Raw genomic sequence first — 66,328 nt, forward strand, 5'->3', positions numbered from 1 at the left:
GCCGCGCGCCCCCCTCCCTCCCTCCTTTCCTTACCCCCCCCCCCCGCCGGCCGCCATCTTCCCGCGCCGAGCCGGGCCCCGGTCCCCAGCGGGGGCGCTCCCCGCGGCCGCGGCCTCCCCGCGCGGCCCCGCCCAGGCGGCGGGACGGCGGCTGGGAGCGGTGCGTGGGGGTGGGGGGGTGTGCGCGCGGGGCCGGCCGTGCGGCGCGGCGCGGCTCCGTGTATTACCCGCTCGCCGTAGTTCTGCTCGCCGCTGTCGCTCATGGTCCCGCCGCGCCGCTCCCCAACGCCGCCGCCGCGCCGACACCACCCGACCGTCCCCGGCGCCAGCGCTCTCCGCAGAGGAAGTGACGTGAGACGCGCGCGCGCCACGCCCCGCCCACCCCGGCGGCCGCCCGGAGGAGAAGCCACGCCCCCTAACCGCCCCCTGAGGAGAAGCCACGCCCCCTCGCCGCCCGCCCCGACGTTAAGCCACGCCCCTCACCGCCCCGCCCCGAGAAGCCCCGCCCCCTCAGTTCCCGCCCTGAAGAAAAGCCCCGCCCCCCTCCGCCAGCCCTGAGGCGAGGATTCTCCCCCCCGCCCCCTCCTGTGTGCCCCCCGGCCGTGCTGTTCATCCCCTCCTGCTCCTTCCCCAGCCCCCTCAGGCAGCCAAACGTGCAGCGGGCAGCCTCCAGAGACCGCCCTGTCCCGCAGCATGGCCCGGCTGGGGGCTCGCTGCTCCCGGGGGGGACGTGGCCGGCGGCTGAGAGCGGGGCCGCCCCCTGCCTTCTGCCCCCCCCGGGCTGCCCGCCTCCCGCTGCTCCCAGGCACGGCCAGGATGCCAAAACGTGACCAGGGAGCAGAGATGGCACACGCTCGGGGGTCCCCTGCTGCCTTTAAAATAAACCCGCCTTTCCAGGCTGGGTGTTTATTGCGGGAACGGTTAAAAAATCGCTGTGATTGCGGGGGGTTTCGTGGGGGAAGTGCTGAAAAGCACTTGTTTAGTGCCGGTTTGGGACGAGAATTGGGCTATTTCTAAAACACCCACGCGAGGGCAGCACAGGATTACCGCATCTTCGCTCAATCCTTGAGTCGTTTCTTCATAAAACGTGCAGGAGTGCGTCTGTGGGGAAACACAAACCTTGTCCTCCCTCAGAGGCACTGCCTGCCGCTGACTGCGGCCACACCAATTTCTTTTTATTCTGCCTTCACAAAACGAGCAAGACGCGGTGGCTGTAAAGCACCATCATCCATCCCTACGGGGGTGACGTGGCTCTGCCTGTGCATCTATCAAACAGGGAGACCAAAATCGGGTAATCGAGGGAACTGCCTCTACTTAAAATACTGCCCCCCGGTCATTGACTTGTCCAGTGCTCTTGGAAGCAGAGGGGCTGTGCGAGGGTGGAGGTGTTCAGAACAAAGTGGTCGGTCCCAGTTGTCACCTAGAGCGGCACCAGTATCTCTATACACCTCCCCTGAAGGCTGAGATCGCGCTCTGCTACTGCTTCCACCTGGCACCAAAACAACAATTTCTTTTTTCACTTAAAGGCGTTTTCTGTGTAGTGAGAGCAGGGATAATGCTGTGCACACAGCCTGCCATTAAACAGGCAGCAAGGCGGAAAGCTGGACAGCCTGGTGTCTTTCAAGGGTGGGTTTTTTGTTTCTCTGGTTATTCACCACACAGATTTAAAAGGTGGCAGCCGGGGGCTCCAGCAGTAAAATGTTAGGCAGCAAAGTGAAGACAGCGATTAGGCCAACGGCGAGCTCTGCTGGGTGCTGAGCAGCTCTGGCTCTGCAGATTTCCAGGTGATGGCTCCTGAAACGCCCAGGGGCCATTCAGCTCCGTTTTTCGATTCAGTTCCCTTTTTATTGCCTTTGACACTCATGAGAAGAGACAAGCTGGAGGCCGCTCAGCTGCCTTCCCTCTCCCTCCCAGCCCCAGAACATGAAGATGAATATATCAACCGAAGAGGAAGATGAGCAATATTTCCTCAGCTTTCACTGGTTTAAAGATACCACAGCTTTTTTTTTAATGCTGCTTCTTAATGGTTTTATCGCAATGTGTTGCAGTCGTCTGGCCTTGTGGCACAGTTAGTGATACGCTGTGCTGTACATGAGCAGGCCTGGAGGGCTGTGGTCACAGAAAGCACCTCTGAGTTTACTGAATCACTGAAAAGCTCACCAAAATCAGTTTTCTCTGTGCGCTGCTTGTAACAAAGGGAAAAAGGAACATCCTGTACTGAGCGGGCAGAGAGAGGCATCTGACATGAGCTGTCATAGCCGGTTAGCATTCAGGAGCATGACCTAGAAATTCTGGGCTGTGTTTAGAAACCGTAATACTCACCCAAAATGCGCAACAGAGGGTTTTGGCTGAAAGCATCTGAATTCGAGGGGGAATCTGCATGTCGTTGATGTGGGACTCGAATGTGTGCAGTCTCGGATGCGTGTTCACAGGGATGGTATCTGAGAAAAATCCAGCATATCGGGAATATTTCCACCTCACTTGGATTTCAAATATTTTGCTGCCTCAGTAAAAAGGAAAGAGACTGAGCAGGTAAAATTCATGGGGAAAAAAATCCATAAATCCTACTCCCTGTGTCAAATTTACCCCTCTAGGTGTATCTGTATATGTCAGATTTGTCTCCCCACATCAAATTTTGCTTTAAATAGTGCTAGGTTGGGAATATCAGCCACATTTCACTTAGTTATTACCACTTATTACTCACTTAGTTAGTGCCAAAGTTATTATCAACCCCCGAATGAGCATCACCACCTTGCCTTTTACATCATAAAGATCTACATGTCAAAGTAATTATTTTTTCTCATCTTGCATTACTCGAGGGAGTGGATTTTTCCTCTACTCCAGTTGCATATGATTATCTGTTAGCTATGCAAAGCTGATCAGCCACAGACAGGTCATCATTCTTGCTCAGAGGTCTGAAATGGCACATTTTGGACATGGCTGACAAGACCTACTGCTCTTGTGTTGTGCCAGCGCGTACAAATTTCATTAGCAAGTAATTCTCTGATTTGGTAATCAGAAATTGAAAAAAATACAGATAAAACACATGAGATACACCAAGTAGTTTTCATTCTATCATTCCTGAAAAGAAACTATGCTGGTGGATGTATTATTACTGTATAAGAAGCAGTGTGGCCAGCAGGGCTAGGGAAGTGATTGTGCCCCTGTACTCGGCTCTGGTGAGGCCGCACCTCGAGTACTGTGTTCAGTTTTGGGCCCCTCGCTACAAGAAGGACATGGAGGTGCTCGAGAGAGTCCAGAGAAGGGCGACCAAGCTGGTGAGGGGTCTGGAGAACAAGTCTTACGAGGAGCGGCTGAGGGAGCTGGGCTTGTTCAGCCTGGAGAAGAGGAGGCTCAGGGGCGACCTCATCGCTCTCTACAGTTACCTGAAAGGAGGCTGTAAAGAGGTGGGGGTTGGTCTGTTCTCCTACGTGCCTGGTGACAGGACGAGGGGGAATGGGCGTAAGTTGCGCCAGGGGAGTTTTAGGTTGGATGTTAGGAAGAACTTCTTTACCGAAAGGGTTATTAAGCATTGGAACGGGCTGCCCAGGGAGGTGGTGGAGTCACCATCCCTGGAGGTCTTTAAAAGACGTTTAGATGTAGAGCTTAGCGATATGGTTTAGTGGAGTACTTAGTGTTAGGTCGGAAGTTGTACTCGATGATCTTGAGGTCTCTTCCAACCTAGAAATCTGTGATACTGTGATACTGTGATTACATACTCAAAAACATCTGAAATCAGGAATTAAGGGAAATTCCACTTTCTCCCCTCCACTTTTTCCTTCCTCTATGACCTGTTGAAACAAGCCTTTCACCCGTTTTAAAATGTAACTTACAGAACTACCAGATTTGCCACTTGGTCCTTATTTCAAAATCCTTATGTGCGTCTGTAGCGCTGTCGGCAATGATCCTAACATCTTTCGGGGGATTTCTCTGCTTTTTCCCTCTCCTCTCGCCCCCAGGCCCTGCCGTTTCATTCACCTTGCGGCCGGCTGCCCGCAGCGGGCTCCCCACGGCTCCTGCTGCGTTCCGGCTCCCTTTCCTCTGCCTGACAAACGCCGCCTTCTTCGGAGAGGAGGAAGGTGAAAGGGCGCTCCCTGACCCACCTCGAGCCCCACATTCCCTTGTGCACGATTTTCCCCCCCCGGGACGGCGGGGACGTGTCATCCCAACGCTTTCCGGCTCCTTGCCGCGGCTGCCGGCGCCCCACGCTCTGCAGAGGGGAGCATCCCGCTGTGCTGTAACCACGCGCGAGGCAGCGGGGTCCCATTTCCCACGCAGGTGTACCCAGACGGCGCGTACAGGGCACTTCTTGACAGAAGGAACCGAAAATAACGGCCTATAGGGAGCAGCGGGAGCTGCAGGCTGCCCGTGTTTCGGAACGCCGGCGGGAACGGCCCCACAAATGACTCGCGAGTGGTTTTCACCGCAAAAAAACCCAGGGGGGGCAGCGCAGAAACACGCACAAACGGGGGCTTCACTGATCTATGCATCGACACGCTGCCCGTGCGTACCGCTGTGCGGGTTCTATACCGTTACAAACAATGTAATATTACAACAGGCAGCGCATACGGGCGCGGGGCCGGGCGGCGAGCACCCTCCTGTCAGGGCACAGCCGCGGGGCGCTCCCCGCCGCCGGCCCCGCCCCCGGGGGCGCACAAGCCCCGCCCCCTGGCGGCGTGGCCCCGCCCCCGTGACGCGGCGCGGCGCCGCCATGAGGCTGAGCCGCGGGGCCGTGCTGGCGCGCGCCAAGGCCGCCGCGCTCGACGGGGTCCGGCGGCTGAACTGCTGGTGGGGGCGGGGGGGGGACGGGGGGGGCAGGGATAGGGCTGGGGACAGGGCAGGGGACAGGGCAGGGGATGGGGACAGGCAGGGGATGGGGTAGGGATAGGGGTGGGGACAGGCAGGGGGTGGGGGCGGGCAGGGGGTGGGGACAGGGCTGGGGACAGGCAGGGGATGGGGACAGGGCTGGGGTGGGGACAGGCAGGGGATGGGGACGGGCAGGGGATGGGGACGGGCAGGGGATGGGGACAGGGATGGGGTGGGGACAGGCAGGGGATGGGGACAGGGCTGGGATGGGGACAGGCAGGGTTGGGGACAGGGCTGGGATGGGGACAGGGCTGGGATGGGGACAGGGATGGGGACAGGCAGGGTTGGGGACAGGGCTGGGATGGGGACAGGGATGGGGACAGGCAGGGGATGGGGACAGGCAGGGTTGGGGACAGGGCTGGGATGGGGACAGGCAGGGGATGGGGACAGGCAGGGTTGGGGACAGGCGGGGATGCGGCTGGGAACAGGCCTGGGTCTGGGGGCAGGCCGGGCTGGTGGGTGACACGCAGCCCTCAGGGTCCCGGGCAGGCCCTGGTGGGGGCACGGGGCAGGCTCGGGGCTGTCCCCCGGGTGTGGGGACAGCAGGGACGTGGTGGGGGCACACCATGGGCCCGGGGCCGTCACCCAGGCGAGGGGACGGCGGGTGCGGGGCTGAGGCCGGGGCAGTGCGGTGACACCCTCTCCTCCCGTGACACCCCTCTCCTCCCGCAGGGGCAGCCACCTCACCGATGTAAGTACCGCACTGCTGTCCTCCATGCTGCTGTCCTCCATCCTTCGGGGCTGGCACCCACCCGCCCCAGCGAGCCCCGGCCTGTGCCCGGAGGGAGCCGGCACCGGGAGGGGAAGGGGGAGCCAAGTCCTCACCTGGCCGCTCGGGATTTTGGCTCGTAGGCACGTACCCTCCGTAGGAAAGGGCTGCCCCGGTAAGAGGGACGGATCCCTCCTGGAGCCAGCGTGGAGGTGCCGGCGCAGGAGAGCAGCGGGATGCTGGCGGGGCAGAGAGGGTGGAGGAGCTGCTGGCTCTGCGCTGGCTCTGGCAGCAAATCCCTCTGGCGGTGCTGAGCCTGGGTTGGACTGAAGCAAACCTGAATTCCTACTCCTGCTTTTATCTGGCTTGTGTGCAATTAAAATTGCTGTGTCGTTTTGTTTACTTCTTCTCCCTGGGAGTGCAGCTTATTGTTTCTCTCTCTTCCTGCCTAGATATCGATATGCCGGGATTTGCCCAACGTCGAGGTGATCTCGTTCAGGTGAATGCCAAATTGCCGGCCTTGGAGAGGGCGGAGGAGCTCACGTGTCTCGTGGGGCCACGTCCTGGCCTTTGGTTCCTTACTGCCTCTGAGACTGTGTCCCCGAGCTGCTGGGCTCTCCTTGCCCGATTCCTCAAGTGGCAGAGACGTGGAAATGCTGATCTTTCAGCTTACTCCTCTGCACCTTTCCCCTTGCTACTTGAGAAAACAGTCCCTGTTTCAAGAACGGTTAAAATGTCTCAGGATTTTTGCTCCCTAAGTCATACTCCAGGGTTTAGATGGGATTTTCAGGGCTTCCGTGTGGGGCCAGTTTGCAGAAGGCTGGTTGAAATGCTTCTTGGATCTCACAAAGCTTCTCATTTCTCCCGTCCTTCATCTGTCCTGGGGATCACAGAGAACCTCTGCTGTCTTTGAATTTAAGTTTTTTGGCTTGGGAATCTTCAGCGGGTTCTCCTTGCCTGAGGAGCTGTTGGAGCAAAGGGTGTCGGTGAGACGGGTGGCTGGGGGAACCAAAAGCTGTTTGTCATCTCGAGCAGAGAGCAGTGCCCACTTTCTTAATTCTTTCCTCTGATTACCAAGATGAAACGCTGTCTTTCTGTTCCTTGTGAAGCCACAGGCTCCTTAACACCGCCCTTGCTGTGCCGGCGTGAGGCTTCTCGGAGAAGCTGGTGCAGGAAAAGGAGCTGAAAAGCTGCCGTGCTGCGGGGGCCCTGCTCCCCCCGAGGGATGTGGTGAGGGAGGGCTGGGCTCCCCGCTCGCTCATCCCCCGCTCTCTCTTCAGCGTGAACGGCATCTCGGACCTCGAGCCACTCAATCAGTGCCAGAACCTGAGCGAGCTCTACCTGAGGAAGAACAACATCGGAAGCCTGAACGAGCTCTTCTACCTCAAAAACCTGCCCCGGCTGAGGGTCCTGTGGCTGTCTGAAAATCCCTGCTGTGGGTCGGACCCCCACCGCTACAGGATGACGGTGCTGCGCAACCTCCCCAGCCTGCAGAAGCTCGATAATCAAGGTGGGTGTTGGCAGGTAAAAACGAACAGCCCCGAGCCCTGGGCCGGTGAGCTGGAAACCGGTGACATGCTGCTTCCTCGTGTGAGGTGTCCTTTGGCCCTTCCTTGGGGCGGCGTGCTGGCGATGCTCAGCCAGGCGGGATCTGTCGGAGGCTCTCTGAGAGCCATCGCTCCTGAGCTGTTTTCTCCCTCCTGTGCCCTGCAGTGCCAGAGTTAGCACTCGTGGGACTGAAAGAGGCTCATTACAGCTGAGACTGTACTACTAATTAGTGGTTTTCCAGAGCTCTCTCCTTTGCTCTGGCCAAACACGGATTCTGTAATTGGATCTGCGGTTACAGAAAAAGAGCTTTTCCACCTGCTAGCAGTAATTTGGTGGCTTTTGGAGCCTGCAAAGCATCTTTGCATCCCTCCCTGATACCTTTCTCCTTTTGAGAGGTTGCTGACAGCTGCCAGTGTTCTTCCGTGTGGGTTTTACTGCAGGAGGAGGATGAAAGCAAAAGGCTAGTACGAAGGAGAGCTGCTGGGTGAAGCCCCCGTCACGCAGCTCTGCAGCAGCAGCACATTCCTGGTCACGAATGCCGCCTTCCTGGGCTGCTGGAGCTCGTTGCAGCAGGCTCTAGGCTGCTGTTTTGGCTTTTGCAGCCGTGACAGAGGAAGAACTGTCCCAGGCCCTGGTTGATGGGGAGGAGATCACGGCCCCGCCGGTCAGGAGGAGCGTGGAGAACGGCTGCCCTGAGTCCACTGAGCCCAGTGCTGCTGAATCCGCAACGGAGACCGAGAGGGAGCTGCTGAGCTTCAGTCTGGAGGAGACAAAGTGAGCTGCTGGGCTTCCCGGGCTGACCTCGTGGGTGGGGTGTAAGGGCCCCGCCAGCCGAGCCCGATTCTCTGCGGCCAGACCCGCAGCTGGCGCAGGTTCCTGTTGTTCCAGTTAGCGTGGTGGAGCCGTGCTGGGGTAATGGCGCTTGTGGCTCTGGTTCTCCATCTGCAAAACAGGCTCTTCTGTAGCTGGCTACTTCCTATCGGCCGCATGGATCCTCACTGACGTGTGAGCTCCTGTCCGTTCCTGCTTAGCTCCTCTGCAGCGTGCTTTGGCGCACGTCCGCCTGTGGCACGTGTCGTTGAAGTGCGGCGCGACGCGGTCAGTCCCAGCCAGCCTCAGGCATGAGGAGGGAGCAGCTTTCTCGTGGCGGCACGCCTGTTAACATCTTCTGACTGTGAGGCTCTTACTCCAGGGGGGAGTTTTGCTCGGGGTGTCGCGTTCTCCAGGCAGTGGCGGTGCGTTAATAGACGTGCTTTGAATCCTTCGGCTGGATACTTCTTGCATGGCTGCCCGTGATTGTAGGGGACTGGCCTGGCAGAGTAAGGTTTTGCCGTCTGGTCCTGGTAACATTTGCTCTTCCTCCCTTTTTCTTCAGCAAAATTCGAGAGCAGCTTGGTATGAAGCCTGTTCCCAGGGATAAGTTTTCCTCCTTTTCACCTCGAGAGACGGACTGCAGCCGAAAGAAGAGAGTGAGTATCTTTAAAGACCCAAGTGCTTTTCATCTTGAAGACGCCATGCAGTGGTTTTGGTCTCCACCAGATGTGGAGAAAGCCTGGTGGAGTTAGTACTCTCCGTCTGTCTGCACATAAGCACACGTGTCCTTACGCTGGGGCTGTGCTAAAAGCACGTACAAGTTGGGCAGCAACCGAAATGCAGCTGGGGGACAGGAGGCTGCTGAATCCAGTGCTTAGGTGGTTCCTCAGCCCTCTCAGTGGCGTAGCCCCAGATGAACCTCGTGGATCTTGGCTGCCCAGCTGGGAATTGCTGCGTGCTGGGCTCGGTGCCATCGCTTCAATTGGCATGGGAAGGCCAGAGCCAGATCTGGACCATGTTCTGCCTCGTTCCGCTAGTTGTCACCCGCAGTCTCTCGCTCATTCATGCTTTAAGCTTCCTTTGCAGTACCATGAGTACTGCAGGCTTTGGCCTTTTTCCTCTTTTCTTCCTCTTTTTCTGGGAAAGAAAACATTAAACAAGGGGACTTGGCCACAGATTGCGGCTGGGGATGTTCAGGTTGGACGTTAGGAAAAATATTTTCCCTAAAAGGTATGTAGGGAGGCTGTGGAATCTCCCTCTGGAGGTTTTCAAGACGTGGGTTGACAGAGCTGCTGTGTGGCGCTGGCAGCGGTCCTGCTTTCATGGGAGGTTGGGCTGGGGACCTTCAAAGGTTCCCTCGAGCTGCTGCTGTCGGGACTCTCTGCCTCAGAGCAGAGGGGGCATGTCCTTTCCCACTCTACACACGTTCACACTGGAGAGGGAGGGCGACTGCTCAGCTGAACGCGCTTTTCCTTACAGGAGCCAGCTTGGAGGGTGCCCAGGAAGCAAAGGCATGTGGGCAGCTGGTGCAGGACTGGGCGGACAAGTCTGTCCTGCGTTCCTGTTAGCCTCCTCCCAGGCAGCCTCTGCCCCTCTCGGCCTCAGGGGGGGTTGGTTTGTCCCTGTAGGTGCAGGTGCCTGTTGCAAACTGCTGGCAGCAGTGGTGGTGGAGTTCCTAGAAGGAGCTGCTCTTGGGAAATCAAGTACCCCGTTCTCCGGGCTGGCGTTAACATGCTTGTATAAAGCAGTGTCTGTCTCGTCCCGACAGAACAACGTGCTGAATGCCATCCTGCTTCTCACGAAGGAACTGGACGCAGAGGGTCTGGAGATCGTCCAGCAGACCGTGGGGAGAAGGCTGCAGGCCTTTCGGAAGAAGGAGCTGCAGGAGGAGTGACGGTGCCTGTTGCAAAGCTCCCTGGAGCACTCTGAGCCGGGGAGCCTGCCCCAGCCCAGCAGCACCGCTCTGCCCACACATGCCTGGCTACAGCCAAAGCCTCAGCGCATCCCGCTGCGCTTCCCCTGCGGACGGGGTGACGCTGGCTGCAAGGAAACTGCCCCTTCAGCTCTCCTGACATTGCCCCTGGCTGTGCACGTTGCGCTGGCAGGATCCGGCTCTCGGGAGCTTTCCTCTTTGCATAGCAGGCACCATTAAATCACATCTCGTGTGGCTGGGGCCATTTTGTGGGAGCTGCAGGGGGATCAGCAAGCAAAAACCAGCAGGGCTGCAGACAGAGGTGCTGCTGTGCTCTGTGACTGAAGGCGTTGGCAAAGCCTGCCGGCAGCCAGGCAGATCGCTGCTTTTAGGTCGTTCCCTGTTGGACTAACACGCAGCCAGTCACGGCACCAGCTTTGTGTGTAGCAGGCTCTGAAGGCAGCTTCTGCCACAAAGATTTGAATCTGTTGGGAAGAAGCTGCCTAAAAGAATCATCAAGAACTGTCTGGTGCAGATGCTGAAGGTCAATGTCAAATTCTTAATTTATCTTAAACTCCTGACTTCTTCTGGCCCTTGTTAGCACATCCAGCATCTGACTCGGCAATGAGGTGGCCCAAAGAAAACCTTGGCGCAGCCTGGGTGAAACAGCAAATCCTGAATGCTCAGCTGTAGTTTCACCTCTGCATGCCCCTGCAGGCATTAGAGCAGCTTAAGGAAACTTAACCTCGGAGTAAGATGCCCCTGTGCATTTTGTGGTTTGGGAGAAAAGCCAGGTGTTATTATCTGATTGCACAGGTATCCAGGGCGGTGTTAAACTGAAAGATGAGTTTACTAAAATTTTACAGGGCTGTTAAATACTGACTGAAACGTTGTGACATACCAAATAAAAGCTATTTTCCCTCTAGGATGCGAGTTGTGGCTGGGGCTCAGCAGCCATCGTGAGAACAACTGACTCTGGGCATTGCTCTGTTACGTCTGGGTCACAGCTCGCATTGTTAGCCGCGGGGCGGCTGTTGGCCCCTGCTCCCTCCCGCTCCACTGGACATGAAATGCTTCATGCCACCGCAGCGCTGCTCGAGACCAGAATAACTGCTGCACCTCCCTGCTGCCGAGCTGCTTTCCGAGGGCGCTTTGCTCTTTCAGCAGCTGCTTGCAGCAGCAAGTGCACAGTGACTGCAGGAAGCAAAAGAGACCGAGCAATGCTCGGCGCGTTTCGTGCGGAGGTGCAAAGCCGGCCGGGTCAGGACCCGAGCGGTGGGGACGTGGCCCTTGGTGGCCTCTTGTGTCTCTATTCCTGGTGTCAGCACAGGCCTGCGAGCCCCCCACGCTGCGTCACGCTGGCGGGAGGGAGTGCTCCTCGGGGACGTCGACTGCCCCGTGCGCACAAGCACGGATACGTGGCCTTGGTGTGAGGGGGCACAGTTTGTCCTTCGGGTGAGGATTGCTGATGCTTTCAACTCCTCAGATGACCTAGTTCTTGCCTGCTGCGTTAAACCCGGCTGCGTTTAACCGGTCGGTGTGATTTATAATATACCAGACTTCCCTTGACAGCCAAGGCCCCAGAGACTTACCCGTCATCTCATGTGCATCTTGCCCTTGCGCCGAGGTTAAGTCTTCTCCCAGGCTGCCTTGACAGCCTGCTCGGCGGCAGAAATCACGCCTGTCTGCGCTGGGGACCACGGGGCGCACTGGTAGGCACCCCCTGGCCTGGTGCCCCCCGCTTTGCCAGGAGGAGAGTGGCCAGAGGGGGCATTGTGGTTTGCCAGGGGGGCTGGGTGGCTGATGGAGCTGATGGTTTGCCATGGCCTGGGGCTGCTCCAGCGCAGCTCCTCCTCTCCCAGCTCAGAGAAGCTGTGCTGCTAATCCCCGCCAGCGCCACTGTCCCCGTGCACAGCTCCCCGCCTACGTGCCGCGCTTGTCATACTTGGCTGGTGCCGCTGCTCCGGCCGCCAAGTGCCCCTGCTGCTCCCGAGCCCGCCGTCCTCCTGTCCCCCGGGGGACCTGGCCCCAGGAGGAGCGCTGCAGGCTCTGCCTGGGGTCCCCGGAGCAGGTGCCGCCCGGGAAAAGCCGCGCTGTTTCCTTCATCAGCAAGTTCTGCTGTTTCTCTGCACGCTCAGCTCTGGCAGGGACAATGTGCTAATTATCGTCTTTGTCCAGAGCTTAAAATAAGTACCGTGGCCAGCTAGGGGAAAACACTGTTGCCCTTAAAATCAAAGGGGGCTCGCCACTGGGGACAACTCCACGGGAAAGAAAACAACTCTGTGTCCAAACCCCAAGACCGTGACACATCCCCGTGCTGGTGATGTCCCATCGGCCCGGCCCCAGGACGGACAAGTCCTGGGAAATTTGATGTCTGGCATCAGCCAAGCCCCAGTGCTGCGAGCTGGGGCCGTGGCGCTTGGCAGCCACCCTGAGAAACTGCGTGAAAGCCACGCGTGTCGCCCCGAGAAGTCAGCTTTGAACTTCCCTTGAAGGTGGGAACCAAACCAAGGGAGAAGCGATTTTCCTCCAGGGTTGCGAGGTCGCCCCGCAGAGGGATGTTGACTTTGCACCCGCTGGAGGGACCCGTGCATGGGAGAGACCGCCCAGGGTCCCGCTCTCCCAGGACCCCTGCTTGGGATGCACACACCAGGGAAACCTCCCGTCCCGGCGTTAATCTGGCTCTGGCACGTCGTCTGCAGCTCAGCTTTCTCACGCCCGCTCCCCAGCAACCAGCCTCAGCGCGGGACTGTCTCCCCACCCCGATGCCCACCCCACGGGGACGATCGGCCCCGGTCCTCCCCGCGGGGACGCGGCGCCCAGTGACCACGCCGGCGACGCAGCTTTGGCTCCAGCGGGTTTTATCTCTAAGACGCGAGCGACGCCGTGATGGCACAAGACGCGGCGGGGTCACGGAGCGGCGGTGAGATGACGGGCAACAGCCCCAGGGCCACGCGGTGGTGGTGGTCACAGCCAAGCGTCATGCAAGGTGGCTGGGGACAGGGGCTTGCCGGGACCTCTGTGCCGAAACGACTTGGGGGGATGGAGCCGGGGGCCTCACCGGGCAGAGGAAGCCCCCAGGGCCATCCCCTGCCCGCTCCGGCACAGCGGCACCTGCTCCTCTGCTCCCCTCCTGCGCCGAGCGTGCTCAGCTAAAAGCAGCACTTGGTTGGGGCGGTCAAGCCACGGAAGAAGGAATCAGGATAACCCCATCATTAAATAACAGGAATAAACTAGAAGAGGATGATTACGGGGCTGGGCTGCGCGGCTGGGCTCAGGGAAGCCTCCTTGCCCACGTCTGCGCAGGGCCCAGCCCTTGGACCAGTGACTTCAGGCAGGGTTTGGGGAGGAAGCGCTCGGGGACAGCCCCTAGAAGCCCTTCTCGATGCTGAGCGTGCGCCGGGTGACGTGCTCCATCTTCCCCGAGATGTACTCGGTCAGGCTGATCTGGTAGTTGGCCAGCATCTTCAGCATCAGCCGCAGGTTCAGCCACCACTGCTCCTGGGGCAGCCGGTGCCTACGAGGGGGGACACGGCTCTCCAGTGGCCCCCGGGGATGGTGGCCCTCACCACCAGCATCGGGAAGGTCCCCACGGACAGGGGACGCGGACTTACTCGAAATCCGTCACTTTCTTGAGCTCCGTCACGGGGCTGAAGGCCACCACCTTCTTCCTCAGTCCAATCACGCAGGCGGAGTCGGCCGAGTTAGCAAACACACGCCCTGGGGGGAACGCGGCCGGCCGCGGTCACCTCGCAGTGGGGACAGCGGCCGAGCTGCCCAGTGCCACCGGTGTCCCCCCGACCCTTGGCTCACCCTTGCGGTAGACCTCCTGCAGCTTCTCCGACATCCACAGCACAGCCTTCACCCCCAGCTTGGTCCCATAGTTGCGGTCAAAGGGGGTCGGGGCCCCGCCCTGGGTGCAAAGAAACGCTGATGTCAAGCCCCCGTGGCACGTGGCACGGTGCTGGTGGCCCTCCTGTCCCTGTAGTACCTGCTGGAGGTGACCCAGGACGTTGATCCTGCAGTCGAAGATCCCTTTGCCCTCGGAGGAGTAGAGGTTGTAGAGGAACTCGGTGGTGTAGTGCTCGTGACACTTCTCGTTGCTGGGGGAGCAGCGGGAAGGGGTGGGGGGGGCCGCTCCTTCACTTGGCGTCCCCAGGGTGTCCCTGTGCCCCGGGGGACCCCCCGACCTACCGCAGCACCAGCCCTCTCTGGATGTCCGTCTTCATTTTGTCAGTCAAGTGCTCCACGTTGGCCTGCGAGACAAACCACCGGCACGTCCCGGGCCTCCTGCGTCCACCCCACGTCCCCCTGATCCCACCAGACCTCCTCCGGAGCCCGCCCCGTCCCCGTTTTCCTTCCTTTTTTTCACCCCAGCGATGCCATCAGGAGCCCGGGGGCTGCTCACCTTCAGGTCGTGGATGGTGAAGGGGTCTTCGTACACGTAGGCGGCGTCGGCGCCCACCGCGATGCCGGTGACGGTGGACAGGTACCCGCAGTAGCCTCCCATGGTCTCCACGATGAAGACGCGGCGCTTGGTGCCCGACGCCGACTGCTTGATGCGGTCACAGCTCTGCGCCGGGACAAAGTCGGGGACGGGGTCACACGGGCAAAGCCCGCTGGGGACGAGCGGGGGACCCCTCGCCGCTGCCCCTCACCTCCATGGCTGCGTTGACGGCCGTGTCCGAGCCCAGGCTGAAGTCGGTGCCGGGCACGTTGTTGCTGATGGTGGCGGGGATGACGCACATGATGATGCACAGCTCCTCGTACTGCCCGCGGGCTTCCACCAGCTGCAGCACCCCCTCGTACGCCTGCCACGGGTACGGCCGTCAGCAGGGTCCCAAACCGCCCCATTGCCCGGGGCCGGTCCCGTCCCTCCTCCGTGTCCCCACGCAGAGGCGCGGGAGATGCCACCTCCCTCCGGTGACACCGCGGGGCGCTTTCAAAGCCCTGCCCTCCCCAGCCCGTGGCAAAGGCTCTCCCCGCACCTCGAACCCCCCGATGACCAGCAGAGCCTGGATGTTGAATTTCCGCACGTTCTCCACGATCTTTTCCATGCAGGTCTTGGGCAGAGTGCTGCGGAGGGGAAGGATGGCGGGGTGAGGACCACGAGGTCCTCGAGAGGCCGGGTGACAGCAGTGTCCCCCCGCGCAGACCACTTACCGCTTGGTGCCCAGCATGGACCCGCCGCGTCCCAGCCAGCCCGCCACGTCGTGCCAGCCCACCTCGCGGATCTGCAAGAAGCAGCGCCCGTTGTTGGGGCTGGGGACAGCCCGGCCACCCCTCTCACAAGCCCTTTGGGGCTTTCGGAGCCAGCGCGCTGACCTGTCCCTTGGCCAAGCCCTCGAAGCCGTCATTCACCGCGTAGACGGTGTGGCCCTGGCAGATGCTGATGCGCACAGCCGACCGGACGGCCGCGTTCATGCCGGCGGCGGGGGCACCCACGTTCAGGATGGCCAAGCTGAAGGGGCTCTGTGGGGACGGCGGTGGCACAATGGGGACGGCGGCTTGGCCACCACACGTGCCTGTCCCCCTCGAAACCGGAGGTGACGATGGAGGGGACGTCCCGCCACTCTCCCTTACCTTCTCCTGCGCTGGCTTCTGGTGTGCCAACATCTTGTAGATGTTCCAGTTGTTTTCAAAGCTCCTGCAAGGACAACGGTGGCTCGTGTGGAGAACCCACATCCCAGCGGGACCCTCTGGGGACACCTCCCAGTCCCCTGTGGTGGCCACCACCCCGCTCCTCACCTCCCGCGGAGCTGGATCGCCTCCTCAAACCTCTTCTCATCCATGGCCTTCTGCACGTCCTTCGTCTTGGGGGAGAGATGAGCGCTGTGACGCCCGTGCCTGGGGTGATGGGAGCAGGACGACCCCAACGCCCACCCCAACCTTCCAGGGCTGGGAGCCAAAGCCGGTGCCACCACTGGCTCCACACCCCCGGGGACCCCCGGTGCCACCGTGTACTCACCACCTGGACGCACTCCATCAGGGGCAGCCGCACGGACTGGTTCCCCGACAGGCTCACCACGCAGGCGGGGGTGTCCGGGGTGGCCTCCAGCAGCGCCATCACCGCCTCCATCCCCATCTTGCTGCTCTGAAAAGGGTTTTGGGGCGGGGGGGGGGACACCCATCGGGGCGTCACTCCGGGGCCACCTTCGCCGATGCCTGCACCTCGCTATGGGTGCGTGTGCTTGGAAATCAAGCGGCGGGGCTTGCTTGATTGTTTCCGATTTATGGCCGGGAAGCCACTGAATTATTTAAAAGCGGTGATTTCGCAGCAAATTAAGGGAAATGGGGCGATCGCTCTGCCCGGCTGCGCCTGGGGGGACTGTGTCAGCTTGATCCAAGCTGGCACATCCTTATCATCAGGCAGCGTTCCCCTAGGTCCCCCTTCTGCCGTGCTCCCAGCCCTTTTCTGAGCTCCTGACCCCCACCCGCGGCAGCCCCCCCTGCCCAGGACCCACCAGCACGCGGTCGAAGGCTGAGGGCGTCCCGCCGCGCTGCACGTGGCCCAGGACGGTGACCCGCGTGTCGAAGCCCAGGCGTTGCACCACCAGCTGCGGAGCAGAGAGGCTGTCAGGCCGGGCAGGATCCGGCCACAGCCGGGGGAGCGGGTGCTGGTGGAGCGGGGCCTTACGTCCTTCACGTAGTTGGAGGAGATGGGTTTGCCGTTGCGGTCGATGGCGCCCTCCGCGATAATGATGATGTTGAGCCGTGACCCTCGGCTGCGCGTCTGGCATGGCATGGGGCGGGGGAAGGAAAACACACGTCGGCAACATTAGCGTTATCTGGGTCCGTCCCTGCCCCGAGCACCCTTCCTGTGGTCCCCAGTGGGGGTCGCAGGGGACGGGTCCCCTCTCACCTCCCCGAGCCTCTCGCACATCATGTCCTCCCAGCCGTCCTCCGGAGGGGATTCGGGGATGAAGAGCCAGTCGGCCCCCGAGGCCAGCCCGGACACCAGCGCAAGGTACCTGCAGGGAGCGGCGTTGGCACCCGCATGTCCCCAGGGTCCCAAAACGCAGCAGTGGCAGAGCTGCCCCCCGCGGTGGTCCTCACCCGCAGTGCCGGCCCATCACCTCCAGCACGAACGTCCGCTGGTGGCTGCAAGGAGAGCGAAGGGAGGAAGAGGAGGAGGAGGGAGGCTGGGCGTGCACCCACGGGTGCCGGCAGCCGGGGACGAGGGGCAGCCCGTCCCGCTCACCTCTGCGCCGTGGTGGTGATGGCGTCGATCACCTCCATGATGCGGTGCAGCGCCGAGTCGGTGCCGATGGTCATGTCGGTGCCGCAGAAGTCGTTGTCGATGGAGCCCACCAGCCCCACGATGTTCAGCCGCCCGTTCGCCTTCGCCACCTCCTCGCTGATCTGCCCTGCTCCCCGATCCCCACAGCGCCGGGCTTTGAGCTCCGCAGCCCTTCCGACCTCCCGTCCCCGCGGGACCCCCCCTCGCCCCCCGGCGCCACGCACCGTCCCGCAGCAGCTCGTCCAGCAGCCCGCCCCACTCGGCGCGGAAGATGTCGGCGCCCGTCAGGCTGCCATCGCCGCCGATGACGCACAGGTTGGTGATGCCGTGCTCCACCAGGTTGCGGGCGGCCCGCAGGCGGCCCTCCCGGGTGGTGAAGGCCTTGCAGCGGGCGCTGCCGATGACCGTGCCGCCCTGCCGGGGATGGGGAGGGGGGGACACACGGGACACGGGAGGGGGGACAGCGGGGCGGGGTGACGGCCCCCGGCTCCTCTCGCGGGTTAGGGTTAGGGTTAGGGGCGCCGGGCGAGGCTTACCAGCTGGATGATGTTGGAGACGCTGAGCCAGGTGGCTTGCTTGATGTTGTCACCTCCCTCCACCAGCCCCTCGTAGCCCTGCGGGGACGCGGAGGTGAGGTCCCCGAGCGCAGAACAAACAGGTAAATGAATGAAAACGGGGCCACGCGGCTTTTGGGGGAGCCGGGGGCACGCTCCGGGGGGTGGGCAAACCTCGTAGATGAGGAAGACCTTGGCTCCCACGTAGATGCCCATGCGGGTGACGGCGCGGACGGCGGCGTTCATGCCTGCCGAGCGGAGACGTGACAGCGAGCGGCACTGGGGGGGGCTCCACAAGGGGGACCCCCACCAGTGGTGCGTGGCAGGGGGGCTCCACAGGGGGCCCTCCTCCAGCCGGGAGAGGACCCCCGACAGTTCCATCCTGCTGGGGCATGGCTGTCCCCATGTGTCCCGTGTCCCTCATGTCCCCATATCCCATGTCCCCCATGTCCCGTATCCCACGTGTCCCGCGTGTCCCGTATCCCATGTGTCCCGTGTTCCATGTCCCCATATCCCTTGTCCCCTGTGTTCCATGTCCCCATATCTCGTGTCCCCCATGTCCCATGTCCCCATATCCCTTGTCCCATGTCCCCACATCCCGTGTCCCCCATGTCCCCACATCCCACGTCCCCTTGTCCCGTGTCCCCACATCCCGTGTCCCCACATCCCGTGTCCCCACATCCCGTGTCCCCGCGTCCCGTGTCCCCGTGGCGCGTCCCAGAGGCCCCCGCGGCACCGAGGACTCTGGACCCGCCGCATCCCCGCGGCCCACGGGGGGGCTCGGCCGCGGCCCCCCGGCCCCCCGCGGGCCCCACCTTGCGCGTCGCCGCCGCTGGTGAGCACGGCGATGGCCATGCCGGCCCCCGCCATCCGCAGCCGCTCCAGCTCCGCCGCCGCCATCGCTGCGCTCCCCGGCACCGGCGCCGCCGCCGCCCCGCCCCCGCGTGGCCCCGCCCCCGGCCCGGACACGCCCGCGGGTGGCCGCGCCCCCTCCTGGCGCCGTGCCGAGCCGGGCCGGGCCGGGCCGGGCCGAGCCGAGCCGGGTTAAGGCCATCGGGGGCCCGACGGGCCGGGCCGAGCCGGGTTGAGCCGTACCGAGCCATACTGAGCCGTACCGCGTCGTACCGAGCTGTGCCGAGCCGTGCCAAGCCGTGCCGAGCTGTACCGAGCCGTACCGAGCCGTGCTGAGCTGTACCGAGCCGTACCGAACCCTACTGAGCCTTACGGAGCCGTACCGAGCCGTACCGAGCCGTACCATGTCGTACCGAGCCATGCTGAGCCGTGCCGAGCCGTACCGAGCCGTGCCGTGCTGTACCGAGCCGTGCCGAGCCGCGCCGTGCTGTACCAAGCCGTACCGTGCCAGCACCGGCCCGCCGTGCAGTTCCCATGCCCGTACCGGGCTGCTCTGCAGCTGTTACAAGAAGCACCCGTGCCACCAGCCCGGTTCCCCCCAGTCCCTCCCAGTCCCTCCAACGCCCCCGACCCCCCCCGGGCCCCCCGTCGCGCCCGGCAGGGAAGGGGTGCGGCTGTCCCGGGCTAAGGAAATGGGAGCGCCTTGGCCAGACTCCCACCATCGTCCTCCTCCTCCAGCCACACCTCCCCGGCCCCGCTAAATTCCCCCGCCGCCGCCGTCCCCGCTCATCCCGTCCCGTCCAGTCCCGCCATGCTGCGGCTGCTGCTGCTGCTGCTGCTCTGCGGGGCCCTGGGCTGCGGGGCGCAGGGCGCGGGTAAGGCCGCACGGGGCCACGCGGGCCACCGCCGGGCTGGCGGGCGAGCGTCGGGCTTGGCGTCACCCAGCCACCGCTGGCCGCGGTGACACCGACGTCTCCCGGCAGCCCCGCTCGCCTTCACCATGCTGCAGTGGACGCGGGTGTCCAAGGGCATCTCCGTCTTCTGGGGCAACGCCACGCTGGGCGGGCGGCTCAGCCACCTCCTGGAGGGCCGCAACGTCACCCAGGTGCTGCCGCTGGAGCCCCCGGCCGCCTGGGAGCGGCGGCGGGACGTGGTGGGCAACTACCTGACCTCCTTCAGCGAGCTGGTGTGGTTCTTCAGCAAGGAGAGGCCCATCAACTGTGAGCGGCACGGCGGCGGGGCGAGGGGGTGCTGGGGGGCCGCAAACGGGGCTGTGCAAACTTGGTGCATGGAGGGCAGCTCGGTGCTGGGGGCGGCGAGGGCGGTTATGATCCCCTGCCCGTCCTCATGGCCTCCCTTCCCATCCTCACGGCCCCCCCTGCCTCCCGCAGACACGCAGAGCCTGTGCTGCCGCCTGGGCTGCTACCTCTTCCCCAACGGCACAGCCCGCAGCTTCTACGAGGTCTCCCTCAACGGGACGGCCTTCCTCACCTTCCACGTCCCCACCGCCACCTGGGAGCGCCGCTGGCCCGGCAGGGACGCGGTGGCCTCCTTTGCCCAGCAGGAGCTGACGAAGTACCCGCAGACCACCCACGACCTGCAGCATTTCCTCAACACCACCTGCGTGGACATCCTGCGGGCTCAGAGCACCGAGACAGGTCCGTGCCGGGGATGACAGGGGTGGCCGGGGATTGTCCCCCTGCTCCCAGTGCTTGTCCCTTGAGAGCAGGGGGTCGGGGTGGCCTGCCGTTGTCACCTCCTCTCACCTCTTGCAGGAAAGCAGAGCAGCCGGTCGCGCGCCCCGCTGGTGCTGGGTCTGACCCTGGGGGTCTTGGCGGTGGTGGGCATGGCCGGAGGCATCTTCTTGTGCACAGGTGGCAGCTGCTAGCAGAGGCAACGGCCGTCCCATGTCACACCACAGAGGCAGGGAACCGACCCAGCGTCACCCCACAGAGGCAGGGGACGGATCCTGTGCACTGCAAGCCCCTCGCTGGCGGGTCCCGCGGCTGGGATGTCCCTTCCCTGCCCCGCGGACAGTCCCCATGCTGTGTGCCGAGGCTTAATGCAACACCACGCTTGGCCGGGATGGAAAAAACAGGGAAGGGGAGTGGTGAAAAATCAGAGAAGAAAGCCAAGAAAGCGTTAAAAGGCTGGCACTCAAACCATCACTGTCCCCATTCTGGTGGGGGGGGGGAACGGGGGAGGAAAGGTGGCACACCTGGGCGAGGACCCGCCGGTGGCCATCCACCTCCACGCACGACAGCCCTGCTTCGGTTTTGGTGCAATAAAACCCCTCCTGCCCACCGCCTCGTGCTGCCTTCCCTTGCTTTGGGGCTGGACGGCGCGCCCCGAGCTTGCTCGGCCTCGGGGGAGGCTTGCGGGGCTCGCGCCACCTGAACTCGTCGTGACCCCCGCGCCGCTTTGTTTTCACTGCAGCAGGGATTTTTCCCCGGGGCCAGCAGGCTCAATTTGTTTTTATTTCCCTTATCTCCCTCTGGCACACCAAGGGGGACTGGAGGTGAGCAGGCAGTTTTCCTGGGCAGACTGAAGCGTTCACCGCTGTCACCTACAGACGCTGGCTGCCCAGCGGTCGAGGGAAGAAATGGGGAGCGGGGACAAAAGGGGCTTTGGGGGGGATAAAGAAAAGAAGGATTGCTGGTGAAGCACGTCCTCGCGTGAAAGCACAGCTGCAAACCCAAAACTCCTCGTGGGAGCAAGGGGTCGGGCAGGGGAAGGGGGAGATGGAAAAAGAAACGGGAACAGGATGGGGAGATGACACGGTGGTGTCCACAGCGAGAGCTGAAGAAGGAGGTCTCCAAAAACCTCATCTGATCCGCTGGAGCTGCCAGGTGGCCCTGGCCGCCCTCCACCCTGAGCGGCGTGCTCGGCCGCCCCGCTGCTCCCCACCCTTTGGGGGACTCCTCAGCCGGAGCGCGAGAGGCCTGAGCATCCAAAGCGCTGACACCACAGCAGGCGAGCGTCAGCGCTCGGAGGAGAACGGCCTCCAGCGGGGCGCGATGGCCGTGTCCATATCCCTGCGGGCTGCGCTTTGGCACACAGGGCATCGCCGTACCCACACAGCGGCACAGCGGGTTGGGCACCGCGGCGCCTCGAGCTGCACGTTTCTCCCAAGGGGTCGCGCGGCTCCTGCCAGGTCCTTGGCCAGGGGGCACCCGGGAAGGGCCTGGATCTGGGGCCGGGGGTTGAAGGACAGGGCTTGTTTTGCTTCTGAAACGCGTCAGCTTTGGGACAGCTGGGGAAGTCTCCACTTGAAGCAGCTCTAGGGAAGTCTTCTCTCATCTGCTGGCCCCCTGCACGCTGGGCACGGCCGGGCGCTCCAGAAAGCGGCTACGCTGCCAGCACAGGGAAAGCGAGCCGTGGCTGCTGCTGCTGCCACCCTGCCGTGTCCCCAGTAGGGCTCCTGGCCGTCCCCGGGCACCCAAAGCCACCACCCCTCCGTCCCAGAGCCACCTCCCCGGCAGTGACCAGCACCCGCGCCCAATGCGTGACACAGAGCGGAGGGAAAGGTTATCGCAGCAGCATCCGCGCCCCTCCCAGCCCCAAAATTCCTCTTTCCACCCCCAAACTGCCTCATCATGGGGTCACTGCTGCTTGCCCCTGCACCAGCACGCTGGGGACGTGTGGCATGCTGGGTCACACGCGGGGAAGGGCTGGCCGCAGCCAGCTCCCGGACACCGCTTAAATATTTACCATCGCTCTGGGAGCTGGTAGCTGCATCCAGGGCCCGTCCTTTCTAAAATCTGGCCGTGCTCCCCCCCCGGGATGGGTGCCAGTGCTTAGCCGCGAGCATCCGAGGGGCGAGTGCGGTTTGCTCCTTGTTTTATTTTCCCCACAGCCCTCTGGAGGCTTTCCCCAGCCCCCTATGCAGCATCGCCCTGAAAGCAAACACTAAAGGCAAACATGGGCAGCCTCCCCCCTCCCCACAAAATTTCTCTTTCCGTGTGCCACGTAGTTTCCATCACTCAGGCTGCTATCGCTGCTCGGGTTGAGATAAGGTGCCCAGCCTCGAGCTCCGCATGGTGTTGCAGGGAATAAGGCGATGCCCACGGGGTAGGGGCAGGTTTCCCCTTCGCCTCCACGCTTACCCCACGGGCGCACATCTCCCCTCCACCCAGGGGCTAGCAGGGGGATGCGGTTCCACCCCAAAGGCTGAGCATTTTGGACACCAGCCCTGCTGTGGGGTCAGTGTCCCCGGCGAGCCCCCAGCCGAGAGGCACCAGCCCCGTGCCCCAGCTGGTGGCCGCGTCCTGCCCGTCCCCAGCCCTGGGATGGGGCTGCCTGGCGGAACAAAGGGGACCAGCGCTCACCACGCCGGTGGAGATGCTGTGCGGCTGCCTTCGGGGCAGGTGACACCACACCACCACTCCCGTTCCCCCTGCACACCGTGTCCCTCTCTCCCCCATCCCCAGATTTAGGTCCCCCTCGCCCCAGCTGAAGCTGCAGCACTTTCTGCTCATCACCAGGGCAGGAAGAAGGGCTTAGCCTCATAAACACACCCTACGCACGCAGTGCCTGCGCTGGTGTCATCAGCGCCGCTCCGGCCCCAACAGGCTCCGTCCTCTGAGCTGTCCTCAGAGGTCACGCTGCGACAGCCCCAGCTGGTTTCGTGCGCGGAGTTTCCAGTTTCCAGACATCCCTGTTAACCCTGCTCTTGCACCAGGGCAAGCGCGTTTGCTATTAGCCAGTGCCCCTAGGGAGAGGGTGGTTTGGTGTTTTTTTTTCTTTTGTAACATTTTTGCCTCATTTGGGGTACTGGGAAGCACCCAGGCCCTCTTCCACCGCACTGCCACTGCCCAGCGGTGCCTCCTGCTCCCAAGGGAGGGCGGGCAGCAGCCATGGAAAACTTCAGTGGCAGAAGGGGCAGAGCTGACACGTCCCCCTGCAGGGCACAGGGGTGCCCAGGACCCACCGCTGCCCTCTTCCCTTTCCTCTCGCCTCCCAGGTCAGCGTGCCTGACCCGGCCTGCGGAAACAGGAGGGGAAAGCTGGACCCTGGCCACAGTCAACACCAGGCGGTGATGTGGCAGGCGGGCAAGCGGAGGTTTTTGGGGCAGGAGCAGCACCAGCAGCGCTGATATCCCGGCTGCTGTCCCCATGCCAGGGAAAGCTCCGGTCTGAGCAAGCCAGCCCCTGCCTGACTGCAGCGAGCAGCTCAGCCTGACGGCTGATCACCTAAAAACCACCTAAAACGGTGTAAGAGATGCTGGCGAGGAACCGTCGCTTCACCCTCCTGAGGTCTCCAGCCTTGTTTGAACAGCTGTACGTGGGGACCGCTGCAAGTCTGCGCCTTCAGGACAGCAATTCTCTCCTGGCAGCGGTCGCTCCCCTCCTGCCTCTGCCGCCTGTCTCAGATATAGACGAGTTTAGGTACAGATAAGTGCTTTAAAATAACAAGCTCTTAGGAAAAAACAAGCCAGCCTACACTGCGCTTCCAGAAGTTTCCATGGAGGAGAAACTGCTGTTTGGGAACACTTTCAGCCCCTGCCCAGACTCGGGGAGGAGGGAATGCTCCAGGCAAGCAGTTTGGCTCCTTGGGATGAGAAATAGGGGAGCAGCAGCTCCGTGGGGCTGAGGGCATGGGGAACAACCCCCTCGGGCCAGACGGCTCTTTGGGACCCTTTGGACCCAACGCTGCTGCTCCTGCGTGTGGTCTCAAAACCGCAACATCTGCTCTGGGACAGGCGACGTGGCTTTGCAGGCAGCAAGCCCAGAGCGTGGAGGGACAGACCTTGACGAGGCTTAGACGTCATGGAGCAAACAGTTACTGGGAAGCCTCCTCTCCCTCCCCGTGCAAGTGCTCTGTGAGGGATATTTGTCCTACAAAGAACCGAAGGGACCCTTTGCCCAGTTGTCTCATGGAAAACAGCAAGCCAGAGGCACATGCTCGCTTGCTTGGCGAGAAGAGCCGCAGTTACCTGCTCCTGGCCTCTGCTGGAGCATCCCCTCCCAGGTGATGGCCGGGACAGCCGGGTCTGACGTGGCTGGGGGGTCCTCACCCCATCCAGAGGCAGCAGGGATCCAGCCAAAGGAGGGCAACAACGCGCTGACAGTGGAAGAAACATCTTCAGGAGATGATCAGAAGCGATCACTTTGTAGAGCAGGATCCCACGTTAGCCAGGCAGTAACCATTTGCTTATTTAACAAGCCCTTCTCAAAGGGGCGAGAACTTCTAGAAACACATTTCGAGGTCAAGCATCTTGCTGAAGGAGAAGGACAACGTGCCCGTGTCTGAAGGGTCAACAATCCTTGGCTTGTGCGCGGCGTCAGGCCCTGCGAGGTAGCGGAGTCCCCACGCACCAGGACTCACCCGCGCTGGCAGAGCTTTGCTGAAGCAGAGGGCACAGGACGTCACGGCCACCGACCCGCATCCCACCAGCCCCACCACCTGGGAACACACCTCCCACCATCGCAGAAGGTGCCCAGCTCTCCTGAAGCGAGCGGATCGAAGTGCAACAAGCGGAGCACCCGTACAAGATGCAGCAGGCACCAACGCGTGCTGCTGCGCGGGAGGGGAGCGTGGAAGCCCTGGGTGCCCGGCCTGAAGGCAGGGGTGGCAGCGAGCCCCAGCTGCTTGCACACACCACGCAGCAGGGCAAGGAGGCTGGAAGGAAGCAGGGCTGCCTGGCAGGGCTTCGGGCTTTTTCTCTTTCACATCTCAGTGAATTACCTGCACCACGACAACAACGGAGCCGGTCTCTGCTGCCTTGCGTCTCGCTCTCACCCTGGTAAAATTGTGGCTTGGCAGCTCCTGTTGCTGTTCAGCACGGCACGGGCCTCTCAGGGCAGCACAGATCCACAATGGAAAGGGAAAAAAATAAAACCCTACAGGAAGGAAAAGAATTAGCTTGGAAAGGAAAAGCAGCAGTAAGCACAAGTACTTGTGCTCAGAATAAGTGCGTTGTCTGCTGCTGGGGGCAGGGGTAGGAAGGCTCACGTCGCAGCCAAAATCTTGTGCAGAAGCTGAGACCTTGCTCTAAGGTTTTTGGTTTTGCTGCTGTGCTGGCAGCGTGGGGCACGTTGGTAGGGTAGAAAGAAAAAGGCCATGGAGCAGTCAGCAAACGGGCCCCCGCAGGGCTGACAGCACGAAGCAGCCCCATGCGCAGGGCCATCAGGTGCATTTGTGTGCAATCAGAGGTTTCAAAACATAATCAGAGTGGGGAAGCGGGGCACGGAGCTGCCTACAGAGACCTGGAAACACCTGGCCAAAGGGGCTGATGCTCTTCTAGCAGCCTCAGCCAGGATGAACGCCTTAGGCTTGAGCAAGGATTTTGAGGAAGATGAGCACTGAGAGCGAGGGTCTGGCAACCTGTGTTCACCTCGCCCCTCTCCCGGCTGTTCCCGAAGCCCCAGGTTTGCTCTGCCAAAGCAAACGCACAAAGGATCCAACAGGAAACCTTCCCGGTGCTGCTGCTTCCGCTGCGTCAGCTCCTGCTGCTGCTGGATTTCAAGGGCTGGGTGGGACGCGGCTGGACCACTGCGGCACACAATGGCCGGGCCACAGCTCTCCCCCTCCCCAAGCTCAGATCTGCACTACTCCGACTTGAAAACAAAAGGAAAACCCAAAAAGCAACCTTGCGTCTCCTGCTGCTTTTCCCCGGCAAGCATTTCCACGTGGAAAAGGCAGATCCCATCCGCTTCCCAGCTCAGGGGATGCGGCATCGAGCAAGCAGCCGGAGGGACCCCGCTGTACAGCCCCGTGGAGCACGGGATAAAGGAGCAGAGCACCATCCTGCAGCAGCTGACTCATCTCGCTCCTACATCCCCGTCACGGCGCAGCAGCACGAGGCTGACTGACGCAGGCACCTCTGGGAACTTTCTTCGCTACCACTCCCAAAATTACAAATAACACGCAGAGATGAGCGTTTCTGACAGGGATGCTTAAAGGAGCAGGGACTTGAGGGTGAAGCTGCTTCACCAGAGCAGCACAGGTACGGCCCTGCTGAGTCATCCATCCCTTGATCCACATAAAGCAGCTGCGGAGCTGCTGTCGGTGTTAGCAGCAGCACTGTCCCCCTTTACGGCAGCTCATGGCTTAGATCTCTAAAGGGACCCTTCCTCAGTCCAACGACTTGCAGCTGTACCAGGGCAAGGGCTGCTGAGACACAGAAGCAGGTAGTTTTTGCCATTCCAACTCAAACATCTTTATTTCTGCGCCGTTAGCTTCCCTGTCCTCACGGAGGACAGGGTGCAGGAGGTGAGTGAACATTTCCAGACAAGCCACTGGTTACGTTTGGGGCAGGGAGGAACCAAGACCACGAGGAGCCGTTCCCATTATTTTCCCTGAAATTTCACGCTGAAGGTCCGAGGAATCTTTGCTAAACCGTTGTGACTTTGAATCTAAAAGTGAACATTAACTTTTGGGACAAGAGGACTACTTGGTAGTGATGAGAGCCCACAGGATCTTTCAGAAAGTTTTTTCCCCAGCCTTCCCAGCTGCGTGTGGGTCCAACACATTCTGTAAAGGCCCTTCTGCCAGTCCACTCCCAACAGCAGCTGTACTCCTGCCCCAGAAACACATACTCTGAAGCAATACCGCACTCTGGACTCAGAGGGGAAGGACTGGGATTAGAAAAAATACAAAAGAAACTCAGAAGAGACTGACACAAAGGACATCAAAAACAGGAGAAGCTACGAAAATATGCTGAGATGGTGAAGAAAAGTCACATCAAAATATATTTAAAAAACAGAAATTCCAATCTGTCTGGAATTTAAAACTCCTTTGCCCCCTTTTTTTTCCTGCTCAAGGAGTCTTTGTTGTTCCAGGAAATGGAACAGGATAGGCAGCACCAATTGTGTCCTGAACAGGGTAGTATGCCCCACAGCTCATCTGAATGCTTCCACCGTTTAAAAAAAAAAGACATATATACCTCAACAATCACCCCACCCTCCCTCTTTCCCATTCTACAATGGGCAGGAGAAAAAACCGCAAACAAATCTGACTTTTGATTTAAGTCCTTTTTTCCCCCCCCACATCAATATCCCTGCAATCCGTTGTACACCTTCTGCACAGATCCTTGTTTCAACAGCTGTTTGAGACCTGCAAAAGAAACGAAGGCGTTACTGCACAGCACAGGCAGGAGGATGCTGCAGCTGCTGCATTTAGCAGTCCCTGCTACATTTACACATCGACTTGGAGGCCCCCTGGCACGAGCCTCTCGAGGCTGAGCCCACAGATCTGAGTAACGCAGTCAAACACTGACACTCTGAGCATGATTTAAACAAACAAAAAACACCAAAATCCCCCCAAACCCAGAGGTGCAACAGCTTTACTCGTGCTCCTTCAGCATTTCTACAAGGAGAAATAGGACCGAAGTTAACAGTGCCAGAACAATGCTTTCATACGTTCTCTGGACCACAAAAAGGCAATGATTCCAGGGAGAAAATCTCTGCTATCACTTCAAAGGCGAGAGCACCACCTTGAGATCCTCACAGCTCTGTGAGGGATAGAGCTAGAGATAAAGCTCCAACTCCCAGATCATTTTGCTATTGAAGTCGAGAACAAGTTTGCCATCTTAAGTATAACTGCACCAAGAAACGGCTTTGAGAGCATCTCCAGAGTTTAATTCCAGTCGTCTAGCTCATCTCCCCAGGCTCCCTCTACAGCCCAACAGAAATCCTCTGGCAGCACGTTTGGGAAGGCTACGTCTGGCTCCTCCTCGAACTGCCAGCTACAGAAAGCCAGGCAAATAATTACAGAGCAGGGGTTTTCACACCGGTGCGTGGTGCCTGGGGACAGTACTGTTCGCTGGAAGTAGTCCCTAGACTGCAAGTTTGCAAGTTTGTTCTCTTACTCGCATCTGTGGAGTTGAGCGCTCTACAGAAAGCTCGCATTTCTGTTTTGAAAGCCAGTGTTTGTAACTAGATGAGCATCGCTAGGCTGGATTCAGCCTTTACAAATGCCATCCTCCCCACCCTTGAAAACCCATTCATAAAACACCCTAAAGAATTGATGCCCTGATGTCCTGTCAGCATCCAGAGCAAGATAAGAGAACGGGAGGGTGAGTCAGCACTGAAACCACAGCAGCTAATCTACTGGGGTCAGCACATTCAGGAAAAGACTGGCAGGGCTGCTTAAGGGTCATATTTGCACTGCCCAGAGGAAGCAGACTGGCAAGAACATAAATGTCACGCTTTTTCCAGGGATAAATCAGAGGGGACTCCCTCTTCAGAGTCAGCCTGGTCACCCACAGTGCCAGCACTCCCAGCCCTGGCCGTGGGGCCCCTCGGGGCGCAACAGCACCTCTGCTCTGACCACCACCAGAAAGGATTGTGCTGGATCCAAGATTGAGAGAGCAAACTTTCAAATAAATTAAAAAAAAAAAAACTAAATTGCTTTAATTCTGATGTTAGGTATCCCCAAAACAGCACCAGCCTCAAAACAAGCACGCTGGCTTGCACCACGATGTGACAGAAGAGAGGATTGCTGTCCTGCCTCAGATCAGCCTGCTGAGCTGCAGCCAGAGTCCCGGTGGAGGGGGCTGGGTGCTGGGCCTGTCTGCAGAGCAGAGCACGTTCGGCTGCCTGGAAAATTCTGCAGTGGTTGCCACCTTCAAGCAGGGTATGTAAGCAGGGAGAGGCAGACCAGTTATTAAGATCAACCAACTTACTCATAAAAAAAACAAAACAACAAACAACAACAACAACAACAAAAAAAAAAACAAAACAGCAAGAAAAAAAAAAACAAGCTTACAGGCATGGAAATCCTTTGTTAGGAGGACTGGCTAAAAGACAGTATGTCTCCCTGCAAACCTTGCCCTGCTCACCTACCCTTAACCCATTCTGGCTACAGACACTACTGTCCTTCAGGACTGGTTATTTGATGCACACAAGGTCACAGAAGTTCCGTTAAAATGCTGAAAAACCATCCTGGAAAGAACTGGAAATAAGAGGCTCGAAGCTACTTCCTGGCCCATGTGTAAGCGGATGTACCTTCTGGCCGTGCAGCCTTTCAAAAGGAAGGACGTAGCTGAAGAAAGGTGAGCTCCAGCAACCCAGAAAAAAGTGGGATTTGCACCACTCCTGTACCTCGTTTCCTGCTGACTAGCTCTTAGGCAGATGCACACTGGCCCCAAAGATACCCTCATTAGCGCACAGGAAGTTTTAACACTTATCTGATGCCCCAACCCCAGTGTTGGGGATTTGGTCCTGGCAGCCAGGAAGCCTGACGTTCGGTGCCACTGCACCCTCACTCATTCACTACAGCCAGCTTAAAGTTTTCCTGACACCGCTGGCAGGTGACAGGCTACAACACAGCACGGGCGCTTTGCTGCCTGCTGGTGCTCTCTGAGCACTCTGGAGGGAGATTTAAGGGTCCCCAAAGACAGCAAACGAGCGTCGGTAGAGATGTGTAAGAAATGAGAGAAAGTCACTTTGGATCAGCAGGCAGTAAACTCCCTGATGCTACGCAGGCAGGAAGGAGAGCATATTGTTTCTCTGACCCTAGAGCTTAGATGGACCAGAGCACTGCTCTCAGTCTCACTGTCTTCTGACTGCCCCAGGAGCCATCCATATGGTTAGGAGATAAGAAATTAGGAACAGCGCCAACAGCAAGAAAAAGGATGTTTTGAATTCTGAGGCCTACAGTCTTCCCTTGAGTGTGTACACTGAACTGCTGCCACACAACACGAGCAGACCTATTCCCTCATAAAAACCCTGAAATCTCTGCATGTTTGGAGATACTCTAGCGCACAGGAATGCATCTGACCGCTTACCCAGTCACCTTCCCCTCGGAAGGGTGGAATTGCTTTAGGAGGGTATGAAACACCCAAAGGCCCTGTGCCTGAACACACCCGTGCCAGCACCATCACCTCCCAGCTCCTGGGCACGCTAGCTAGCGGTTCTGACAAACACGCAGGGCTCGGTCACTGCTTCTTGCCCTCAGCCGCTCCTCAAACCGCCACCAGCAGCAGCCAGAAGAACCTCACGTCCACACAAGAGGCGCTGCTGCCTTGTGCAGGCTTGGGAAGGACAGCAGAGCCTGGAAGGAGGACACCTCGCGCTGATGCAGACACAGACCTCACAGCCCAAGCAGCTGCAGACCTGACTGCAGGAGGAAGAGCCGCAGAAGACGGGCCAGTCCTGGAGCTGCAGCCACCAGCTGGACTCCCTCTGGTAGCTCACACAGCGGTGTTGACACAGCAGGAAGGGCTGAGAAGATACCACACGGGGCTTGGCTGCCCTCTACAAACTCTAGGAGTCCAGGAAAGCTGCACGTTTGCTTCTCGCCACTAGGACAGCTGCCAGAGTCCACTAAAATGGCACATTCAGGAGGAGGTACGATAGCCCTGACCAGCAGGAAGAAGTGCTGGGGAGCAGGGTTTTCTGCAGGAGAGCTGCATTGCTATGGGCCAGGAACTTCTGTGCCCCCCAGCAGAGGATGGGGCAAAGACGTCTTGCCTTCATGTCTACTGCGATGCCTTGAGCAGAGCAGCAGATCCTACTGCAGAAGCCATTGAAGCAGGGATGAATTTCCAGCTAGGAGTACAGCATCTGCCCTCCCATCAGTTTTAGGATTTCGACACACCTCACCCACAAGCTTCCATTCCAGAACTGGAAGCCGAGTAGCTGATCTCTCCAACCACGCAGGTCTGCACTGCACACACCTTCCCCGAGCACGCCCGAAGCACTGAGGGTACAGGGAGATGTACGGAGGCACAAACCCCGCTGAGCGCTGCACGGCACTGTTTACCCTTGGCTGTAGAGGGATTTTCACGAGCACTGCCCCCAGGCAGAAGCAGTGGCTGGAAAGCAGCTTGTGAGCCTACTCCAGGAAAGGCAAAGCAGACGGGCTAAGCCCGGTAAGTCCTTCGCTTCAGACAGATGGCCAGCTACAAAACAAAGCGCCGGCAGGTTTGCCAAGTGCAACATTCCAGTAGTGGCACATCGCAACCCAGTCCTGTTCCCTACAACTGCAGCAGCCAAGCTCACAAGCTTCAGAAGAAAATGAAAGCTATTCACAGGGCACTGGGCCAAACATGTTGTGTTGTACAAGAGATCCATGGAAAGGAAAGCCCCTCCTGACCACTACAGGCCCCTGGTTCAGTTATGCCAACTTCTAACCAGCTTTCGCAAGAGAACTGCGCAGCCCAAAGCCACAACAGCCGTCAGACACCCACCTTCTCGCTGTTCGTTTGTCAGCTGCTCTTTGGGGAATTCCACATCAAATGTGATTATTAGCGAGCCTTTGATGTTATTGTTATCAAAATTTGGAAGACCTTCTCCTTTCTTCCACAGTTTGGCCCCAGGTTTTGTAATTTTATCCCGAGCAACATGGACCTAGAGACAAAAGAAGTTTTGTAACTATTGTTCTGTGTATGTACCCCAACCCCCCAAATGCCCTTTGCAGCCCGCTGAAAAACTTCATCTGCTATTGATTCCTTGCCAAAGTTAGTGACATGCAAGGGGTCCGGGCAGCATTACTGCCAGGACACGTGACAGTACTAACACCAAAGACAGAACTGCTCTGGCGGCCTAGAACCCAGGTCCTCACCACGCACCTTGTACAAGGCGCTTTGGCTCTGGAGGAATTGGTGTGGAAGCCTCTAGCCGAGGGGACGTTGGGCACAGCCAGCAGCTGCGCAGCCCCCGTGCGAACTAGCCCTCAGCACAGCAGGCCTGGGAGTTAAATTTTATTTACACGGAGCAGGAAAGCAAACTGTTTCCTCACCTTGTGCCCATCCAAGTGGGTGATATCCATTTCAAAACCTGTAAGTGCCTCGACCAGCGAGATTGTCACATTTGTATACAAGTCATCTCCTCTTCTTTCAAAGACTGGGTGCCTGTGGAAATAAGAGACTGGAACATCCCTTCTTTCCCACAGGAAAAGTGGGTCCTCTAGCTTCCTCCCCTCTCTTTGTGAAAGGGTTTAGAGATTTCACAGAAGTCAGCGAGGAAGTGAAGAATGAATGAAATTTAGCTTCATTTTCCTGTGTGAGATGCATACTACTAATAGCCTTTCTATTTCTAGGGCAATGAGTGGCGAGGCGTGTCAAGAAGTCGTGACTCACTCGGCAATCTTTCTTAATAGTACATGCTCTTACAATAGGGAGATCGCATGTTTATGGAAAAAGGAGATACTTCATGTGATTCAGGCAGGAGCTAACTCACGCCAGAACTCGGGCCAAGCACAACAAAAGCAGAATACTACCGCAGCATCCTAGCAGCGGTGAACCCTCTAGCATCCTTGGGGCTCAACATCCTGCACAGCCCTGACTACCGGACCCCTGGCTGTACCAGCTCTGCTGAAGGGTAAGCAACACACTAGCCAAGCAGGCAACACCGGCCAGAAAATTGCTTGCAAACTTCCTTTACAGTAACCAGAAAGAGTGGTGTAACAGGGCCAGCCACTTACTTAAGAACTTTTATTCGGAAACGCAGATCTCCTGGCTCCCCATCCACATGGGGTTCACCTGTGAAAGAAAAAAGAGCTCTATTTAAAGGAGCTAGTTAGTACAACCGAAGAAACAAGCAGCGCATTGTTTCTTTACAACAAACAGCAAATACCTATACACAATGGAGATTTGCAGCTCACGTGTTCAAGGGAAAAAAGCAACTAGTTGATTCTTATGACTACAACCCTGATAAGAAGTATTTTTTGCTAAACAACCCAGGATTTTCAGAGCTATCACTCAATGAATTCATACCTGTCTGCTGTTATAAAGACTTGCCCACACATTAAGGATACCCATCCTTTTCTTGTTAAAGGACTTGAATTCCTTGGACAGAGGGGATTCCCTCACATACTCAAATCAGAAGCAGACGTTCCTGTTCAAGTTACCATCCGAAACATCAGATTTAGGGCTTTTTTGTGCGTCTACCCAGTACCACCAAAGGGAGTGGATCTCAGTTGTTGCTAAGTGTGGATAACACTCTACATGCTCCTGGATTTCAGCAGCACGCACTGGACGCAGCACTTCAAATAACACGTGCTGATCAGTTACCCAAAGCAGGGCCCGGACACTTTCACTGTCACGATGACCAGCCTTGCATCAAAGAAAAGGAGCAAGCCACAGCCGGGCAGCGCCCGTGTACAGACCTTCCCCAATGAAGGGATACTCCATGCCATCCCTCACGCCTGGCTCTATCTCCACTTCTAGTGTTCGCTCTTCGTTCACAAGCCTGCAAAGGGGAAGAACAAGCAAGCGCTGAGTTTCCAGCATCAGGTGGTAGCAGCTACTTATGTTTCTGGGAGAATGAGAACACCCCCACACGTTAACACGTTCCTTGCTCACATCTAAAACTGGAGGCTGAGTGCTGCCTTTCTCGCACACTAATACTCATCTAGAAGAGAGGGCAAAGTGAAGCTCCTAAGCGCACAGCCAGCATCTGGATACGCGACTACAACATGGTATTCCACATCCAGCTGTCCCCAGCTGGAAACTGTGGGCTTCTCCAACTTTGCTTCTGCAGGTTTCAGGTATCAGTATGAAATTTCTGCTGCAACAACTGATTGTTCAAGGAATAAAGAACTGAGAGAGCAAATTGGTAAGCTCTTCATCTAATAGAGCTGGCCCTTTCTACTCTAAAAATAAAGACTCTCTCTCCTTAGCCACGAAAAACCTGGGTTAAGCGCTCCCAGATTGCCCAGGTCTTTGTGGTTGTACAGGCGCTTTTCTCCATCTAGCGGCAGGTTTTGAATAAACATGCACATAGCACTGAAGAGCACAAAACTCACTTGACGTTGGGACATTCATCACAAACAACTTCCTGAGTCATCTGGAAACGTCCAGGGCCCAACTGCGTGGTCCTCATCTCCTGCCGGCAGTTGCATTTCCGTTTGCCAGGTGCCTGCCTTGCCACTGGCTTGTTCCTGACAACCTGCACGAAAGAGGCGGATGTAAGCAGACAAACCAGCACCCGTGGGCCTTGACTCCCCAAACAGTTTGAACGTAACTTGTTTTTTGTGCACTCTGCTGCCTCCACAGAAGCCGCATGTGATCTTGACAAAACATTTCTCTAAGCGGTTGTCACCTTATGCCTCCCACTGATCACCCACTAAATTCCCAAGCACCAGAAAACCAACTCCGAGGTCCTATTGCCACCTTCCTAACTAGGAAAGGTAACACCAGGCTGAAACCTGATGCCTTTGGTTGGGATAGCTTCCTCGTTTCACGCACTGGGCAAAATTATGCTGAGTTTCTCATTTACCCAGATGCTCACAACACAAATTTGAGCATTTTGAACTCTACCACAGTACAGCAGAGATTGCGAGCACCAGAAATACAACTTGCTTAAAAAATAATAATTAAAATGCCACTATATGTTTGTTAAGTATGCAATCCAGAGATTCATGACGTGCTTAGCCACATAAAAAAGTGACGAAAAATCCACAGCATGGTTTTCTAAGGACTGCTGAAAACCAGAGAACTAAATTAAGTGCTTTAGCCTCAAATAACAATACATTCTGGAGAGAAACCACTAACACATTTTCCAGCTGGGTTACTGCAGACTGGCCACAGCTAGGCCCTGACAGGCAGTAAGTTACCGTCACAAGAAGCATCATATAGGCAAGTTGCCAGATGGCAAAGATAACTGATGGAACAATGTATTCGTTTATCTGCTACCAAATAGCACCATAACATCATCCACTGACAGACACCGAGAAAACAAGCATCTATTTTAGTTCTGTTCTTCTGGAGAAGAGAGAGTGGCCTGGCCAGCCACCTGGGAGCTGAGAACACGCTGGGGAGCCCAACAGGCCCGCAGACTTACCTCTACAAAGTTCCCTGAATACACCTCCTCCAGCGTAACCTCCAGGTCCACGATGATGTCGCTGCCCCGTGGGATGTTCCTGTCCTGTTGGCGAGGGTTACCTCCAAACATGAACCCGAAGTCCCCAAAAAAGCTAGAGTGAAGGACATCAGTTAGTTCAGGAAGGAATTCTGATCAGAGGTGGCTTTGCTGAAGAGAGCCATCCAAGGCAGCAGCAACGCCTCTGAACCTGACAGCTGCCTAACGGGAGTCCTCTTCGCACGGCTCTGCTGCTCAGCTACCCTCACCCTGAGGCTCAAGCTCTGAGCACTGCGAGTCAGCGCTAGCAGGTTGGTTTTCACGAGTTTAAGGGCAAGCAGTATGAGAAAAAAAACAACAAAACACCCTGACAAGTCTGAATGTTCTTCCCCAAACGGACCTGCAGACAGTCGGAGTTCTCACCCAGAAGGATTACACGGGAAGAATGACTTAAGGAATTATTTTAGCAATTTTTTTCCTAGCAGAACCAAAAGGGCCTTGAAATAACCACGAGATCAGGTTGCTCTCTGGAAGTCACTACAGCATTACCTTGCAAAAGGAAGGAAAGAACCCCCAAGTGCGCACACAGTCTGTGATAAAAGGTTAAATGATCATGCAGCAGAAAATGCAGGAAAGATGCTGCGTGTTTAATGCAGCTGCAGCACCTCACAAGTCACCCACGTGAGCAACAGCCATCCATGTGGACAGACACCGCTGGTTCCCACTTACTGCTCTTGGAGAAAGGGCTACCGCAAGACAGACAAATGACAGCAGCAGGTAGGATAGCCACTGTAAATGTATTTCTTCAAACCCTCCGCTGTCACCTCAGATCAGTGCTCCCTGACCAGGTAGAAGCCCTTAACACTGAATTTGCCTGTGTCAAACGTATGCACGAGCATCACAGAATTAGAGCTCCGACTACAGAGTAACCCGAAGTGGCAAAGTCTTACTGCGAGAAGATGTCTCCATGGGAACTCTGGTGCCCGTCCTTCAATCCCTCCTCACCATAGGCATCGTACTGCTTCCTCTTCTCCTCGTCCGAGAGCACCTGGCAGCGGGACACAAAGGGACAAGGCTTTTGCCCACAGCTGAACCGGGCTATTTAAACAAGGGGCGGCAAAGAGCCGTGCCAGGCTCTTACCAGGGGTCGAGCAACGCTTCAGGGTACAGAAGCATGGGCTACAACTTGCTCGCTGCACTGCGAAGTTAAATGTTTGTTGGTTAAGTTAAAATTAGTTTATTAAAACAGCAGAAACAACGCAGAAGACATGAACAATACCGACTTTAAATCTTAATGAGTTGAAAGACTCAGAAGGGAATAATAATTCAAAACCAGCTCTTACAAAGCAGGAACTGCTTCTCAATGAAAACAAAACAACACTCAATGTCCCCCCTCATTTCTCTGCTTGTTCTTTAAGCCTGTGGAACACGTATTCCTCTGACAAGTGTTTCCTAACAATTAGCAACGAATGCATGTTTGCCTACCCAGTTAAATCTGCCAGGTATCCTAACTCTGCACCAGCTCGAACACTGACCCTCACTTCTAAGAGCAGCCAAATTCAAAAGGAGCAACCTCAGTACTAAGGCACAATAACACATCCCAACACACAGCACTCAAGGTTGTAAAGCTTTAAAGTTTTAATTCCTAGGTGTTGATCTTTGCTCTTGCTCCTCACCCAGAGATCTGCAAATTTCCAGTCAGATTTAGCCTCCCTTCCCCTTCCTGACCAGTTGATGACATTCTGGAAGGTCACAATTGCCTGGTTAACTTTCAGAAGACTTGAAAGGAGTGGAAACAGGTGGAGAAGCTAGTTCAATGATGGTAAACAGTCTGAAATTGTAGCCAGTGATAAACGTCAGCAACAAAGGGGAAGGAGAGGAAAAAGAAAAACCCACAAAACAGTAACTAACTATCAGCTTCATCTTTCCAGGGCTAGAGATAAGAGCTCAGGTCTCTGTCTGCCACCTAAGATTTGCGTTAAAGCACCTGTTTCACAGAAGTGGGATAAATTTTCCCTTCTGTGATCTGTTGGTGAAGGAACAGAATTCTTCTGGTGGACTACTAACAGTATCACAAGCAATAAGAAAGAAATAAGGAACAAAACATTTGCCTTTACGTTCATTTTGCTTCTTTCTGCAGACTTCAGTGGAACACACCGCTCCAAACATCACCAGGAGACCTCTTGTTTGTTATGCTAGGTTGCCTCAAAAGCAAAGCAGCTACAGTGGGTAAGCTTAGAAAAAGAAAAGACAGCAAAAACTTCATCCCCAAACCATCCTGAGACTAACAGCTGCTGTTACATGTAGGAGTCTCCTTTAATTGAAGCATCTGTGTCTGCACCACTCAGCTGGCATGTTAAAAATCACTCGGGCTGTTTGAAGGAAGGACACCGAGCAGTTTAATTAACCTACTTCCCCCACATTTTTTTCCTGAAGACTTTGCTCTAGATACTCAGCGAGACAAACCTTGAGCAGCAGTATAGAGGCTGACGTTTTATGTTAAAAAACACCCTGGTGTTAGGTGAGAGCACGCTGCATTTGTTTTGCCTGTGCTGGCACCAGAACTCCCAATGTTATGCTGAACAACTTGGACTCTGATGTGCTATTTCTCACCTCACTTTCTCAATCATTTCGTATTTGCATGTCGGAAGAACAGAGCAGTATCGGGGCGGCAGCAGGCTGCACGGGGGGGACAGCCCCTTTTCTTCTGACCACAGCTCTTGGTTCCAGCTCGTCCTACAGCCTGACTCCTCCAAGCGAATGCCAAGCCCCCACCTGGCTCCCTGCTGGTCAATGCTCTCATCTTCCTCAGGATCCCTCTGCTCCAGGGGGTGGCAGGAGCAGGAGGTGACCAGCAGCGGCAGAGGGAAGCAGAAGGAAAGGAACAGAAGCAGCTGCCCTGCGTGAGTTGTGTCAATGCTCATGCACATGGCAGAGGAGAAAGCAGGTTTTGACTTAAAACGTATGGCTAACAGTTTATACACAATTTATGTGGTATGTTATGCTATTGGTTATTATTTATATGCTGCTCTGTTGTCATGGAACAGAACTCCGTATGTTTATGGGACTAACAATGGTAAAACGACTTTTTCTGGTCAGCCTGGCAGCCTCTCTGCCCACCTCTTTTCATTAGGTAAAGCACCTGAGATCCAGCACAGGAGCAGGAGGAGGCCGGGTCTCCCCAGAGCCTTACAGAGGGGGGTTTACGTCTCCCAGAAGAGCTCCTGGGGGCGTGAGGCCGATTTCCCCCCGCAGCCTCCCGGCGCAGCTCGGCCCCGGCCCTCACCTCGTAGGCGGCTCCCAGGTCCTGGAACTTCTCCTGCGCCCGGGGGTCGTCGGGGTTCCTGTCGGGGTGCAGCTGCAGCGCCAGCTTGCGGTACGCCTTCTTGATGTCCTTCACCGAGGCGCCGCGGGACACCCCCAGGATCTTGTAGAAATCCCTCCTGCAGCGGGGAGACGCGGGGAGGGCAGAGGGGGGCGGCGGGGCCCCGTCAGCGCCTGAGGGGGGGATGGGGGCGGGCGAAGGGGTACGGGGGGGGGGGGCGGCGGGCACTCACCCGGCGGCAGCCTCCCCGCAGAGGCACAGCAGCAACGGCAGCAGCAGGAGGCTGAGGCGGCCGAGCCGCCCGGGGGCCATGGCGGCGGCGGGCCGGCAGCGGGGCGACGAGGAGGAGGCGCCGCCGCCGCCCCGGCCGCCCGCCTCACGCCTCCAGCCAATAGCAGCGCGCCCCGCCCACTTCCGCCGCCGGCCGCCGGCCAATCCGCGGCGCACACTTCACCGGCGCCTCGCCGGCGGCCAATGGGAAGCGTGCTCTGAAGGGAGCGGAGGGGGGGGGCGGTGTACGGCGGGGCCGGCCGTCATGGCGGCCGCCGTGGCGCTGTGGGTCCGTACGGAGCCGCCGCTGCTGGGCGCGCTGCCGGTGCCGCCGCCCGCCCGGCTGGGCCGCCCCTACCTGCGCAAGATGGCGGCGTACGCGCGGCGGCGGGCGGCCGAGGGCTGCTTCCCGCGGCTGCGGTGGCCGCGCTGGCGGCACATCGCCTGCGGCAAGCTGCGGCTGGGCAGCGGCCTGGCCTGGCTCTACTTCCAGCGCTTCCTCCGCCTCCGCCCGGCCTGGCCGCCGCGCAGCCTGCGGAGAGCGGAGGCGGAGGCGGCGTGCGGCAGCGCCGAGGATCTGGAGCGGGAGCGGAGCAAGGCAGGGACGGGGCCGCGGCCGGGGCCGGGGCTGGGCGGGGGTCGGGGCCCGGCGGCGCCCTCCCTAACGCCCGTGGCGCCCTCCCTAACGCCCCGGTGTCTCCGTTCCCCCCGCAGCTCTCCGTGGACACGCTGCAGTTCCTGCTCTTCCTCTACCTGCAGCAGCTCAGCCGCGTGTCCCTGCGCACGGCGCTCCGCGGCGAGCAGTGGCCCAGCCCCGCGGCCGCAGCCCCCGGCCCGGCGGGGAAGGGCGCCGGGCAGAGCAAGGTGGTGGCGCCGAGGGGGCTGTGGGGGGGCCTGCCTCGGGTTTCGGGGGGAGAAGCGGCCGGTTCGGGCTGGGGGAGCGAGGCGCTGCGTGTGGTGGCGGTCCTGAGCTGGGAGCGCTGCGGTACGAGGGGGAGGTGGGAATCCGCGCGGGCTGTGCGCGGGGGCTCCCCGCGCTGTGGCTGGTTGCGGGAGCTCGCTCTGAGCCCGCCCGGCTCTCCCTTTAAGAAGCGGCAGCCTCCTTGCTTGTCCAGGCAGCCCTTCCTTCCGTGGAGGCTGCTGTCCCATCTCCTGTTACAGAATGAGGGGGTCCCAGGGCGCTCCCTAACAAAATTACCCGAGGTCGTGCTTCAGAGAGGCAGAAATGCAGTCAGTCAGCCCCCTGGGAATGACAACACCTCCTGTAAAGTGGTCTGAAAGGAGATTTGGGGTGGGTGTATCAGGTGCAGCTTGCGGGCAGCTCTGTGAGTTACAAGCTGACCGCATCGTGATAAAGGCCGGCTGCAAACCTCAGCAGGCTTGTTGTGGCTGTGCTGCTCTGAGCTGTACGAGCATGGGAAGCATGGGCAGGGGCAAGCTGAAGTGACTGGAAATGGGTAGCCCTATTAGATTTAACAAGAAGACTTAACAAAGAAAGAAAGAAAGGAGAGGACCTGATAGATGGCTGTGAGACAGGTAGGACTGGAGCACCCACTGGAATTGAAAAGTTGATGTTTTCTTCAGACCGCTGCTCAGGTGTCGCTTTTACGTAAAACACTGAACAGGAATGAGGGCTGCTCTCTGCACGAGAGGGTCTCTGTCACAACGCTGGGCTCTCCAGCCGCAGACGAGATGCTTGTGGCTGCGTGTTGTGCCCTTACACCTGCAGCCCTTGCATTTGGCGAGGACAACATGTAACCGCAGCTGGGTGTTAATTCTGCAGCTCGCAGGCCAGCAAAGGTAGTCTTTATTAACGTCTGCCATGGCTCCAATCTTTCACTCTTCATGGTATGGAGCCCTTTAGAATCTGAACTAGCGCTTCATTCAGAGGTTGGTTGCTTTATTGGTCTGCTTGCCTGTGAAGAAATGACCCCCTGCTTTTTTTTTTTCTGTAGCTCCTCATCAGAAGCAGTTAATCATAGCTGAAGGTCTGGAGCAGATGCAGCGATTTTCCAGCAGAGCAGTTGCAAGACCTTGGCTGTCAGCTATTGATTTGTTTCCTACCTTCAGTGCTAGCAGCAGCAGGCTGAGTTTGTGTGGGAGGGATTGCAGGAGAATCCGTTTCTGCTTTCTAGAATGAAATAGCTGGTATTTGGAGTTAGAATAAGAACGCTTTTCTTTCTTGGGGGAGCTTGCTGATGAGCGCGGTTTCCTTTCTGCATTTGGGAAGGGCAGAGCAGCGGGACCAGGCACTATGTCTGACCAGCTTCCCCTCCTTTAGAACAAGCTTAGGCAAGGGTGTTTGTACAGTACTGGTGGAACTTGTCATCTCTCTGAGAACTCGCCTCACTCTCGCTTGTTTTTCTGCCCCCTAAGAACTGGAACGACCAGGACCACCATGCCTTCTTGCTCGCCCACCTCTCGGACATGCTGGAACTGCTGCTGGAGCCGGAGCAGCTCAGCGCCTCTTCCCACGCCACCAGCAACAGCTTGGTGTCTTGTGAAGCTGTTTGTGCCCTGAGCTTTCTCATCGAAGGGACTGTGGATGGCTCTGGGACCGTCTATCCTCTGCACAAGCTTGCCCTCTGGCAGCCATGTCAAGGGAAGAACGGCTACTCAAAGAGCGACAACGCTTTCTCCTTCCGCAAGCTAGAGAGCTGGCTGCGCTCCTGCCTGACGACAAACCCTTTTGGAATGACTGCCTGCCTCAGGTCTGGGAAGAAGCTTGCCTGGGCACAGCAAGGTATCTGCGGGCCTTGCCTTTACTTTTAGAAATAACTTTCCAGCCTCGATTCCTCTTGCTTAGCAAGGGTCTGGCAGGGGCTTGCTGCTGTTCCTTCCAGCTGACAGTGAAGATGGGGAAACTGATAGCTAGGGGTGAGTCTGCAGGAGCAGAGGGTGCTGTGTGACACCTGTGTGTGTTTTTTCCAGTCCTCAGATCACTTTTGTTTTCAAAGCCCCCTCGAACAACGTCAGCATTGCTACCTTCGTTATTCAAGTACAGCCAAACAGAAAATAGATAATGTGATGTGTCTGTGGCAAAGCTGAGAACTGACTGGGATTTTTCATGCCTTGAATCCCAGCCCTTCACCCACAAGGGCGTTGTGGGGAGCCAAGGCACCTTCCCCCTTAGGGAGGAAAAAAAAAAAAGATATATTTTTTTTTCATTTGACCGCACAATAGGAGGAGTGGCGGTGCGTTAGGTAGAACAGTGAGGTTGCTCAAGGATTGTGCTGTAGAGGGAGCATTTTCTTGGTTTAGTATGTCTTAAAGTGTACTGTCCATACTTTCAACACAACGCTGAACACTTGCCCTAAAGACCTTCCTGCCAAGCGCAGATTTGTGTCCGGGAACTGGAAATGGAGATGCCCATGTCCTGGCTTGCGGGAGGCTTTGGCTGCCCTGAATGCTTTTGAAGGTTTTTTTGATCTTTCAGTGTGCCCTGGAGCTTCTGACTGCTGTGTCCTGCCCAGTATGCATCTGTGGGTGGTACGATGTTGCGTGGTGACATGGTGTCACTGTGCTACTGTCACGTTTTGGGCTGATTACTTTCGTGAGGCACTGCCAGATGACATGGATGGTGAACCATCGTGTCTGTGTCTCTGTAGGAGGCATGTATAGCCTCTTTGTTTTTCCTCGTTTTAAATGTATCGGTTAACTTTATTTTGCAGTAGAGGGAACAACCAGGAGAGCAAAGATTGCCTGCAACACTCGTGTGGTGCCAGAGGTATTCCCCATGGTGATAATGAGCCAGGTGTACAAACAGACGCTGGCCAAGAGCTCGGACACCTTGGTGGGGGCACATGTAAGAATTCATCGCTGCAACGAGTCGTTCATTTATCTCCTCTCTCCTCTTCGGTGAGTTTTTGTTCACTGCAGGCCCAGCCAAATATTTTTTCAGTGTTTGTTCAAGTGTGAAGCTCTTGTTAGATGGATTAAGTAGCGAGAAAGTTCTGGGTGTAGTCTTTCCTGCTCACTGTGTCTTCGTTCTGTTGCTCTTTTGCAGCTCTGTGACCATTGAGAAGTGCCGGAACAGCACTTTTGTGCTTGGCCCTGTGCAGGTGTCCGTTCACGTCCACAGCTGTGACAACGTCAAGGTCATCGCGGTTTGCTATAGCTTGTCCCTTTCTTCCACCACCGGCTGTACTTTCCATGTTCTGACGCCTACCCAGCCCCTTATCCTTGCGGGTAACCAAGCGGTCAGCCTCGCCCCGTTCCACACGCACTATCCCATGCTGGAAGACCACATGGCTCGGGTGGGCTTGGCCACTCTGCCCAACTACTGGGACAGCCCCATGCTGCTGGGCAAGGAGAGCAGCGACACGAGCGTCTTCCGCCTCCTGCCGCCCTCGGACTTCTACACCTTCGTGATTCCCTTTGAGATGGAAGGAGACACCACGGAGATACCGGGGGGGCTTCCCCACGCCTATCAGAAGGCACTGAGTCAGCGGGAGCAGAAGGTACAGATCTGGCAGAAAATGGTGAAGGAGGCATGCCTGAGCAAGTGAGTGCCGCGTCCCGACGGGTGCGTGAGCTGCACTGAAGCTCAGCGCGGTCATACAAACGAGTTTTGTGTGATGTGGTTCTGCAAAAATGCTTTAGTAATGGGTCGGTTTGTTTGAGCTATGTCTTGCATGCCCATCCTAAAGTACGAGTACTTAGCATTCCTGAGATCCTGATCTTTGATATTATAGCGAGGGGAATAATGTTTACAGTTAACTCTGCAGGAGGTGCTTTCTCCTGATGGCATTTTCCTCGCTTGCAAAGCTCAAGGGGAAGCATGCCTAGATGCTGCTGAGGGCCGAGGCGAGGGATCTGTCCTGGTGGCACGAGTTTACAGCTTACCTCATGCTGGGTACTGTCTCCTTGCTGTCTCTGTTCTGCTTCCAGTGCCGCATGCTGACGTGGGTGAGATCTGGGCACGCACCCTGAACAACAGCTCCACAAATTATTGGCCTGCAGCTGATTGGTGATCATTCTTAGCCCCAACCTTTACATTGAGATTGAAGCTTTAAATTACTGTCCCACCTGTTGTTGAGGTGAGCTAAGAATATGCATGTGGACCGTTACCGTAGATCACCTCACGGACAGTAGCTTTTAAAGTTCTCTTGAAAATTCTCTGCCCAGCTTTTACTGTTCTAACTAGGCCTAGCCTAGCGCGTCTCGTGTACTGATACACATACGTTCGCTTTCTCAGCACCCGTTGGGGAGTTCTGAAAGAGTTCACCTTGCTTCCTTTGTCAACGCGCTTTCTTGAGCAGCCAGACAGATTGGGCAGGTGTAAAAAGCTGTCATCTTCAGTTTTGCTGCTTTTATCTTTTGTGAACCGTTTTGTTGCAACAACCTGAAGGATTTGGCTTCAGGACAGAGAATGGGGGTAGGAGTGCAGATAGTTGATTTTAAAGACCTGAAGAGGTGAAAACAACTTTTGATCCCTAAGCTGTACTTGCACTGTATATATTTTCTTCCTGTTCTGTGCTCAGCTGATGAGTTGCGATGGGCTTGTAACTGGGTGCTGAGAAGCAGGGATCTCAGAGGGGTTTGGTCTGTGGGACACAGAGAATATGAAAACCTCCTGTTGGGTCAAACAGTCAACAGTTCCTTTCATACCAAGCTGAGGAATTCGAGTCTGGTCATTCGTTGTTCTAGAGCAGCTCCCTCAGCTTTCCCTGTCCCTTTGTGGCATTCAGAGAGCTCAGGAGCCTGCAGTTTGGAAGAGCCCCAGAATGGGGGGGAGAAGGGATTCTTGGGTGGGATTTTGCTACAGATGGAGGATGGCTGAGCAGTAGTGACCTAGTAGGGGTGACAAAGGTGTAAAAACCTTCACAACTCTAAGCTCTTGAATCTTGAAGAGCAGCAGAGAGGAAAATCTGAACCTCGACTGTTGTGCTGGAGTCATCCTTGTGTTTATCAACCTCATCTGAGGTGCTTCTTGTCTCTGCAGCCATTGCCCTCCCAGCGCTGTTGCTCTTCCCCCAGGGTTTTACAAAGGTGTTTTGCCCATCAAAATCTTATAGCTGAAGAAATGTTAGATAATATGGATGATGCACTTAGTTTTAATGTCCTCTACGGCAGTCACAGGGAGGTGGGAGCTTGGTACTGGATCCCTTTATTACATAAAAGGGGAAGAAGGGGGCCAGGTTTAGAAGGTTGCTGAAAAGAGGCTGGGCAGTTGACAGTGTAAAGTGTGTCTGTCCCCTGCAGGCAGGGAGACGACTAGACAGACAATTTGGAACAAGCAGATTATCAGGTGTGCAGAAAGAAAAAAAGCTACTGGTGCTTGAACAGGGAGGTGAAACAAACTGTTACCAGTAAAAGCCATCTTTCAAAAACTTCAAGTTGTCTGAATGAGGAAAGTGGGCTAAAAAAAAAAAAAGAAAAGAATGTAAATCCTGCCAGGCTAAAGGTAAAAACCGCATAAGACGGGACCAGTAAGAGAGCCTGAGGAACAACTTGCAAAAGCGTAAAATCCTGCTTGCTTGTTTTCTGAGCACATCAGACAGAAAGTCTTTCAGGGTCGGCAGCAGATCGAGGTGTATAATAAGCACTTGGAGAAGATAAAACCATGAGAGAAGAGAGGAGTGACTGCCTTTGTGTTCACGTTCACTGGGGAGGAATTTAGGTTAGTTTCCAGCCTAGAAGCCTGCTTTCTGGGGAATTTGTCAGTGGATGTCTCCAATGGAAGTGACAGTACAAAGAAGAAGAGCCTTTAAATTGAAAAAAGGGTGTGGGTAAACTGGGCCCCTCTGAAGCTGAGTGGCACAGAAATGAATAGGGATGGTTTGCTGCTTTTCCCAGTACAGGATAGGAGCATCAAAACAAATTAGGAACGCGTCAAAGCAAAACCACACAAAATCTCCAAAGGATATTGAAGATGTTCATGTTTTACTTAGGTTCAGAAATGTATTGTGTAAGCTCATAGAAAAAGAAGTCTGTCAGGAGCTATTCAACACTAACGCCACCTTTGGCATAAGAAATTCAGGAGCTGAAGTGATCCCAGATGGCTGGGAAGTTCTGGAGAAATACTGCCATGAGACTGCGCTGCTCTTGGACATTTGATCACTGCCAGAGAGAGAGTGATAGAGGTGACATACCCTGTTATTGTTGGTCTTGCCAAAAAAAAAAAAAGTTATTTACTAGTAAAGGGAATTACTTGAGGAGTGGTGTTTATACGTACGTTTTTTCCCCATCTCCATTCTCTCTCTTCCAGATGCTGTCAGAACAAAATTTTCTGTCTCCATTGCTTGAACACTCATTACTGATCTTTTTCTACCTTTTCAGACGGTTTTTAATCTGTGCTCTAAGGTTAAAGCAGAGGAAGCCTTATGGAGTAGGGTGGCTGCTAAAGGAGTGGGAAGTTTGTGTCACTTGTGTAACTCTGCTGAGTTCTACCTTTGGGGTTAATTTTAGTTACATTCACGTGGTATAAACCTTCTCTTCTTGGTACAGGCAGTTCTTGAACCAAGCCCAGCTCTTAGCTGATACGTTTAGAGGCTTGTTTCGGTAGAGAAGGTGAGGTTTAGAAGAATAATACTGTAAAAAAGCACGACTTTTGCATGCTTCCTTGCTGATCGTCTTCTTTTGGTTGCAGGGATCAGAGGAAGCAGTTCCAGATGCTGGTGGAAAGCAAGTTCTATGAATGGCTGATTCAGACAGGGAACCGTCAGCAGCTGGATAGCCTCGTCCCTCCTGCTGTGGGCTCCAAGCAGGCAGCAGGATAGCATCGTGTTCCTGGGCAACAAAAGGAAAGGAAGGGTGAGTACAGGGCTTCTCTCTCGATTCTTCTGTATCTAGAAGACTTGTCCCATATTTGTGTGTGCAGAGGAGGAAGGAGCTGGAAGCTGCTTGGTGGAGATTCTCCCAAGAGCTATGCGTTTGGTTTTAGTTCTCATTTTGCAGTCAAAACCTCTTCTTAGTTTGAGCCTGTTCTGTGTGTACTCAGCACCTCCCTTGTTCTCCACAGGTGGTGTTTGTTTTGCTGGGGTCATCCGTGTGTGTTTGTGAAGGCAGATAGGCTTATAGTACATAATCTGAAGTAAAAACGTATTTGAGCAGCTGCCTTTTTAAAGAAGCTGTGTATTAATGTCTGTACTCACCTGTCTCACTTTTTAGGAGAATTGGGCGAGACTTTAATTATTTTGCAGTCTCTTCCCAAGCAGAAGTGGTTTAGAAGCCGGAGGCAGGCCCCTGTCCTGCTCTTCTGCTGTTGCATATTTCAAACCATAACATTTTTTTCCCCTTTTTCCTCCTTAGTCTTTATGTTGCTTTCTCTTTGCTAGTGTTGGGCCTAAAGTTTGCTTCTCTACTTTGTTACAGAGTTGTTGGAAGAGACGGTGGTACCCTGAAGACACTTCTCATCATGACTCTGCGGCTGTCCTGACTGAACACGTGGATCTGATGCCCAGTCTCGGTGTGGATTTGGACATCTCTCTGGTTTAGGATTTCAGTTGCTGCCACTTTCCCAGGAATGTGCTGTAACTATTCTGTGGGTAACTGAGAAAGTGCATGCTGCTGGAGGATGATGAGCAAGTGTGCCTGCCCCTTGTCGCCGGGCAGCTGGTGTCAGGTAGCATCCGCGGTGTGCAGGCGTCCACCAAAGGAGCCTCTCCTGATGCGGCACTGGACGTAGGGGCCGTGGCTGTCCCACGCATCATTACGATACAAGCCAGCTGCACTGTTTTTATAAATGTGAAAAGCAAATGTTTTGATTTTTTTATGAATGAAATTCTATAGATTTTTTAAAATACAAAGATGGCACTTAAGCGATGTGATTTTTGTGGAATTACCTTTCTTGTACGTTTGCTTTGTTTTGACAAGTGTCAATAAAACAGAGTTCTCAGATAAGCCTGGCACATGTTCTGGGGAATGAGTTTTAGCTATACAGTTGGTGTTAGAGGGACACAGCATCTTCACACCTTTGATGAATGGTGAACCGGTCAGCTGAGAGAAAAGTAGCAAGTTCTTAGCAGCAAAGGAGCTGAAGGCTTTGAAGGTTGTCTTAGTGCAGCGTTTTGATAGAAATACAGTTTCCTGCCTTTATTTCTTGCAAAGAATATCAACATGAATGAGTCCCATGCTCATTTTGTGCTAGCAGACCCTGTCTGGGGAGATGTGCTCATAGCTGAGCACCTAAATAAGCGAAGCAAAATAGGCAAAGGCACTGCACACATAACTGAATGCACAGCAGCTGTGTGTGACTTGTGAAGAGCTATCCGTGCTGGGAGTGGGAGGGAGGTGGGAGGATTCAGTGCCCTGCTGTAGGTGGCTGTTGGATTGCTGGAATTTCCCTGAAGGTCTCTCGTGACTCCTGGGGTGGCAGCTCATCTGAATCGTACTTTGAAGAGAGAACAAAGGGTTTGGGGTCAGGTACTGACTTGGGGCTGGGTGGAGGTGTGACAGTGGTCACCAGGTGAAGATTTGGTGCTTTTGGAAGTTGTGCCTGAATAAGTTAGGCATTCCCACATCGTGGTGTAAAGCTGAGCTGCTAGTGCCCGATGGTGGTGGTTCTTACAGACTTTCTGCATCTGCCCTCCATCATCTCAGCTGCTCAGTGTTACCTGAGTACCAGTGCCTGCTTTGCGTTTTGTCTGACACCTGGGCTCTGGGGCTGTCTGAATGAAAGCAGGATTATATTCACCTGCAGCTTTCGTTCTCTGGGACCAATGTTGCTTCTAGTTCCACCTCTGTTTTAGTACTGTATAAAGCTCTAAGATGTAATTCAAAGGTGTTGGACAATGCAAGGTGAGTTTATGATGTTTAGCCAACTTTTAAAGGAGAGATGTGCAGAGTGACTGCAGTGGAGATGTCCTGTCGAACCTACTGGGTTGCTTTCTAATAGGATCTTGGTCTTGGTTGGACTTCGGTTGTCATAAGATAGCATTTGCATTTAAAAAAAGAAATATCTGTGAGTGACTTCACGGCTTCCTAGCAGTAAGAGATGTGAGCAGCAGCACTAGATGATTGAAGGGAGGAGGATGAGATGATTGAAATGGGAGGAGGATGAGGTGTTGCTGAGCATCTGTCTGCATCTTACTGTCATACCTGACTGCGAATTCCTCCGGCGTTCAGCAGGGCTGCAGCAGTGTGTGCGGGACGGCACGCAGAGCCACTGTCGTGAGACTGCTTGCCCTGACAGATTTGAAGTAGGGTCTGTGTGCTTCAGGCGCAGCGGTGCCAGATTTGTGCCTTTGTTCCGCTAAGCCGTGGGGTTGGTGCAGTGAATAGCTGCAGAGGTGGTTTTTATAATGTGGAGGCTCGGGGGTGTGCGGGCGTACAGAAGCCAGCGTTCCTCGCCCTCCCTGCTTGGTGGGCCAGTTAAAAGAAATGATCCCTTGCATAAACTGCAAGCAGTGGGGTAAGAATTCTGAGTTTAATTTGTGTCACTGGCAAACTCCTTCAGAGATCCAGGTGCATTCTTTGCTATTTACTGTCACTTTTGGGGTGTATGGCCAGAAATACTTCCTCTCCTTGATGTCAGGCACCGTTTGGAGCAATATAGCTCAGCTGAGGGTGTGCTGTAAAAATACACGATGCCTTTGCTGCACAGAAGTTTCCACGGTGGGCTTTTGAAGTAGTGCCTCCAAGCAGAGGCTGTTCTTTGCAAGTTGTGGTCTTCTCTGAGCACGTGCTCACCCTTTTGTAGCTGCACCCTTCATTGCATGGGAACGTTCTCTAATAAATATTTGCGTTTCTTCCTTGCAGACGGGGATGGGTCTTTTTAGAGCTGACTAGGATGTCTTCTTGTTTAACACGCTTAAAAGGGAGCGCAGCCAAAATGCCCTCCCCCTACCCCATCCTCCAGGGCTTGGCAGGGGGCTGTGCGCTTTGAGTGCGTTTGGCAGAGTTTTGGTGTTCTGACTCAGCAAACGGTAACAAAGGGAGGACGGCGAAGCCTTCCTTTATTCCATAATCCCGTTTATTTTTCTGGAAACCGGCTATAGCCTCAGAATCACTGACTCAATTTTTGGATCCTATTCTCATGACAAAGCGGCTGGCTGGTTTAAAACAAGCCCACTATAAAAAGGGAGCCTCACATCCTGGCTGTTTGTAAGAGGTCCTGACGTGCCTCCAGCACCGGGAAGTTTGGCTGGAACAGAAAATGTCCAGAGCTGGAACCAAGGTAAGTTTATTTGCAACCTACACACGACATTTTCAAGTGCACGGAGGTTTGATGCCCTGTAAATCGACGGCAGAGGCTGTGGTGCCAGCGGTGAGCGTGATGAGGTGCGTTTGTAGAACGAGGTCTCATGGAAAGCTTCCCTGGGATGAGCCGAGTCCCAGCAGCAGCTGCTGCATCCCCCTTCCGTGGTGGAGCAAAGGGACAGACCGATGCCTGGACCATGGCTGTAGCACCAAAGGTGATAGCATTCCCAGAGGGAGGAGAACCATTTGTGATCTGGTGGAATCAGGAGGGATGACGTAAACTGGAGAAAGAGGTAGGTCACAAAGCTCGCCTTCAGCTGGGGTGGCGTGTGTTAGGTGGGGATCCAGCTCAAATGCGGGGATCTTCGATGCGGAGGTGGCAAAGCCCTGCTGGCTGTTCACGCAGATCTTGCCGTAGGCTTGGGACTGGGGCAGGGGTAAGGGTGAGAACTTGGGGCTTGTGGACCGCTTCTCCTGGGAAGTGTTGAACAACTGCTAAGAGCCTATGGACAGCTGAACCTCGACCCGTTGTATTCCTTTGTCTGTCAGGTTACATCCCTCTTAGCCTGCGGAGGTTGTAGGGCCCAGCGGGCAGAGAGCTCGGGGGCAGAGTGGTTTTGTAGGCACTGGTCTGTGCTGCGGAAGGTCTGGACTTGCTCTCTGCTTCCCTGCTCCTTTTGTCTGGTTCGAAGTGATTGAGCTATTTTCGAGCAGTCTTCAGAAACCGAGCGTGGTGTGCCACTGCCTCCCAGCCTGGGGGCTGCAGGTGTGCAGGCTTTATGTACCCGTGCATGAAGGTGCTGCGGAATCTAACTGCCTGCCATCCACATGAAGATACTTAAATGTGTACTGTCCCTGCTGGAAGCCCTGTCCTCTGTTAGGGTGCTTTGCCCTGGCTGATTATGTGCTGTGGTGTAGCAAAATGTCTGGGATGAGTTAAGTCAGCAAATGAGCCCAAATCTTGTCTGTTCTCTGTGCCGTGCTCCCATGTAGCACGTTCCAGGGAGAGAAGAAAAAGGCAAAGGAGAGAATTAAGTGCTATTTCCCACAACGTAAGCAAGTGGTCTGCCCTAGAAAGGGATCACTGTCTCCACGCTACCTTTGTAGAACGCTCTGGGTGCTGCCAGGTATTGCTTACGGGTATTGTTCACAAGTATCCCTCTAACAAAACTGCTGTTGGGAAGAAAAGTGACAACTGCTATGAGGTGGCCGAGGGAGTGAGAGTTTTACAGTTGTGTAAGGAAGATCTGCCGTGGCAAATCTGTTATCTGCCAGGTAAGCCCCAGAGCAATGTTTGGGCAGCGAGTGGTTAACGGGACGGTGCTGCAAGCAGGGCAGCTCGATGGCTTTGTCGACGGAGGTGATTTGTGTCCAACCGACGAATCTGGAATTGAAATCTGTAATTCACCTGTCGTTATCCTGCTTGTGAAAACCGTCGGTCTGCTCTGCTTGTGCCCACAGCCCTGGAGGAAAGCTGAGAGGTGCCGGGTCTGAGGGTCTGGAATGAGCTGAGGGGGTGTGCAAAGGGTGATGGTGGGGAATGGGTGGGCAGGAGCCCTCTCCTCTTACATCTTCCCATAAGTGCTCAAAGAATAAACCAACAAACCACACTTCTAGTTGGTCACTGCTCCTTGATGCGTTCTCAGATTTGTTTTTGGCTTTGTGGCTTCGTAAGTTCAGGGAGAAGATCTCCCAAGGAGCAGCGGGTAGCGTTGCCAAATGGAAATTCCCTTGTGTTCCTCGAGGTGGGGAAGGAACATCAAACGAGCTCTCCTCCTCTGTTAGAAATAGAGGGCCAGCTTGACCAATTCAGCAGGCAAAGCGTTGTCGCTGTGACAGGGCACGATACCACGGACATAAATCCTCTCCCCAGACTAGGTTTGGACTGAAGGGGCACACTGACCAACCAACCACCTCTAGGAACACTGAACAGGGGATACGGAGACTGCTGGAGTGCCTGCTCTGCCTCAGTCTTAGCTAGGCCTCCTCTGGGGACAGAGGGTGAGAAGTCAGGCTGGCATGCAGGGGAAAATGGATTTCAGAGCCCTGTGTGTTAGGTGTTTAAATCACAGGGGGCAGAAAAATTATTTCTGGAGCAGCTGGGGGAATTGGTTAAGGCCATCTCCGACGCTACCAAATAACCCGGGCAGCACGTGTGGGGCTGATGCCGTACTAAGGAGGCTGGAAAAGGTTGAATGCTGTCTGAGTTTGCACTGTGTTGGATCAACTGACCTGCACATCAGTTGGTTCAGTGCAAGGCTCTAGAAGACACTGGAGTAAGAGGCTGATTCACATCAAACCAATGTAATTTTCTCTAGGAGAAATTTGACAGCACTTCATAGTAGGAATGCTTTTGACATGGTCTGACTTCACTGTACCATAAGCAAGCAAGGGATATAGTCAAAAATAGACGTGGTGGTTTGGGAACCCGTATTCCAGAGAGCAGCTCTCGAGTAATTGTCATCTGGAAGGACTGAAAATGAGGGCTGCACAAAGGGCTGCTCCAGGACTTGGTGATCAAAGGACCTCTGAAGTCTGTGGACATCCCTTCTCCAGGCCTGGCTGGGTCAGTGACACCTTGGGCAAGAGGGATGGGATCTGCTCACCAGCTCTCAAGACCAGGTTGGAACAGGTTGTGATGAAGCAAGGGGAAAAAGCACCCCTGAGCAAAGTGCTTGCCATCAGCTGCTCGGCTGTAGTGCAGATCTTTGGAACGAAGTGAGGTGATTAATTGGAAATTTGTTGGCCGTGTCAAACCTGTGACAACAGCAAAGCACCAAAGCAGAACAAGCCAACTACACAATCCTTGATACAAACTGAGCTACCCATGTACTTGAAACACTTTTTTTTTTTTTTTTTTTGCATGGGTAAAGCTCAAGTGATGTCCAGTTGTTGGCACTGACTTTCTCAAAAGCAAACTGGACCAGGTTGGGTGGGGACAAGGAGAATGATCACAGGGCTTGAAAACACGACCCAGGAGGGAAGAGACCTCACCACTCCCTTGTCGTAGAGGTCTAACTACAAACGCTCAATAAGCCAGCTGCCTAATATGGTCCATTGACTACTTATGGCTCCCTTGGCCGTAATTTAGTTACTATTGATCTAGAGAAGGTGGGAGGGGAATATGTTAATGGTGCTTGCTGCAAAGAGAACAGGGGCTTTACTAGGGGTTGGACTGGTACAGAGCTAGGAGCTGGGAAGGGCAAGGAGTTGGAGAAGGGCGGTGGTTGGAGGTGTTGGGGCCAGACTGGTGGATCTGCTGCTGGGGTTGTTTGGATGCAGCTGATCCTGCTCTGTGGGTGGGCTGGACGACTTAGGGACATCCTGAAGGCTCTGTTTGCAAATATTTCAAACCATGATGTGGCTAGAACCGGGTCTAGTGGAAGATGATCTTTATTTAATGTGTGTTCCAACCCAAACCAGTCTGTGATTCTGTAGGATATGGATTCTGGAAAAGGACTTGGGAAGGTTGCCTTTTCCCTGGAAAAGTGAAATTTGGAGACTAAATTGTTTTTTTTTTTTTTTTTTTTCTATTCCTCTTCACATTAGAGGCAGGAGGGGTTACGGACCACCTCCAAGTGTGACTGTGTGCTTTGGAGCGACGTCCTTCCAGCGGCAATGCCAATGCTGCTTGTGGCTGCCTGCACCGGTGCGCCTGCACGCAGGCTGCTTGAGGAACCACCCCATTTCCCTCGGTTCCTTGTGTTTCAGATCACCTTCTACGAAGACAAGAATTTCCTGGGCCGTCGCTACGAGTGCGACAGCGACTGCCCCGACTTCCACACCTACCTGAGCCGCTGCAACTCCATCCGGGTGGAAGGAGGCACCTGGGTGGCCTACGAGCGGCCCGACTTCTCGGGGAACATGTACGTGCTGACGCAGGGCGAGTATCCCGACTACCACCACTGGATGGGCTTGAACGACCGCCTCGGTTCCTGCAGAGCTGTCCAGATTGTAAGTGTGCTGCTGCCCGAGGGGCATCTGCGGTTACGTGCCTGCCACTCCGGCGTGTTTGCAGGTGGCCCCTGTCCTCCTGGCGAGCCTGGGGAGAGGACAGCGGGAGGGGGCTCGCTCCCACAGCCCTGCTCTGGGGAAAGCACAGAGTTTGGGGAGCAGGGAAGGCAGACCTCCTCTGCTCTCAAATGCAGTGGCGGAAAGCAGCTCTCTCTGACCGCTTTGCAGGGGGGTTTCCATAGGAACAGCAGTGCAGTTTTATCTGCGTCTTCCTCCAGGGAGTTTGCTGTCCGGCAGGGTCCCTCCGAGGTCTGCCTCTTGCCTCCCCCTGCCTTGCTGCCGTCTGATCTGGCTCTGACAGCAGGCACAGGGCAGGGAGCAGTGGGGTGTGGATTTTGCAGGACCACCCGGGGATGAGGGGCACTTTGTTGCCTCTGGCAAGCCACGGCTCCCTCCTGACCCAGGGGACTGAATCCGAGTGGTGCTGAGTCCCTGCAGGGCACGCGGGGGGAGCAGCCCCCAGAGGAGCAGCCTTAAAACCAGCCGGGATGGGAGCGTGGGTGTGTGAGGCTGCGACACCAGCGCTGGTGCTGCAGTGTCTTTGCCAGCGGTGGAGCAGACGGTGGTGGGGGTCTGGGCATCACCGACGGGAGCAGCGCTGCCACGGTTTGGTGTTGCGTGGAGCAAGGGGGCCTTGCTTTTGTCTGGAGGTCTAACGCCACTTTGAGCCTGTTGTGCGTTTGAGCTGGGTGTAAGTCCCTTGGCACAGGGCAGGGAGGGTTTCCAGCCAGCTCAAAGCTCCAGTCTGATGCTAGGGATGGAGCAGGAGCACGCGGGAGGTGTAACAGCAGCGCAGCTCCCTACGCCAGCATGAAATGCTGCACGTCCACCGGTGCCTGGCCTCCCCTCCTGTGCACAGGGACCGGCTGCTCGAAGGTGTAGGGTCAGAGGACCCGGAGCAGTGGCACGGATCCACGAGACCCCGCAGAGCTCGGCTGGGGCCGGCAACCAGGGCGGACGGGAGGGGAGGCGGGGGAAGACGGTGTCCAGGCAGCTGCAGATTAAAACCGCTGCAGTGCCTTCAGGCAACGCAGCGCTTGAAATCACAGTGGAAAATACCCGCGCTGTGTTCTGCTGTAATACAACCCAGCTGGGGTCACCAGCTCATTAAACTCCTCATTGCCCGGAGGAGCGGGGAGCGGAGGGGGTGCATCACTCCACTCGGATCTCGCCGAGCAGCTTAAAGGGTTTGCGCAGGCGGCTTGTCTGGGACAGAGCCCGGCACTTGTTTGTCCTCCCTACACCCCTCCTGAAGCGGGGCTCTGGTGGGGCTTTGAGCTGAAATTGCTCAGCTTGGGCTCAGTGCCCTCTTTGCATGGGATGCGTGGTCGGGCGTTACCCCGTGCTGTGCTTTTGGGGGGCTGACGGGAGCCGTTCTGCACCATCCTGGTGTGCTGGGGGTGCTTGGTGCCTGATCTGAGCCCAGCTGTGCCTTGGCTCCGCTCCCATCCCTCGGAGAATACGTCGGTGCCTCAGCAAACACCCTGCAATTTTCTCCCCTTTCCTTGCAGCCGAGCGGAGGCCGGGGCCACATCCAGGTGTTTGAGAAGGGAGATTTCGGCGGGCAGATGTTCGAAGCCACTGAAGACTGCCCTTCCATCATGGACGAGTGCCGCATCCGTGAGGTCCATGCCTGCCGGGTGCTGGAGGGCGTCTGGGTTTTCTATGAGCACCCCAACTACCGGGGCAGGCAGTACCTGCTGCCCAAGGGGGAGTACCGCCAGCCCGTGGAGTGGGGAGCCGTGAGCCCCGCCGTCCAGTCCTTCCGCAGCATCGCCGAGTGAGCGGAGAGGAGCCATCCCCCCCACCCCAATAAAGCAGTTGAGTCACTCAGTTCAGCCTGTCCTGCTTCTTCCCTGCATGTGAGCCTGCTTCCCAGTTGTCCCTGCCCTGGTGGAGGTGATGTGGAGCTGAGCCTCCTCCAGGCACAGCCTCCATCTCTGCTGTCATCCTCCTCTGCGCTGGCCCCGTCCCCTCCGTCCCTCTGCTCCTGGGTCGGGTGGCAGTGGCTGTCCTGTGTCTTGAGGAGCGTGTCCCTCTCATGGTGCACAGGGCACTGGGACCAGGGTGGGAGGCAAAGGGGACAGAGCAGAAGGGTGGCAGCCACAGCCTCCGTGGGGACCCTGGCAGCCCCGAGTGTCAGGATGCTCCCTGGAGGTGTGAGATGAGGGGAGAGCCACAAAAAGCAGGGCAGTTAGAAGAGGAAAAAGAGGCTGGATGCGGACTGAGATGGTGAGCACCTCCCAAAACTGCCCTGAGATGCGAGATTGCTGCTGGGTGGCCCCAAAGAGCAGGAGGGGAAGGGAAGAAGTTGTTCCCCAGGCTCCTGAGATGTGCAGGGAGCAAAGGGGGCTGTCAGGCTTGCCAGTGCTCCCAGTCAGCCCAGTTTGGAAGGCCCTGTTTTGCCCAGTGCCGCTAGATGTCAGGCTGGATGCGTGCCCACGCAGGATAAGTGATGCTGGCTGCACGGGGCCCTCTCCTTCCGGGGACGCCCGGTCCGTTTGCAGGTGGAGCAGAGGGACCCTGGGATAATGATGGTGGCAGAAGCAGAGCCCCCCCAGCCGTCTCCCCCTGGCTGATGTATGAGGTTATTACGGAGGGGGAGGCAGGTTAAGCGGTGCTTGTCAAGCCGCAAGCACTGTGACCCCCCGGGAACGCAGCCCCCTGCGAAGGACGGCGCGTGTCCCCATCCTCCCCCTGCCCCCCCCCTTGCCTTCCCTCACCTCTCTCCTTTCCTCCAGGGTTTAATTCTGCCTCGTCTCGGTGCTTCTGTGAAGGCAGGCGAGTTGTGGGCTCTCTTCTCCGTTTCTCTGGCCTAGAGGGGTTGGATGGATGCGGGATGCAGACAGCTCAGGTTCCCAACACACTTCCAGGACCAACCAAGGGTGCCAGCTCCCCTTTCCCCCCAGCTCCTGGCAAAGCTCTCCAAGGGCTGCCTGCACAGGGCTCTGGCTCGAGCACGCCCTTCCCACCGGGTTTTGCAGGGAGCCTGTTGCTGTCCCCAGTTCTGCAGGGAGGACTCCTGCAGGCAGGTGCGTGCCAGCCGCTGCCTTTCCAACCATCTCCCACTCTGATTTTGGGGACTCTGCCTGGTCATGGTGCTCCCCCACCCCTGTGCCCTGCGCTGGGATTTGTCCCACACTGCTGCGGGTGCCTTTGGGCTCTGGGGCTCCTGGAGCACCTCCAGTGTGGGGTGTCAGACAAACCAGGCTCTGCTTTGCCCTTATGGTCATGTTTCTTCCCCGCGTCCTTCCTGTCCATCGCTCGAGGTACCCACTGCCAGAATGCAATTATCCCAGCTCTTCCCCCTCCCCATCCTCTGGCTGGCTTTTGCCCTCCAGTGAATTTTGCATTGTGCCCCTAGTGCTGGCAACCAAGGCAAACAACAATAAAATATGCTAGTTGTGTGGTTTTTATTTTATTTTATTATTATTCTAGATTACTTTTTCCATCGGGGGCTCCCTTGTCACCGCACAGCCGAGCCCGTATGCATATGAGCAGCGGGGAGCGCAGGCAATCCAACCCAGCCCGCTGATGCCATTGCTTGACAGCTAATTTCCATTTTTCAGTATCAGGGGGTCTGCTCCAGTAATTGGCATGCAGATTGTGTCTGATGGGCCTGTTCTACACGAGAAAAGACTCTGCTAGTTAGAATAAGCCAACCCCAGGCTGATGGATGGGGCATAAGGAGGTCATTGCGAAAGAGAATATGCGGGCGCGCATGTACGAAATGTGAAATTTCTCTCCCCCCCCCCCACTTTCTTTATCCAGAAAACTCTAATCTATCATATTGCATTGAGACAAATCCTGCTCTGTTTCTTTCCCCTTTTTCCCTTGAAGGGAAATGTGCTGGAGCCTACTCCTGGATTTAATAAGAAGATGGTGCAGCATTGCAGGAATTAAAGCGGTGCCATGTTTCATTAGCAGCTGGGGATCGTGCAGAGCTGGCCCAGATGTTAATTACACTTTGGGAATTAATTGCTGTAAGGTGTACCTCTCCTCCATCATCTGTAATCCAGCGGGTGTGCGAGGACTTGAAGCAGGAGCTGTGGGGTGGGCACCTGTCCCCTCCTCTGCCTGTCTGTCCTGCTGCTGTTTTTCCCCCCGTTTCTGCCAGAGGACAGAAATGATACGGTTGGAAAGGCAGAATATTCCTCCCAGCACTGCCCATTTGTTCCCTTGCCAGGCTGCCTGGTGAGGCAGGGTTATTATCATGACCGAGCGACGCACCTTTGGGTTTCTGCAATCTCAGGGAGATCACGGTGTGGCCCTGGTGGGATGCTCGCCCTCTGCTTTGCCCCCCAAAATTGCTGCCAGGCATTAACGGTGTGAACCTGGGAGCACAGCCCGGTTTGGCTGGTGCTCTCACCGTGACCTGGTAGCCTCCTACGTGCTATAATCCCCTGGAGGAGTTGGTGATGCTCTTCAGCCTCCGGACATCTACAAACTCAATGAGAAACCTTTCCTCCACCAACAAAGGGCCCAGCTCTGGGCATGGACAGCTTCCAAGCCATGCACAAGTAGATGCAGCAGCAGAGCCAAGCTGCCCCGAGTCTCGCATGAGGCTGTGTCCCCAATGCTCTGGCACCCCAGCTTGGGGCTCCCCTGAAACTGCAGAGGGAGACGTGGAGGTGAAGGCAGTGCCCAAGGGATCAGCCGTCCCTTTGGCAGTCCCCAGCAGAGGGCAATAGAAGCAAATGGAAGAGACAAGACTCTGCAAGTGATGTGCAAGAGGAACAGTTTTCGAGCCAGTGACATGCAGGCAGGTGAAGTAATGTGCAAGCAGAGAGGCGTGCAAAGCAAGACGATGTACAGAGTGATGTGCAAGCAGAGTCATGTACAAGCAGAGTCATGTGCAAGTGGGGTGATGTGCAAGCGAAATAACGTGCAAGCAGGACGATGTGCAAGCAGAGCCAGCTGCAAATGGGAGCAAGGTACAAGTGGAGGCGATGTGCAAATGGAGCAATGCACGGGGAAGTGATGTGTGGACAGGAGCGATGTGCAAGGGGAGCAATGTTTGGTGGGCTGGGGAGGAGGTCAAAGCAAAACAGAGTGATTCAAGGATATTTTGGCAGGAGTTAAAGTGAAACGATACTTTCATGAGCTCAAACTGAATCGCTTTGTGTTTGGAGGGAGGAGGAGATATTTGGAAGGAAGAGGAGGTATTTAACCCCTTTGGTTAAACTTTCTTGAATTTGGGTCAGTTTTAAAGTGAAAAGTGCTGCTGTGACAGTGTCATCCCTGACTCCTTGGGTTTACCCAGGGGTGTCTTGGCAAGGAAGGGTTTCCATGGCAGGAAATCTGTGATCCTGCAGATACCCTCCTGGCCAGAACAGGAACTCTGCATTGACACGCAGGGCTGTGCTCCTGTCTGGGTACAGAGATATGGAGACACAGACTGTTTTTTTTTTTTTTTGAGGGGGGTGAGAGACAGAAATCATCTCCTTAACCCCCTCCCTGCCAACACGAGCGAGGTGCAATCTCCCCATCTCACCGCTATCTCCCCATCTGCCTCCTTTCCTGCTCGTCTTCCCGGCTCTCTGCGATGCTCCCTGCCGTCTCTCCGGCTCTTATCGGCCGGATTTGAGCCCGTCTGAAAGTCAAACGGATTTTTGGCAGGGCGGTCGGAGCCAAGGTCGGCGGCGGGGAGCCGCGCTCCCCCCGGCCCTGCTCCAGGTAGCGCGTATCCCCATTTATTCGGCAACACCATCAATTACATTGGGATTATTATTCCTCGTTCAAGCCCAAGCGAGCAGCAAGCAGCTATTTCCTAACAGGGAAGTGTTACGGGAGACTTATTAAGGAACAATGCGTCATTAAGGGGGGAGAGCTTCAAAGGCTCCTCAGTGCATTTCAAAGGACACAATGCGAGCGGAGCCCGCAACTGCATATCTGGGGGACACGGGCAAAATTTGTAACAAGGAATATACCGGGCCCAATGTAATTAACTAATTCCTGATCAAAGGGGTTTTAGAGCTGAATGGTCAGGGAATTCAATTACAGGTTTCCTAATGAAGCACCGTGTGCCAAGGCAGGGGGCTGTTTCCTCCTGGAGAAGCGGGGCCAGGATTGGGGCTGAGAAGCCCCAGCACAGCTCGTCCTGGGGGGCCAGCACCCCTGTCCCCCCCAACCCCAATCAAATGCCGCCACCCCATATCTGGATTTTGCCTTGCCAAAGGCTCCTCCGACACTGGGGCTGGTGAACGTGGCTCCCCGGAGGCCACCTTGCCCCTGGGGGTGGCATCTCCTCATCCCCCCTCCCGCCGAGACCCCCAGAGCAGGGACCTGGGCAGGGGAGATTTCCTCCTGTCCCCTCCGAATCTGGCCTCTGGTTAAACAGTAACATTGTTCTCTGTTAATAAAGGAGCCTCCTCTGGTCCTCCAGTAGTTTCTCTTATTACAGAAAGTTGGTTTGCTCACTTTACAAAGGGAAATGTATTATGAATCTTCCCTTCATTCCCCTCCTTTTTTCCTCCACGTTTAACATCCGATTTGTGTGTTGCATGAAAGTTACACAGTTCTTTAGATGCATTTGCTATTTTATTTTCTTTCATTCAAAAATATGTCAGTAATCTTTTTGTTAACATGAAAGATAAAGGATTAGTAATGCAAGATGCAGTTTTCTTGTAACCTTCTTGAAAGCAGACTATAGTTTCTTATCTGGCTCTAACATTCATTTTCCTGAAACGAAAAAAAAAAAAAAAAAGGACTTCTTAAAATGAAACAAACTCTATTTGATTCAGAGGAGAAGCGCGAGCAAAGAAATTTATTGCAGCTGGCAGAAGAGAGCTGCGGCACACCAGTCCTCCTGCCGTGACTGCCAGAACCTTTGGAGCGAAGCCGTGCACACACACGCACGTGGAGCAATGCAGCTGCGAAGGGAAAGCGGTGTGACCGAGCCTTGCACCGATCCTGGCACATCCTCACTCGGCCCCAGCTGCCCTGGGGGAGCGCCAGGCTCCGGAGCAGGCAGTGATGCTTGCCCGGGGATGTCCGGGAGTGGGGTCCGCTGGCAAGTCTGCACTGGAGCTGAGCTGATTTGTGAATTTGGTTGGTCCTGATGCTCATGGAGACGTGTGGGTCATCAACATGGGTGGGTCATCCACATCTCTTTGGGTTTGGTTTTTGACCCTTGTGTCTTCTGGGGCTGCCGCGGGCACCCTGCAAGCCCTGGAGACTCCAGGGAACACCAGGAGGTGGCATTTTTAATGCTGGTGATCCCCTGAGAAAGGTTTCTAAGGGAGCCATGTGTCTGAAGGGAGGTCACTGTGGTGGGGGTGAGTGCAGCCCAAAGCACCTCAGCACCGCAGCACGCAGGCAGCACCCTCCCGCTGGCTGTCTGAAGCTCCGTGCTCTCTCAAGTGCCTGCAAGTGGAGCTACAGCATGAAGTAGAGCCTAAAAAGAGCAGTGTAAAAGCTTCTGCACAGCCTGAGAGGGCTCTCCTTCTAAAGAAAGAGGAAAACCTGCCCGGGTTGGGAAGCAGCTGTGGGGCTGGTGGCACCAGGTGCCGCTGGCAGCACCTTCTGGGCTGTCCCTGCCTCTCCGTCGGTCTCCAGCAGTTTCCCTCTCCACATCTCCCACCGATGGCCCATGACATGGTCGGGGTGGCCCTGCTCGGGCACAAGGCTGGACCAGAGGGACCCAGAGGTGCCCTCCAGCCCTGCCCGTTCTGTGACCCTGCGGTGCCCTCATCCACCAGCACGATGGCTCTGCAAGGGTTAAATCATTATATAGAATGCTGGATTTCTATGGCAATTAGCTAATGGGTCCTCAGCACGTAAAACAAGGCACTTTTCCTCTATCAGGTGGATTTGGTTATATTGAGTTAGCACAATACGGAGCCGGCATTTTCAACTTTGTTTATAACCTCATTTGTGGGGAATATGTTGTTTTGCTCCAGAGAAACTTGATATTTTCTGTTGCCGACAGAAATGTCAATTTCTTAAGCACACGACATGGCTTGCATTCTGCTCCCCTTGCAGGGCTTAAAAAATAAAATAAAATAAAATAAAATAAAATAAAATAAAATAAAATAAAATAAAATAAAATAAAATAAAATAAAAAAATAAAACAAAGAGCATTGTCTTTGGGCTGAAATCTTTGCCTTCGGAGTTTAACGGAGCTCTTGTCCTGCGCTGGCAGATCCGCGTTTTCATTGGAGGAAAAGTGGGTTTTCATATCAAAGGAGCCCCCCCCATGACCCAGCCTTCTCTCTCCCCCTCTCTGCCCCAGCACACGTGCTATTTTAATATTTCATATATTTCTTAAGCTTTTATGCCTCTAAAAGAGAAGTGAATTTGTGGAGAGTTGAGCTCTCCAGAGCTGTACTTCAGAGCCGGGAAGTAATTCAGGGTGAAGCCTGTATTAATCTCAGGTGAGAGAGATATTTAAATTCAGGCTACCAGTGTGAATATAAAATGGGGATCTCTTTACAAAAATTTCAAATTGTAATATGCAAAGCTTAAAGAAAAGAAACCCCAAGGGAACAGCTTTCTTCCGGAACATTTTGTTCCAACCATCATCTCTTTACCTTTATTTTTTTATTTAAGAAACCCTCCCTTTGCCATTTTGTATTTTTAAATTAAATCTTGCCATTTTTAAAATGAAATTCTCTGTTGCGGGGAGTCGGCGGTGGGCTGGGGGGGGGGAAGCGATGGAAATTGCTGCGAAAAATGGTGCGTGGACCCAAATCCGAGCCGCAGCAGAAGGAATAGCGTTGGGGGGGAGGCACAGGAGCGCAGCCCGCCGGGACGCTTCCTCACCTCCTCAGCCCCATTTTCGTGGCAGATGCGTGGGGAGAGGAGGTGAAGGTGATTTTGGAAACCTCTCGCCCTTTGGGGCAGCAGCAGGGCACCGGGAGGGAGAGGAGCCAAAACCTCTGCTCGGAGGGAGGGGAGAGGCAGGGCAGCGGTGCACTTGCCTGCACCATGGCGCACGTTCCCTCGCTTTCTCCTCCCGAACAGATAACGTTTTAACATCGATTTGCGATCTGAGGCGGGGAACGATTTGTTTGTGTGCTTTTTGGAGGGGGAATTGGCCCAGAGGCGGATCAAGACACACAGCCAAGCCCCGCAGAGCCGCTCCCGACTCTGCAGCTCCCAGGTCAGGAGAAACGGTGACGGATGACATGCTATTATCAGCTCCGTCAATTAATTAAATTATACATTATGCTTATGAGGGTGATATACTGAGCCGCTCTAGATTAAGCGTCTCAATTAAGTCTTTAATTTAGATTTAATAAGTAAGTTATTATATGTTAATAAAAGATCAATTAGTTGTTAAAAGAGCATTGATCCAGGTACAATAAGTGTGTCAGGGCGACACCGAAGGGATGGTGCAAACAGCGCACTTATGATTAGGATTTTGATGCCGTCGGGTTGCAGTGGATGGTTGGGCACCTGCATTTGGGGTGATGCTGTGCTGTGCCGTGAAACCCCTTTTGCAGGACCTGGTTCTCCTCATGCTGTAAGGGTACAGGGACAGACAGGTCAGGTGAATCCTGGTGCCGTGGATCCCTTGGTTTCGGTGCAAGCAACCAGTTCTCCTCCATGGGATAACCCCCAGGAAGGAGCTGGTCCCTTCCCCCAAAACCATCATGATGCCTGGTTGGTGGTGGTAGGGAAGATGCTCCCATGCAAACCACGCGCTCTCAGCCTGGTGCACGTCACACCGGTGCCTTCACCGCCCTGTCAGGGAGTCCGACCTGTCCCATGGGAAATCTGGGGTGCGCTCAGGAGCCTGGGGCCGGGTATAGGGCTGGGGCTGGGAACAGGGCTGGGGCTGGGGATGCGGGGGAAGCGCTGGGCTCCGGCAGAGCCGAGGTTTCAGCTGAATATGGATGACATCATTATACGGGTGATCCTTTCAGCGACAGCGAGCCGGGTTTTAAAGTAGCGACCTACAGCATACAAATGATGGGTTTAAAGGAAATAAAAAAAGAGATGATTTGAATAGCATACATTTATAGAAGAAAAGCCTTCTTCCCCCCCACCCCCCTCCATTTCTAATATCTTTCTATGGGGCAGGCGCTGTGCATTCGAAAAGAAATTAAAACACTCCTCCTAAATACACTCCAGGCAGTAACAATGGCAAAGTTAAGAAGGTTACGAGACTTAGTTGTCCCAGCAACATGTCATCAAGTTGAAATGAGCAGGAAACACAGATAACGTAAGAAAGAGGAGCGGGGAGGAGAAGAATAAAACCACAGGAGGAAAAAATGCCAAGAGATTGAGAAAGAAAAGGGAAAACCCTTTTTATTTGCTGTTTCATTAGGATGAATCTGATTTTATAGTCTCTAAAAGAGGCTAAAATATAATCTCCTTTTGTGTAATGCGCGCGTTAGGAAAATGTGTCATCAGCAATTCTTCTGTACACTACAGCAATATTCAAAAAATTAGCAGGGATATTCAAGTCGAGCTACAAAGAAAAACAAACAGAAGACTCACATTTCGAGCCTGAGCTGTCATTTAAGAATGTTTTCAACTTTTTATTAACCTTTCTGATCGTCTCTTATGGTTTCTCTCCACCGCAGCAGAACAGCTCTGGGTTTGAGAAGGAAGACAAAGCAGGCGTGAGGTTGGAGATGCAGCCCTGCCTGCCTGGCAAGCCCAGGGCTCTCCCTGCTCTTCCAGCACAGAAGGATTTTTTATTTTTTATTTTTTAACAAAGTGAAATTTGGGCCATAAACCCAGACCTGCCTGGTGAAACATAGGATACTGATCCTTGTTCAAGGCCCCAGCCCGGTGCTAAAACTCTATGGCACATCAGCATTGCTTTGCTTCCATCTTGCAGGGTCAAAACTGAGTGTCATGGGGACCTACAGCTTTTGGTGGACACATCTCTAAGGCCTCGTATGATTCGCATCAGTGCTCACCACCCCCGTGTCCTTCATGTGTGAGCTGTTTTTGGGGTGCCCCAGAAGGGTGTGTGTCCCATCACTGACTCCAGGTTGGCATCTCCCCCGTCTATTGGGGATCCTGCCATGGGACTGCACCACCTCTGTGTGTGGGGCACCATGGGGTGCCGTGGGTTTCACGGGGGAGCACCTCTGGGGTGCAAGCCTTGGGCTCCGTGTTGCTCAAGCGTCTGGGGCTGTGTGGACAGGAGGGACTCAGGGCAGGGACTCACCATAGCTGTGTTGTGGTTTGGTCCCTGCCTGGAGTCACTAGGCATAACTTTGATTTAAATAGTAATCGATGAATCAAGCAAGCACTCAACCTCATCTGTAGTTGCTGCAGGAGACCCTGTGCTGCCAAGAAGCAGGCTGCTTGCTTTCCTCCCAAAACAGAGGCACTGGAGCAGCTGGCAACTAATTCGGCTAGAAGAAGTCATTGATACTGGAAGAAATGAGGCAGAGCTGGGAGAAACTTCAGCTGACCACCAGTAACTGGTTTTTGATTGCAGAGCAAGGAGGAGGTTATGGAGGAGCCCCACCAACCCACCAGGCTCAGCACCTTGCCCGGGGATGGATGCACCCTGATGTTGGTGAGTGGTGACACCAGCACTGCCCACGCTGTGGGGGACTGGGTTTTGTGGTCCCACAGAGCTTTCCCGGTTATATGTCTCTAAATGTGGATTTGGGGATCTAATTTTATTCACTGCTTTTAAAAATCTTGATCTAAGCCTTTTTTTGGTGTACCTGCAAGGTCTTGACACCCCTCAGGTCCCTCAGCCTCATTTCAAAACCTCGGCAGCACGTCTTGGTGTGCTGCTTGTGGAGATATTTTTGGTACTTCTACACTGCATGCAACAACCCGAAACTATTCTGTTCTCTGATAAAAATCTCCTCTCTCCTCCCCACTCTTCTCTTCCACAAAGATATTTGTTGTTGTTGTTGTTGCTGTTTTTTTTTTTCTAATTGTCTCTTGCTGTGGCTCCTTGTTGTGGATTATATTTTAAAGCAAGGATTGATTTAGTTAATTGATGGAGAGCTTTGCCTGTAAGGATTTCATAATCCTTGCTATTTTATCTCTGCAATAATTGCTATGTTTGTGATTATTTCAAAGGACTAAGAAAAAGGAGACAACAAGAAAACAAGCTCATCCACTCCCATTTTGCAGCTTCTCCAGGCACCTGGGTGGGCTCCTCCTCTGCAAGATGTTTTCCCTGGAGGTCAACCTGGAAACACATGGGGTGAGAAGCTGGGGAAGGGGGAGAGCATGGGGACCCAGGGCACAGCGTGGTCATGAAGATCACTCAAGGCTGAGGAAGGGCTTCGGGGTCATGGTGACACTGAGGACTTGAAGGCCGTTCTCCTGGAGGAGAGCAAGGGATGCCCAGTGAGGAGACCCCAAGATCCTACAGCCATATTTATAGCCACGCTCAGACAAGAATG

General features: G+C 55.6%; 7 protein-coding genes across 13 annotated transcripts in view; 4 read left to right on the forward strand and 3 right to left on the reverse strand.

The window, feature by feature from the left end:
* Positions 1-385, reverse strand: part of TRA2B (transformer 2 beta homolog) — a 21,160-nt gene extending 20,775 nt beyond the window's left edge. Inside the window, exon 1 of one of the 3 annotated variants that reach the window (XM_080604326.1) lies at positions 228-385. In XM_080604326.1, coding sequence (XP_080460452.1) covers positions 228-263 — 36 coding nt within the window. In that variant the 5' untranslated portion in view covers positions 264-385. The remainder of the gene's footprint in view (positions 1-227) is intronic. The other 2 variants (XM_080604327.1, XM_080604328.1) reach the window with 2 other exon arrangements.
* Positions 386-4,667: 4,282 nt separating this feature from the next.
* On the forward strand, positions 4,668-10,773 carry CFAP410 (cilia and flagella associated protein 410). Its single transcript, XM_080603662.1, has 7 exons — positions 4,668-4,788; positions 5,539-5,557; positions 6,028-6,074; positions 6,856-7,085; positions 7,726-7,897; positions 8,499-8,592; positions 9,705-10,773. The coding sequence occupies exons 1-7, from the start codon at positions 4,712-4,714 to the stop codon at positions 9,828-9,830; spliced, it is 765 nt and encodes a 254-aa protein (XP_080459788.1). The 5' UTR covers positions 4,668-4,711; the 3' UTR covers positions 9,831-10,773.
* A 1,919-nt stretch (positions 10,774-12,692) lies between these two features.
* Positions 12,693-18,616, reverse strand: PFKL (phosphofructokinase, liver type). Its single transcript, XM_080603656.1, has 22 exons — positions 18,458-18,616; positions 17,817-17,890; positions 17,625-17,702; positions 17,313-17,502; positions 17,050-17,215; positions 16,905-16,949; positions 16,711-16,819; positions 16,486-16,581; positions 16,313-16,405; positions 15,817-15,942; positions 15,597-15,661; positions 15,432-15,495; positions 15,174-15,320; positions 15,012-15,082; positions 14,837-14,924; positions 14,507-14,659; positions 14,257-14,421; positions 14,043-14,104; positions 13,840-13,951; positions 13,662-13,761; positions 13,463-13,568; positions 12,693-13,365 (listed from the first exon to the last, which is right to left on the reverse strand). The coding sequence occupies exons 1-22, from the start codon at positions 18,540-18,542 to the stop codon at positions 13,218-13,220; spliced, it is 2,343 nt and encodes a 780-aa protein (XP_080459782.1). The 5' UTR covers positions 18,543-18,616; the 3' UTR covers positions 12,693-13,217.
* A 148-nt stretch (positions 18,617-18,764) lies between these two features.
* Positions 18,765-20,799, forward strand: PROCR (protein C receptor). The gene is made up of 4 exons (XM_080603665.1): positions 18,765-19,369; positions 19,478-19,714; positions 19,886-20,152; positions 20,270-20,799. The coding sequence occupies exons 1-4, from the start codon at positions 19,306-19,308 to the stop codon at positions 20,380-20,382; spliced, it is 681 nt and encodes a 226-aa protein (XP_080459791.1). The 5' UTR covers positions 18,765-19,305; the 3' UTR covers positions 20,383-20,799.
* Positions 20,800-26,630: 5,831 nt separating this feature from the next.
* DNAJB11 (DnaJ heat shock protein family (Hsp40) member B11) lies at positions 26,631-38,933 on the reverse strand. Its single transcript, XM_080603661.1, has 10 exons — positions 38,800-38,933; positions 38,529-38,685; positions 36,193-36,290; positions 35,225-35,357; positions 34,188-34,330; positions 33,549-33,631; positions 32,865-32,922; positions 32,181-32,292; positions 31,630-31,789; positions 26,631-27,551 (listed from the first exon to the last, which is right to left on the reverse strand). Exons 1-10 carry the CDS (start codon positions 38,877-38,879, stop codon positions 27,487-27,489), a joined length of 1,089 nt encoding a protein of 362 aa, XP_080459787.1. The 5' UTR covers positions 38,880-38,933; the 3' UTR covers positions 26,631-27,486.
* TBCCD1 (TBCC domain containing 1) lies at positions 38,878-47,681 on the forward strand (the record flags this gene model as incomplete). Of its 4 annotated transcripts, none has more annotated exons than XR_013954671.1 (8): positions 38,878-39,435; positions 39,552-39,701; positions 41,214-41,580; positions 42,509-42,695; positions 42,844-43,341; positions 43,728-43,876; positions 46,429-46,592; positions 47,154-47,681. XR_013954671.1 is itself a non-coding variant. In XM_080603657.1 (7 exons), 6 exons carry the CDS (start codon positions 38,878-38,880, stop codon positions 46,556-46,558), a joined length of 1,890 nt encoding a protein of 629 aa, XP_080459783.1. In that variant the 3' UTR covers positions 46,559-46,592; positions 47,154-47,681. The 4 variants fall into 4 exon arrangements, 1 of the variants encoding a protein (XP_080459783.1); XR_013954672.1 differs by having other exon boundaries at positions 42,844-43,297; XR_013954673.1 differs by lacking the exon at positions 43,728-43,876 and having other exon boundaries at positions 42,844-43,297.
* A 141-nt stretch (positions 47,682-47,822) lies between these two features.
* Positions 47,823-56,247, forward strand: CRYGS (crystallin gamma S). 2 transcript variants are annotated; one of them, XM_080603663.1, is made up of 3 exons: positions 47,823-49,956; positions 53,529-53,933; positions 55,505-56,247. In XM_080603663.1, exons 1-3 carry the CDS (start codon positions 49,936-49,938, stop codon positions 55,775-55,777), a joined length of 699 nt encoding a protein of 232 aa, XP_080459789.1. In that variant the 5' UTR covers positions 47,823-49,935; the 3' UTR covers positions 55,778-56,247. The 2 variants fall into 2 exon arrangements, with proteins under 2 accessions (XP_080459789.1, XP_080459790.1); XM_080603664.1 differs by having other exon boundaries at positions 53,691-53,933.
* The last annotated feature ends 10,081 nt before the right edge of the window (positions 56,248-66,328 follow it).

Source organism: Anser brachyrhynchus, assembly GCF_964034855.1.
Source record: "Anser brachyrhynchus genome assembly, chromosome: 9".
Lineage (NCBI taxonomy): Eukaryota > Metazoa > Chordata > Aves > Anseriformes > Anatidae > Anser > Anser brachyrhynchus.

Bases quoted from the DNA above. Each gene is read 5' to 3' on its own strand.
- CFAP410 (XM_080603662.1), top strand. From the start codon at position 4,712: ATGAGGCTGAGCCGCGGGGCCGTGCTGGCGCGCGCCAAGGCCGCCGCG. The intron at 6,075-6,855 runs GTGAATGCCAAA...CTCTCTCTTCAG, and splicing joins GTCGAGGTGATCTCGTTCAG to CGTGAACGGCATCTCGGACC. The intron at 7,086-7,725 runs GTGGGTGTTGGC...TGGCTTTTGCAG, and splicing joins GCAGAAGCTCGATAATCAAG to CCGTGACAGAGGAAGAACTG.
- PFKL (XM_080603656.1), bottom strand. From the start codon at position 18,542: ATGGCGGCGGCGGAGCTGGAGCGGCTGCGGATGGCGGGGGCCGGCATG. The intron at 15,662-15,816 runs GTGAGTACACGG...CTCTCCCCCAAG, and splicing joins TGATGGAGTGCGTCCAGGTG to ACGAAGGACGTGCAGAAGGC. The intron at 13,762-13,839 runs GTACTACAGGGA...CTTTGCACCCAG, and splicing joins TCCTGGGTCACCTCCAGCAG to GGCGGGGCCCCGACCCCCTT.
- PROCR (XM_080603665.1), top strand. From the start codon at position 19,306: ATGCTGCGGCTGCTGCTGCTGCTGCTGCTCTGCGGGGCCCTGGGCTGC. The intron at 19,370-19,477 runs GTAAGGCCGCAC...GTCTCCCGGCAG, and splicing joins CTGCGGGGCGCAGGGCGCGG to CCCCGCTCGCCTTCACCATG. The intron at 20,153-20,269 runs GTCCGTGCCGGG...CACCTCTTGCAG, and splicing joins GGCTCAGAGCACCGAGACAG to GAAAGCAGAGCAGCCGGTCG.
- DNAJB11 (XM_080603661.1), bottom strand. From the start codon at position 38,879: ATGGCCCCCGGGCGGCTCGGCCGCCTCAGCCTCCTGCTGCTGCCGTTG. The intron at 38,686-38,799 runs GTGAGTGCCCGC...TCCCCGCTGCAG, and splicing joins TGCGGGGAGGCTGCCGCCGG to GAGGGATTTCTACAAGATCC. The intron at 32,293-32,864 runs GTAAGTGGCTGG...TTATTTCCACAG, and splicing joins TTCCGAATAAAAGTTCTTAA to GCACCCAGTCTTTGAAAGAA.
- CRYGS (XM_080603663.1), top strand. From the start codon at position 49,936: ATGTCCAGAGCTGGAACCAAG. The intron at 49,957-53,528 runs GTAAGTTTATTT...TCTTCACATTAG, and splicing joins TGTCCAGAGCTGGAACCAAG to AGGCAGGAGGGGTTACGGAC. The intron at 53,934-55,504 runs GTAAGTGTGCTG...CTTTCCTTGCAG, and splicing joins CCTGCAGAGCTGTCCAGATT to CCGAGCGGAGGCCGGGGCCA.